This window comes from Vitis vinifera, chromosome 10, assembly GCF_030704535.1.
Source record: "Vitis vinifera cultivar Pinot Noir 40024 chromosome 10, ASM3070453v1".
Classification (NCBI taxonomy): Eukaryota; Viridiplantae; Streptophyta; class Magnoliopsida; order Vitales; family Vitaceae; genus Vitis; species Vitis vinifera.
In genome coordinates, this window is record NC_081814.1 from 3,930,744 (window position 1) to 4,002,832 (window position 72,089).

The window sequence follows — 72,089 nt, forward strand, 5'->3', positions numbered from 1 at the left end:
ATTTAAAAAGCTTTCACAAAATCCATTTAGTATATATAACTTATATTTTTTGTTTTTATTTTTATTTTTCCATGCAATTATTATATTAATTTTTTATTAATTAATGTTGGATTTTTTCTGTTTTAATTTTGAAAACTTTTAACATTTTAAGAAAATTTGTATTTAGTTTAAATTATAAGAGACAACATGCATCAATAAGAAATCTTAACAATAATCAAAGTTTGATTAATCACTTATATTTTATTTAAAATTTTAATGATGTTATGGATAAATTTTTAGTAAAAAATAATTTTCAATTAATTTATATTTAATTATTTGAAAATATATATTAAAATTTATTAGAAAAATTATTGAATTCTTTGAAAAAAATTTAGGATTATCTTTGCTAAAAAGTTTCTAAAATTATTAAAAATTATATTTGAAGTAATTTATTCCTATTATTTTCTTAAAAGTTACATACTTTGGATGTTTTCGTAATTATTTTTTATAATATTTAAATTTATTTGATATTTTGATTTTTTTTAATATGATGATTCGTATCTATTTTATTGAATGATAACTTGGGCATCATTAAGTGCTTCTAAAATTTGACAATGACTATTATCTTGGTGTACATTATTTGACAATATTTTTATTTAAAATATTTTTAATAAAAGGGCTTTCTTTTGAAGTATTTTTCTTTTGGAAGAACCACCAATTAAATATCTCCTTGGCAAGCATTAAAGTGATTTTATAATTCTTTTTTAAAATTGATTTTTAAATTTTGCTATTTCTCTTTCAAAGCTCTTTAAAAATACTGTAAATTGCATTCTTAATATAAAAAATTTCTATTTGTCATGAGAAAAGCTTCCCATGGTGTAAAAAGCAACAAGCAAGACTCCAAGGCTCCTTGTCTATAAATTCAGTCCATTGTTATAGCAAAACTACAAGCCTCACTACTTGATTCATCCTCAATCTGGTTGCGTGCCCTCTTCTCTTTAATTTAATAATTTATTATTACTCCTAATGGCCTGTTCTTGGGGCTTTTATGCTTGGTCCATTCCTGCAGTTGGCCCAAACAAATTCAGAGAAATAGGCAAGACTAACTTCACCAGAATTGTGCCTATGCCTGCTACGCACAAATGGAGTATTGCCCACGATCACACCTTGGTTTCTATCCCCTTAAAGAAAGATAACCATTCACCTGAACTTGGCAGTTTTACTGTTAAGATTGCCTTACTGCTTTCCATTATTTTATAGTTCTTATTATGCCATGCATTTTCTAACTTTCTAATTTCCTAACTTTACAGGATGAGTTCTACAATGAACATGCACAAAAGTTAAAGGAAGTTAAGCATGTATTCAGCAAACTAGGAGAAGATGCAATGGAAAGCATGATGATGATTGATGCCATACAACGCCTAGGCATTGATCATCACTTCGAAGAGGAGATTGAAGCAGTTCTGCAGAAGCAGTATATGAAATCTAGCATTCATGGTGATTGTGATGAGGATCTTTATGAGGTTGCACTCCGCTTTCGCCTATTGAGACAAGAAGGTTACACTGTGCCCGCAGGTGGTTTCTTTTTCTTTTTATTTCTTTTTTCTTTTTTAATTAACCTTACCGACATTTATCAAGAGTCGTTTGTTTCTGAAAGTGAATTTACTGGTTAATGTGCATGGATAGATGTGTTGAATAACTTCAAGAACAAGGAGGGGAAGTTTAAACAAAACCTACGCGAAGACATCAGAGGATTGATGGGTTTGTATGAAGCTTCTCAGCTAAGTATAGGAGAAGATATACTTGAGGAAGCCGGAAATTTCAGCAGTCTACTCCTTAATGCATGTTTGCAACATCTTGATCGTCATCAAGCTGCAGTTGTTAAGAATACATTGGAGCATCCCCATCACAAGAGCTGGGCACGGTTCATGACCAAAAACTTCCTTACTGATTTCCAGGGCACAAATGGATGGATAAATGCATTGCAAGAATTAGCAAAAATAGATTTCAATATGGTTAAATCAGTGCATCAAAAGGAGATGCTTCAAATTTCCAAGTCTGTTTGAAAAATTGCATTGTGATTATATTTACTTTCTTGTTATATATTCTTAAGACACTTTGATCTCTAACTAATATTTGCCATATTAATTATTAGATGGTGGAAGGACCTAGGTTTGACCGAGGAGTTGAAGTTTGCAAGAGATCAACCACTGAAATGGTACATGTGGCCAATGGCAATCATCCCAGATCCAAGGTTGTCAGAGCAAAGGATTGAGCTCACAAAACCTATCTCTCTAATCTACATAATAGATGACATTTTTGATGTTGGTGGAACCCTTGATGAACTCACTCTGTTCACAGAAGCTGTTAATAGGTAGAAATGGACTATGGAATTAATTCATTGATTCGCTAATGGGCGTGTATGTGTGTGTATATACATATACACATGGTTCCACTAATTTGTGTCATTAATTATTGTATATAGATGGGATTTGTCTGCTTTCAAAGAGCTTCCAGAGTACATGAAGATGTGTTTCAAGACTCTTGATGACATCACGAATGAGATCAGTACCAAGGTCCACAAGGAGCATAAGTGGAACCCAGTAGGCTCTCTACGGAAGGCGGTAATATTCAAAACATTTTTGTATGGGTTTCAGTGGGATTACAAATGTAGCACGCTTAACAGATCCCCCATTGCTGCAGTGGGCGAGTTTATGCAACGCATTTCTAGTAGAGGCAAAATGGTTTGCTTCTGGGCAAAGGCTGAGGAGTACTTGAAGAATGGGGCCGTTAGTTCAGGGGTACATGTGGTGCTAGTTCACTTGTTTTTTCTATTGGGTCATGGCATAACCAAGGAAAATGTAGATCTTGTGGATGACTTTCCAGGCATTATATCTTCTACAGCAACAATTCTTCGTCTTTGGGATGACCTCGGAAGCGCCAAGGTAAATGCCAACCACATGCAGGTTGTTAATTAATCTGTCTACAATTTTTCATGTTTGGTTTATAAAAAGTTATTTTGAGGTGGCCTTAAAAGTTAAATGTAGTGTTGGCCTAATTGATGTTTTGAAGTGGTATGTCATAATGTTTGGTTCAGAGAACCACCCTAAGTTGAATAAATTGACAGGATGAGAATCAAGACGGGCATGATGGGTCCTATGTAGAGTGCTACTTGAAGGAACACCGAGGCTCTTCAGTTGAAAATGCAAGACAAATCGTAGCCCATATGATTTCAGATATGTGGAAGCGCCTCAACAAGGAATGCCTCTCTCCAAATCCATTTTCAACTTCTTTTACAAAAGGCTCCCTCAATATTGCAAGAATGGTCCCTTTGATGTATAGTTATGATGACCAACAGTGCCTTCCTGGCCTTGAGGAGCATATGAAGTCCTTGCTCCTTGAGAATCTACCATACAGAAACGCTCAAAAAATAAATGAGTGAAATTTTTGCCTCAGCCTATTGGAGATACGCTTTGATGTAGTGAAATTTGCACTCTTCCTACAAGAACAGCATCCTCTTTTGCATCCCATTGGAGATACTCATGGCCTCAGTGCAATCTTATTGAATAAATTTACCTGCAAGTCATTTCCGTTTCCACTGCCTAAGCAAGTTCTTTAGACAAGAAAATCCTTTGGTTTGGATTCCTTTTGCAAATGATTCCAAACTACTGCATGCATCTGGTCCACTTGGATGTACACGTGCTATTCAACGTTTTCTTTTCCGTCACGAAATCATAATTGCAGCCATGTGATAAAAACTTGAAATGCTCCCCAAAATCACGAAAACATGTGATTTTGAAGTACTTCGACGTGGCCCTTTCTAGCCCAAGTTTGAGTCATCCCTTATCGCATGACATGTTCATATAGTGCTAAGCAATCAGAACCAATTGGGGTTAAGGAGTTGATCTTGAGTGGGAGAAAAGTTCTACTAGCCACCAAACAAAACTCTGATATGATATTAAAACTATCAAATCTTTTTAAAAGCTTAAACTTATAGGACTTAAACCCACATTGTATATCATGTACTCTAACAACGTGAAGCCATACTATTCTGTGTTTTGACCTGTCCATCACCTCTTGGGGACAAAGGACTTTTCTTAGGCATTTGATCTAAAGCAGGCTCATATGATCATGCCAAATGACAAGCTTAGTAGGGTTCTGGAAATACACATATAAAAAGGAATTTGAATCCTTGCATGATGAACTCGAATTCAAGCGTATGCCCCTTGATCAAATGATGAGTTAATAAAAATAAATTCACTATGCATGTGAAAACTGGTTTGTTTAGTTTCTTTAGATCCAACATCAGCCTCAATTCCAAGGCACACATATGTAAGACTTAGGAAAAAATTTAATCTCTCAGTAGCTGAAATGATAGAATAAATGTATAAAATTTAAGCATGATCAATCATTCAGTGAAATATATATTTTGGTGCTACATCTTACACAGTTCTTTCAGAAAATCTTTATATTTGTTTCACCCTCCCAGAAACAACCAAAAGCAAACTATTTAGTGGCTTCAAGTTGTTATCTAGTCTCTGCAAGTCTATGTCAAGAAATATGGGGGTCCATGAATAGAGAAGCTATCAGTGTAGGGGCTAATAGCGGCCCATGTGAATTTTCATTTCTGATGGTGATGATCGATGTTGGAATTACTTGAGATAGTGACAGGGAATTGTGTGGCACATATGATCTATCGACGGAGACCCAATTAATTCATGATAAGAAAAATCATTCTAAGATTCATTCACATGTTCTCTCAACCAAAATTAATGTTGGTGCATCGCAAATTAAGTTGCATTTCTTTTTGACTTAATATTAGACTTTTTTACCTCGGTGCTAAAGATTCTGTTTACGCTAACACTAGTCATGAATATTGGCAAAAAAACTAATCACTTGATTGTTTTCAATTAGATTCTAGCTATAATATCAAAGTGTATTTTTTAATACCTATCAAAAAAAATATTATTACTTAAGTGGTATTGCATGCACATTTTCAAACTAGACCTTATTCCACATATTGATTAGTCCGAATCCCTTATTCCGTACGTATCTACGACTAATATACCATAACATTTTCCTTTCAATTAAAAGCATTAAAAAGAAGAGGGACCGGAGTTGGAATATCAAACAAGATATCATTGTCATCAATACATGCCCAACCCAGTGTGGACATATTTCAAAACTTGTGCACCTTCTTATTGGGATGAGGTTTAAGTCAAAAGTGACCTCAAATCATGCTGCTTCCACACATAAACGTGAAACACGCTAGAGAAACTTTCCCCACTTGGAGAAGATAAGTGCATGAGTAAGAAAAAAAAGGTAAAGAGGAAGAAAAAGAGTGACGATGCAGCCTACATTTCAAACATGTAAAGCTTTCTCTAAATGCTTTACAACATCAAATTCAATGAACTCTATTCCTCGTATGAGCCACACAAACTTTATTACTTCACTCTCCTCACTCCTGGGTGATAAGCTTTCTCAACGGGCTTCTCTCATGATCCCATCTCTTCTATGCTTGCTCCATTCTTCTAGTTTGTTGGAGAGATAGGGCTAAATTACTTAAACACAAAAACAAAATCTATTACGGTGTAATTAAAAAAAAAGAAGTATTTTAATTGACTTTTATACGTTAAATCAAATTTAAATTTTAAAAATTTTAAAATTCATGTCACTTTCCACCATACCCATTAAACTTGATTTGTAACTTTAAGTAGAATGCATAATCTTTTAAAATATTCAAACTTCAAAATATTTTAATCTTGAAACTTTATAAATTTCAATTGTACTTCTTTTTTATAATATATTCTCTAATAAAATAATATTTTGTATTAATGTACTTACTTCAATCATAAAACAATGGATTTTTTTTACAATGCAAACGTCAATTTTTTGTCCACATATGTTTTCACCGGTTCTTTTTGTGGTAAGTAAAGCTCCATCAATGATTTCTTTTTAGTCAAATTGCATAAAAAATACATCATGTTGCCAAAATAAATTTCACTTCATAAATTAAAAATGTTATAATAAATTACTTATTTGAGTTCCAAGTGAAAGAAATTTCTCCCATAAATTAAAAGACATAAAACACAGTACTATTTCAATAATTTAACTTTCCACCTCCATGATTATTGTTATATCTAACAAGCTTAAAATTATCAAGATAAACAAAATAAGTTATAATCAAATATACCTTTGATACAATGAAGAATTCTTCTAATAGTCACTATTAGCGCTTCCATATAATTAGGGATGACAATGGGACGAGTTTTTTTAGGTACCCGTCCTACCCTGATTATATATAAAATTAATTTTTTAAATTAAATTAAATTAATTTTATTTTACTATTTTTAACATATAGATAATAATAAAATATTTTTTTTTAATAAAATAAGTTATAAAAAATATAATAATTTAATTATTTATAAAACATATTTATTTGAATGTAATTTAAAATTTTAAAAGTAATTTTAAAAAATAAAAATAAAAATAAAAAAATAAAAAGTTAAAGAAGGTTGAGCGGGGAGGGTATGAGAGTTTCTTATACCTATCCCATTTAATTTTTTAAATGGGATGATGATGAAAATTATTTTAGATAAATGGGTCGGGGTTGAGATGGAGGCAACCCATCCCAAACCCGCTCTGTTGTCATCCATACATATAATAGCTAACAAGTCCAACTCCAAATCGAATATACAACCTTGTACAAGTCAAGGAGCAAAGGCTTCCCATTAAGCTTGTATATTGTGTTGGTTCTATCTTTTCTCTTTCTTTATATTTTGATATTTTTAGTACTTCACATTCTATTAGATTGTTTATTGGATTGCATATGAATTGTACGTTGAAGTTCTTTAAAAAAATTTGCATCATTTTTTTAAAAAAAAAAAAAAACTTTTTCAATTTGTTTCACTTCAATGCAATATTGTATAACATGAGCCCAAATTAGATTATTTTAAGTGAAAATAAAATCATTCACGTATAAACAAACAAGTAACATATCACTTTTTTCATTGACCTTAATATAAAGATCATTTTTATGAAGATTTAATAAAATTATTCTCTTTAAAATATTTGTCAATTTTATTATTTCATACTCTTGATGTTTGTTATTTTACTTTTTTTTTTCTATTCTAAAACCTTGTTCTTATGCCTTTTACTTCACAACTCATATGTTATTCTACATATATTTTTTCTTTTAAGATGCTCATTAAAAAAATTGATTTTACATCCATTTGTCAATTTTTTTTCCAATTATTTTAATCTATTAAAGAGATTGTTAATCATATAGTTTGTAGGAGCAAATATCTTGTCATAGCCAATGTTTTATTGTTGTTTATAGCCTTTAACCATCAATCTTGTTTTATACATTTTTACTTCTTTTGATTTTTTGTTTGCCTTGAATAGTTGTCTTTTTCCCTCATCAGAAGATATTTTAACTTCAATGTGTCATTTTTCCTCAATTTTTTATTTCATCATGTATAATATCTTTTTGTCCCTTTTTATTTTTTTAAATATTGCATTACTCCCTTAAAATCTATTGATTAATTCATAACTTGCAAGAAAATAAAATAAAATAAAGCAAAAATTATTTTGATTTTTTGTTATCTTATAATTTTGTAGACTCTTGAGCATGGTGTCCTTTAACTTGAGCTTTCCAATTAATGAAGATGATATTCGAACTTCATGTTCATAAATGAAGGTGATAATATAGGTGGAATAGTGACCTTTTATAAGTCTTCACTTATTTTTTTCTTCTTGTTCAAAGTTTAAAGGAGTACCATAGTTATCTTCTTGGATATCCTAATCTCATTTTTTCCTTAATTAAACTTGATAGATCATTAATAATAATTTTTCCATCACTTTGATTGTACAACTTGTAACTTATGGAAAATATACTTTTTACTATTGTCATCAAACTTTGGTTGCTTTTACCATGACACATGAACTTATGGAATGCTTTCAAATGCTCTCAAATGTAAAAATTTTGCTCCTCCCTTTCCAATATTTTTTATGGTGTTTTGTTCCATATACTTTAATTGAGAGAACAATTTGATAAATAAACGATATTGTGAGTTCCTGCAAATCAAAATCCTTTACATTTTTTCTTACTTTTGAATGTTCAACAATAACATTCTGATTCTTGTCATGGACACATAATTTGCAATAAAATTAGCATATTGATATCTTATTGAACAATTTTAATCTTTTATGTAAATATCAGTCTTTTTCTAAGAGTTGACCCAAACATAGTTTATTGTTTTTAATGTTTGCAACATAATAATCATTTGAAATAAATTGGCATCTTCCATTTTGAATTTCAAACAAAACAAAATTGCTTTATCGTTTATCATCATTTTGGATGCATCTCCAAAAATAACTCGGCTACTTCTTTTTGAATCATTGAGTTTGAGGAAGCTGGAAACTTCAGCAGCCAATTCCTTAATACATGATGGTTGCAACATCTTGATGCCATTAAGTTACAGTTGTTAGGCATACATTGGAACATCCCCATCATTAAGTCACTATTAGTGCTTCCATATAATTAGGGATGACAATGGGACGGGTTTTTTCAGGTACCTATCCTACCCTGATTATATATAAAATTTAATTTTTTAAAATTAAATTAAATTTATTTTATTTTACTATTTTTAATATATAGATAATAATAAAATATTTTTTTTAATAAAATAAGTTATAAAAAATATAATAATTTAATTATTTATAAAACATATTTATTTTAATGTAATTTAAAATTTTAAAAGTAATTTAAAAAACAAAAGTTAAAGAAGGTAGGGCGGGGAGGGTATGAGAATTTCTTATACCCATCCCGTTTAATTTTTTAAATGGGACAGGGATGAAAATTATTTTAGATAAATGGGCTGGGGTTGGGATGGGAGCGACCCATCCCAAACCCGCTTTGTTGTCATCCCTACATATAATAGATAACAAGTCCAACTCCAAATCAAATATACAATCTTGTACAAGTCAAGGAGCAAAGGCTTCCCATTAAGCTTGTATATCGTGTTGGTTCTATCTTTTCTCTTTCTTTTGATAATTTTAGTACTTCACATTCTATTAGTGTATTTATTGAATTGCATATGAATTGTTGAAGTTCTTTAAAAAAATTTGCATCATTTTTTTATTAAAAAAAAACTTGTTTAATTAAAAAAAAACTTTTTTCAAATTGTTTCACTTCAATGCAATATTGTATAACATGATCCCATATTAGATTATTTTAAGTGAAAATAAAATCATTCACGTATAAACAAATAAGTAACATATCACTTTTTTCATTGACCTTTATATAAAGATCATTTTTATGAAGATTTAATAAAATTATTCTCTTTAAAATATTTGTCAATTTTAGTATTTCATACTCTTGATGTTTGTTATTTTACCTTTTTCATTTCTAAAAACTTGTTCTTATGCCTTTTACTTCACAACTCATATGTTATCCCACATATATTTTTTCTTTAAGATGCTCATTTAAAAAATTGATTTCACATCCATTTGTCAAATTTTTTTCCAATTATTTTAATCTATTAAAGAGATTGTTAATCATATAGTTTGTAGGAGCAAATATCTTATCATAGCCAATGTTTTACTGTTGTTTATAGCCTTAACCATCAATCTTGTTTTATATATTTTTACTTCCATTGATTTCTTGTTTGCCTTGAATAGTTGTCTTTTTCCCTCATCAAAAGATATTTTAACTTCAATGTGTCATTTTTTCTCATTGTTTTTATTTCATCATGTATAATATCTTTTCGTTCCTTTTTATTTTTTTAATATTGCATTACTCCCTTAAAATCTATTGATTAATTCATGACTTGCAAAAAAAAAATAATAATAATAAAATAAAGCAAAAATCAAAATGATTTTTTGTTATCTTATAATTTTGTAGACTCTTGAGCATCGTGTCCCTTAACTTGAGCTTTCCAATTAATGAAGATGATATTCGAACTTCATGTTCATAAATGAAGGTGATAGTGACCTTTTATAAGTCTTCACTTATTTTTTAATCTTGTTCAAAGTTTAAAGGAGTAACATAGTTATCTTCTTGGATATCCTAATCTCATTTTTTCCTTGATTAAACTTGATAGATCATTAATAATGATTTTTCCATCACTTTGATTGTACAACTTGTAACTTATGGAAAATATACTTTTTACTACTGTCATCTAACTTTGGTTGCTTTTACCATGACACATGAACTTATGGAATGCTTTCAAATGCTCTCAAATGCTCTCAAATGTAAAAATTTTGCTCCTCCCATTCCAATATTTTTTATGGTGTTTTGTTCCATATACTTTAATTGAGAGAACAATTTGATAAATAAATGATATTGTGAGTTCCTGCAAATCAAAATCCTTTACATTTTTTTTACTTTTGAATGTTCAACAAGAACATTCTGATTCTTGTTATGGACACATAATTTGCAATAAAATTAGCATATTGATATCTTATTGAACAATTTTAATCTTTTATGTAAATATCAGTCTTTTTCTAAGAGTTGACCCAAACATAGTTTATTGTTTTTAATGTTTGCAACATAATAAACATTTGAAATAAATTGGCATCTTCCATTTTGAATTTCAAACAAAGCAAAATTGCTTTATCGTTTATCATAATTTTGGATGCATCTCCAAAAATAACTCGGCTACTTCTTTTTGAATCATTAAGTTTGAGGAAGCTGGAAACTTCAGCAGCCAATTCCTTAATACATGATGGTTGCAACATCTTGATGCCATTAAGTTACAGTTGTTAGGCATACATTGGAGCATCCCCATCATAAGAGCTTGGTAAGGTTCATGGCCATAAACTCCTCTACCGATTTCTAGGGCACAAATGAATTGAGAAATAACCTGTAAGAACTAACAAATTAACTTGGATTTCCATATGGTTCAGTCCATATATACAACCAGAGACACTTCAAATTTCCAAGTAAGTTTGAAAAATGATTCAGGGCCTTATTTATTTCATTTCATACCAGATAATGATCCTGACGTCTAATATAAGTCTTTGTCTTAGTTGGAAAGAGCTAGGTTTGGCTAATGAGTATGAAGTTTACAAGAGATCAAACACTGAAATGGCATATGTGGCTCATGGCAATCCTCCCAGATCCAGGGTTGTCAGAGCAAAGAATTGAGCTCACAAAAACCATCTCTCTAATCTACATTATGATGACATTTTTTATATTTAAGGGCCGCTAGATGAGCTAACTCTCTTCACAATGGAGTTAATCCATTGATATGCTTATATAAATTAAGTTCCACCAAATTGGTAATTCTTATTTGGAGCAACGTCAAGACTGCATGAAGATATGTGGCAAAGCTCTTATGGAATCACCAACCAAAACCAGTAACAATTATTGAAAGGCATGATATACTCTAACCAAATTATCATTTACCCTCTGACCAAATTTCCCATCAAAATGGACATTGAAATTTTTTTGGGAGTCACAAATGGAACCACATTTAACGGATCCATTATTTCAACGGTGGGCGAGTTTATGCAATGCATTTATAGTAGAAGCAAAATGGTTTTGCTTCAGGGCATGTGCCCAAGGCTGAGGAGTACTTGAAGAATGGAGTCGTTAGTTCAAGGGTACACGTGGTGTTTGTTCACATGGTTTTCTCTTGGTCATGACATAACCAATGGCAATGTAGACCTAAAAGTTAGATGTAGCCCATGGAAATGTACACCTTGTGGATGACTTTCCAAGCTTCATGTCTTGAACAGAAAAGATTCCTCTTTCAAATGACCTATGAAGCGCCAAGGCAAGGCCCAGGCCCATAGGTTATTAATATGTTATGCCGTTATTTCCTTGGACCACACATCGACCTGAAATTTCGTTTGTAGCTAGATTAGGTAGATCTAAAGTTTGATGTAGCTTTCGACCAAGGAAAACCAATCAAGGAACATGGAAAACAAAGTGCAACCCATATGATTTCAGACACGTGGAAGCGCCTCAACCATCTTCAAATTGATGAATGGTAGTTTTTCATTGATTATTTCATTCGTTCATGTATAGAGTATATATAGAGGGTAATCACCATTCTAAGAATGGGAAAAAATGATACAAGGAATGAATGATATAAGGAAAGAACAACTAATATCCTAATATCTCAACATTCCTAATATCTCAACTTTCCTAATATCTAAACATTCCTAATTTCTCAACACTCCCCCTCAAGTTGGTACATAGATGTCACACATGTCCAACTTGTCTAAAAATTTTGAGAACACTCGACTTGAGACTGCAGGTTTGGTGAGGATATCGACCAATTGATCTTTTGATCGAATCTTAGGTAATTTCACAATCTTATCATCCAACTTCTCTTTAATGAAGAATCTGTCCACCTCGACATGCTTTGTACGATCATGTTGTACTGGATTATGAGCAATATCACATGTGGCTTTGTTATCACAAAATAATCAGATTGGTTGCCTAGATAGGTAACCTAAATCCTGTAAGAGGAGTCTTAGCCATAATGCCTCACAAAGTCCTAGAGCCATACCCCTAAATTCTGCTTCTGCACTTGAACGAGCAACGACATTCTGCTTCTTACTTTTCCATGTCACAAGAACACCACCTACAAAGGTAAAGTAACCAGATGTAGATCGCCTATCATCCATTACACCGACCCAATCAACATCAGTATATACTTCTATACTTTGATGATTAACATTTTTAGTGAACAAAATTCCCTTCGCATGAGCATTCTTCAAATACCTCAAAATACGCATGACTGCATTCATATTGTTAAGAATTTGAGGCTAATCCAAACTATGGTAATCACCCTAGAGGGGGGGGTAAATAGGGTGATGGTCTCTTTTTTACAAATTTAAACTATGCAAAAATAAGAGACAATTATATGCAAATATATAATAAACAAAATAAACACAATTGCATATAATTTAAAAGAGTTAGGGAAGAAAGAGTGCAAACACGAGAGATGCAAAAATAAGAGACAATTATATGCAAATATATAATAAACAAAATAAACACAATTGCATATAATTTAAAAGAGTTAGGGAAGAAAGAGTGCAAACACGAGAGTTTATAGTGGTTCGGCACTTCCTTGCCTACGTCCACTCTTTTCAACCTCCTAACCGAGTGAGGGTTCCACTATCTTGAAGCTTCAACCAAGCTTCCAATCTCTTTACAATTGGATTATGATTCCAATTCCCCCTCTTGAACTTTTGGCTCCAAGCACCCTTTACACTTCTTCAAGAGATATCCCTCTCTTGAATAACCTCTCAAGTGATACCCCTCACTTGAGAAAATTCCTCACAAAGATATACAAATAATGATCTCACAAAAATCCTAGTAATAGAACTTTAGGCTCAAATATACAAGAAAAACTAGGATTGAATGGTGCACTAAAGATATGCAAGTTATGAAACAATAGTGCACTCAAAAACACTCTTCCAAGGCTCAAATATAATCAAGAATGATTTGGGAAGGTTAAGCTCTTGAAACAATGAAGATTGGCGCCTTTTTATAGAAGAGAAAATCTAAACTAGCCATTTGGGGGTTCGTCCGGTCGAGCTATGGGTTGATTGGTTGACTAGCCGTTAGCATTAAATGCTTGGCAGGTGATAGTTGAGCCTCAGCCGGACCTCGACCGGTCCTTGACCGAGAAGAGAATTACTTTGACCGGGAAGAGAAGGCCACTGGGAGAGAGAGAAACATTTTGGCCTCTTCGACCGGTACTCGACCGGACGAGCACAACCGGTCGACCGGTTGAGCCATTTTTTGGCTCAACACCCAACCTTTTTCAACTTAAAACCTTTTAACATAAGTTTGAACATTATTTAACACAAGGTTTTAGTTGAAAACATGAAATCATCCAATTTTAAAGATATTGAAAACAATATTACTCTTGGATGATTTTGGTGCATAAATAAAGAATGAAATGCATGAAAGTCCTAGTGCACCAACAACCTTACAAAGAGATCTTAAGAAGCTTTGGTCTTGAAAAACTCTTCTCTTTGAGGTGGTCTTCTTCTTCATGATTTCTCCTTGGCTTGATTTGTCTTTGTGATTGCCACTTTGAAAATCATCTTGCCTAATCACACTTGAAATATGATCATTAGTTCTAAACCTTGTTTTGTTATCATCAAAATCAAGATTAACCAAACCTTGGTTTCACACATATGTTACTCTCTAAGATTATGCATGTATTGACTTACTACACTCAATGCATAAGCAAAATCTGGTCTTGTATGAGCTAAGTACATTAATCTCCCCACAAGTCTCTGGTATCTTCCCTTATCGGTTGATACTTAATTAGGCTCAACACACAATTTCAGACCTTCTTCTATTGGTGTATCAATAGGTTGACATCCCGACATTCCAATCTCCTGTAAAAGATCTAAGGCGTACTTTCTTTGAGACAGAAAAATTCCTTCACTTGATCGAGAAACTTCAATCCCAAGAAAGTATTTTAGAGGACCTAGATCTTTCATTTCAAATTCTCTAGATAGATAATTTTGTAGAGCTTTTCTTTCTTCAGGATCATTTCCTATAACTACCATGCCATCCACATATACGATGAGTGTTGTAATCTTACCATGTTGTTTTTCAGGAACAAAGTGTGATCTGAATTACTTTGACGATAGCCAAAAGCTCTCATTGACTTTGTGAACCTTCCAAACCATGCTCTTGGGAATTGCTTCAACCCATACAATGACTTCTTCAATTTGCACACCTTCTAACATTGCTTTGCTGACACCATGCATCCTGGTGGAAGATCCATATATACTTCTTCAGATAACTCGCCATGCAGAAAGACATTTTTCACATCGAACTGTTGTAATGGCCAGTCCGGGTTTGCAGCTAAAGACAGTAATACTCGAATTGTGTTGATCTTAGCTACAGGTGCAAATGTCTCTGTGTAGTCAATTCATAAGTTTGAGTGTACCCTTTTGCTACCAATCTTGCTTTAAATCATTCAATACTACCATCTGCCTTGTACTTCATAGTATAGATCCAACGACACCCAACTGGCTTCTTTCCTGGTGGACATTCTACGAGTTCCCATGTTTCATTCTTCTGCAATGATTTCATCTCTTCATTCATGGCTGCTTTCCACTTTGGATCAACTAGGGCTTCCTGCACACTGTTAGGAATAGCTACAGTAGATAATTGATTTACAAATGACTTATTTGATTCAGATAAACGATGGTTATACACATAGTTGCTCATGGGATATTTGACTTTGGTAGACAATTCAGGTTCACATGTGGGTTTAGGAATACCTTTATTATGACGGTGTGGTAACCGTTTCATGAATGGATCAGGTTCCAAATTAAGAACACCCTCAACAGACGACGATTGGTTTGGTATTTCAGTGAAAACATCTTCGAGAGTGGGTGCTTGTCCTGGTATGGGGATTTGATGGACACAAGAGTCCTCAGCGTAGGGGGCCAAGACTTGTTTCTTCGTGTAGATGCTATTACTTTGGGTATTTATTTTTCACGACATTAATTATACCCATCTTATCTTAATTACTCAAAATTATTTTACTGCAGTAGTAAATTTTTTAAAAATTTATTTAAACATATTTGAATAAATTAACACTATTTAGAGCTATAATTTGATTGAATTTGTTGGATTCAATGTCAACTCAAGTTCAATCTAATCTTATTTAAATTAAATTCTCATATTACTTAGATGAGTAAATATGGAAAGGATAATAACATAAAACTTAGAAATTTTCTAAGTGTAATATTAATATAATATAATTATTATATATATATATACTTTTATTCTAACTTTTTGTATTAAATAAAATAAAAATGAAGTTAAAATTAACTAAATATATATTATAGGAATTTATCACAATTATAATTTTTTTCTCTTGTTTTACAAAATTAAAATTTTGAATTTTAAAAATATAATTGTATTAACATGTTAAAATGTATATATCAAATGGATTTCGAGTTTGGCTTCAATTTATAAAACATCATCCCAAACTCAATTCACTTTCATGACAGATTGAGATTTACAACAAGTTAATGTTCTTTTTTTTCCTTTATTATTATTATTATTATTATTATTATTATTATTATTATTATTATAGGTTTTACTATTATTAATATTATTATTTCGTTAGGCTCCATTTTCAAGTTGTCATAAGAGCTACATGTCATATTATGGTATTTTGTTTTTACCTCTCCTTTGCATTGAGAAAGGGTCTTCAGACTTACCTACAAATGATTTTTTTCCCCTCTGATCTTCTCATTTTTAGCTCAAAATAAAAGAAAGAAAAATATCTTTCACAAGAAATGGTTGATGGTGATTCTCACGGTGGGGCTTGCTTTGGTCACGGTTCTCATGGTCTCCTTATCTTGGTTGGCAATGAAGAAGAGAAAAGGTAATTAAAAATCTATGGTAAAGCAACACTGAAACTTTCTTCTTCTTTTTTTTTCTCGCATATTTTTTTTTTCCTTTTTTCCTTTACCATAATCAAATAAAATATAATCATTCTAAAAATTCTAAGCACTTGAAAACTGTCTTTATTTGACCTGCTTTAATTTTTTTTTTTGTAGATTGTTTTTACAAATAACTAGAAACATGAAAATAAGTTGAGAACTTTTATATTGTACATAAATGCTTGATTTCTTTATGGAGAATAGATTGAAAAAACCGTAAACAATTTTGTTTAAAACATCATCAAACAATGTTCTAATTAATTTCTATTTTTACCATAATCAAATAATGTAGAATAATTCCACAAACCTAAGTGCTTAAAAATTTAACATGCATTAACTATTTGTTATTGATTCTCAACATATGCAGGTAAAGGAAGACAACATAAATTGTTGTTTAATTTGAACTTGAGTGATACGTGGCTTGCACACTATTCAAAAGCAAAGCAGGGCAATGAAAGTAGGACACCTTCTAAATTGCAATTATTTGATCTAAGCACTATAGCTGCAGCAACAAATAATTTCTCCTTCACTAATAAACTTGGACGGGGCGGTTTTGGCTCAGTTTATAAGGTACTCATTCTCAATGATGTGTATTGAATTTGTATGGCTTGTTAATCACTTCTACATATATGTTTCATGACAACTACTATATCAAGTTGAATTTTCCGCTATATAGATCATGAATAAGCTAAATTTGGATTATAATGATCATTAGGGCCAATTATCTAATGGACAAGAAATAGCTGTGAAAAGATTATCAAAGGATTTAGGGCAAGGAGTAGAAGAATTTAAGAATGAAGTCACCTTAATTACAAAACTCCAACACAGAAATCTTGTGAAGCTTCTAGGTTGTTGTATTGAAGAAGAAGAGAAAGTGCTAATCTATGAGTACATGCCAAACAAAAGCTTGGACTCTTTCATTTTTGGTATTGATGTCTAATCTTCTACCATTTTGTTAATATTTTTTACCTTTGGTTCTTATATAATCATTTAGAAAGGCTCTTTTAACCATTCATTCATTACTAATTAATGTTTCATATCTTTTATACAGATGAAACAAAAAGATCAATGTTAACTTGGGAGAAGCGCTTTGAAATCATTATTGGAATTGCCCAAGGGATCTTATATCTTCATCAAGACTCAAGATTAAGAATCATACATAGAGATCTAAAAGCAAGCAATGTTCTATTAGATGTTGATATGATCCCAAAAATTTCAGATTTTGGTATGGCTAGATTATTTGGTGGGAATCAAATTGAAGGAAGCACAAATCGGGTAGTTGGGACATAGTAAGTATCATATATGAGATACCAATAAGGAACACATGATTAAATCTTAATAGTTTTTCTTGTTTGTCACTGCAGTGGTTATATGTCACCTAAATATGCAATGGAAGGACTATTTTCAATAAAATATGATGTATATAGCTTTGGGGTTTTGCTATTAGAGATTATTACTGGGAGAAAAAACACAACTTATTATTATGGTAGCCCCTCCTTCAACTTAGTTGGATATGTAAGTAAATTGAACCTTTGTTGCTTTATTTTCCCTTATATTATTTACTTATGTAAGCTATTTGATATTGAAAAAATAAAAATAGGTTTGGAGCCTATGGACAGAAAGCAAAGCCTTAGACATAGTAGATCTATCACTAGAAAAGCCAAATCATACAAACGAAGTATTGAGATGCGTCCACATTGGACTCTTATGTGTGCAAGAATTCGTAATAGATCGACCTACCATGTTGACAATTATTTCCATGTTGGGTAACAACTCCACTCTCCCTCTTCCTAATCAGCCTGCATTTGTTGTGAAACCATGTCATAATGATGCAAACTCACCTAGTGTAGAAGCTTCTATAAATGAGCTAACAATAACTATGGATGCACGTTAAATGTTTAAGCTCTCAAGTATACATTTATTTACCATGACAATAAATTATGCACACAATATAATTAAATTTCTCTACCTTTATAACTCACTTTTTTCTTTTTAATTAGATGTAATTATAGGGTAATATATGTATGCTTATGTGGATGAGAAAAAAAATGGTTAGTTTTTTATTTATTTACATAATTGACTAATTCTTATGTTTTGCAAGGCTTCTGGATACATATTTGAGCAATTGATCAAACATATTTGTTTAATTGAAAGCTTAATTGAGTCTTTCAATAGGGTCTTTAGTTCCAATTCTAATTTGGAAATGAGTAGTTGCACTAGTATTCTTATACTTGATTGAAATATCAATGGTTTTCACTTAGAAAATCTATTGAAGTTCAATTCAAAATTTTGAAAACAAACATAGTACTTGTAGGGTGTCCGTGTTGGGAACCCTGGATTACTCCGTTCTTATGCTCTTGATTGTGTAGGATGCATGCAAATCTATACTAAGCTCTCTAAATCTATCACAACGAATAAACAGGTATTAAAAAATAATATGGATGCCATAGAAAACATTGATCTGGATGTTCCCGAATCAATTCCAATCGATGTAGATAACTCCAAATTCATAAAGGATCTCATAAACACCATGATCTTCCGCTCGATGACATTTCTTTGTATCTAAGCATTGAAATGGTGGAGATTTCAAGGATAGAGATTAGTGTTCTCTCTCTAGACTGAAGGGAGAATGGCAAGACTTGGAAACCCTAACCCCTAAAGGAGTATTTATAAGCTTCCTGTTGGGCTTAAGTGACTTAAGCCCACCATGGGCTTGGGTCACTTAATTTAGCTTAAAAAAGTTGTTGATTGATTAATTAACCATACAAGGCCTAATTAATCAATTAGCCTAGTCCAGAGATACCACTTACTTATCCCTGTGCAACCTTGCGTGATTATCAAAACGCCCTGATACACAAAAGTGAACTAAAAACCCATCCAACCCTCATAAATCTTGTCAATAAGGAATATGAGCTTAGAGTGGCAACCACTAGGACCCATAGGAGTATTGATTCTCTCATAATCAAACTTTGAAATTGACTCAACATCCACCACACTCCAATACCCTATGTCTATTACAACGAAACACTAAGTGCTCAAATCCTTGACCTATTATCTACTACATGTAGACTTCCTAGGAACTGGTGTCTGTAATCTAATAAGGTAGTGTTATCATCTATCAAGATTACCTCTCAAATCCTTGAGTTACAAACCTTACTTATTATGTGATCAAATGACATACTCTAGCTCCAAGGAGCATATGTCAAATTTCACTAGAGGAATTACTGTGGCCACAGATTTCACGATTACATGTTCTATGGATCACCCAAGATGACACACTGTCTCAATCCCATGAGATATCATGGTACCTCTTATCGAGAATACCTGTTACCACCAACCTCCATCAACAGTTACCTAATCCATAGAGATATATGACCACTTTAAGGTCTCACCCATAGGTCAAAACCTTTTGTTGATTTTGGCATAAACTTAATATCCTTTCAAGGTTGAGAGTCCATGTAGCTTGGTGAATCATGACAGTTGATAGCCTTGCGTCATGATTCATCATAGGTCTTGTCCAGTGTGCATCACATACATTAGTACACTCATCATGTGAAACCTATCCCGATAGCCAAGAGAAACCATTCCTCCAATTAAGAGGTGGTGCATACAATTTCTACTGGATTGCCCAAATCCATGAAACAACTGTGGACAACTTATCTACTTACAACGAACCCATGACTTTTATTTTTTATGCAACCCTTAATGCATCCAAGTCATGTAAATGTAAGAGACATGGGTTGAATACTTAAATCAATGTCAATAAACCAAAGGGATAGCAATGGGATAGTTAAGTCTAACTTTGTTACATTATGTCTTGCTTTTAGGGGTTTAATCCCAACAAACTCCCACTAGCCCCAAAACTAGATTGGGCATTGTAGAAAGATTTTGCTCCATAGTCATATCACCTCCCTGTACTATCTTACAATGAGGTAACACTTTTTCTTTGTGCATTTCCTTTTCTAGTGGTACTTCAGTTCTTTAGACCATGCCACTATCTCATTGTTATCACATAATAGGATTTTAGACGATATAGCCAAGATAACCCATAAGCCAAAAGACTTTCTTTGTTGTTATAGAAAAAAAAAAGTCTTAAAGTGTACACATACCTAGATGTAGACTTTCGAGAGTCCTTATCAGCTTGAAGTCCAATTTCTCAGTATGAAAAGAGTACCAACTCATTGCAAAGACTCAAACATATAATCTCTTATTCTCTAAAGATACTATAGTATATGTTTGACATCCGCTCAAAGCTCTAATTAGGAAATGGACTAATATTTACCCATTATTCCTATAACAAAACAAATACATGGTCTAGTGCATAGTTTTGCATACTTAAGGTTATCCATTGGAGAGGCATTGGATACCGTCTTAATGCGATCTCTCTCCATAAATGTCCAAGAACATTTTTCCTAAGAAAGACAATTCCAAATCCAAAGAGTAACAAACCCTTCTTGGAGTTTTGCATCATGTGCTTGACTAAATGCTTATCCATGTAGGTGACATGGTACAATTTTCCTATTCTTACAAGCTTAAAGGACCTTAACCCCAAGAATGTATTGCAATTTCCTCTAAAACTTAGTAAACTACCAAATCTTGACTAATGGCAATATCCCTACATCATATCCAATGAGTAGATTGTTATCTACCTACAAGATCTTAGAGTATCACCACACTTCCTTGTGTCTTCTTATACACATACACATAAGACCCTTTGCTATGAAAATGTTGGGTTATTAAATCTCATAAATGAGACACATTACAATAGATAGGAGTAATATGATGAATTTAAGTATGATCACTGTTGAAAAGGTTTTCCATAATTGAAACAAAGTTTCTAATTATAACCTTTAGCTATAATCTTAGCCACATAAAACTCAAGCTTTCTATCTACTCCTATGTTTCTCTTATAGACCAACTTACACCTATGGGTTTTATCCCTTTAGGTGCTTTTACAAGAACTTAAAATATGTTAGAACAGAAAGATTCTAACTACCTTTTCATAGCTCCTTGCCTTAAGTGAGCACAAACACTACTCACTACTTCATTTTAATCTATGGAATATGAACTTCCCACTATGATGAGGCACTAGTGTACTAGAAATCATAGGTATGGTATGTCTTTAACCCTTTGGATCCATAGTATCCTATGCAATGTGGGACTATCTTCTAATATATCCTCCAATCTGTATCACTCTTTGCTTTATTCTTTATCATATGGTCTTCATAAAAAAAGTTACATTTGTGTCAACAAATATCTTCTGATAATCCTGACTATAAAGGTAATAACCCAAAAATCCTCTTAGATATCCTATAAACTGATATACCTCTTAAGAAAAAGAGGCATTACATTGTCTATAAGACATATCCCTAAAAGAATCCAGAAAAAGATGAGAAACCTATCCACGATCTCACTATGTCCAACCAAGTTTGATATATTCTTTCTCCTTCTCCATTTTGCAATGGAGACCCTGGTGCACATGGCTAGGAAATAATATCATGCTCTAATGGAAAAAATCAAACTTACTAAACATATCACCTTGATCTAATTGAAGTGACTTGATATGTATACCCAATAGGTTATTCGATCCCACCTTAAATTCAATTAATGTATCCAAGGCATCAGATCTCCTATGTACATATTCAAACCTAAAGTAATCATCACTAAAAGTGATGAAATACCCATACCCTCTCCATGCATGGACACTAAAAGTTCCATACATGTCAGTATAAATTAACTCTAAACATTCCTTGGTTCTAATAATCTTGGTCATTTTACCATCTATACAGGATTTGTAGACTGAAAGATCTTCTAGAATCAAAGAGTCTAGACTTTACTAGTCTTTGGATCCTATTTAGATTAATATGACCTAGGTCTAGAAGCCAAATTTTTAATTAGTGCTAGGTTTAATCTTGAAATCAGACTGTTCTCATCACTTGGCAAAGTAATAATGGAATACATATAAAGAAAGAGGATATTACCTCCCACTAACCTACATAACTAACGTTGCATTTGAAGCTAAGGTAAGTATAATCCCATCATTTAGCCTTCTCACTTGTTGAATACCCTGTAAGGACTTATAGACAGTGGGCTTGGAATTAATCCAACATAAATGGTGGAATCCATTACTAATTACTCAAAAATGAGAAAATGATGTATACTTTCTTTTTTTCTTTAGGTAAACTGGACATTCTTTTTTGAGTGTCTTAAAATGTCAAAAAGGAATCATTTTCCCTTGAGCTTGCTTTCTTATTATTTCTCTTGAACTTTTTTTTTTGGTATTGTTCTTTTTCTTCTTGATAGAAGAACTTGAAGAACATTTGACTTCTATATGAACACCCTATAATCTTCGAGAATCTTTTTAGTCATCCCAAAGGAAAATGACAAAGTCTCTAAGATCATATAAATACTAGTGTTCATAACAATCCTAATAGTAGCTTATCAAAGTTGACCTACTCTTATCACCAAATAACCATTGAAAACTAGAAAGAGAATATCAAAGTCTCTAGTAATAGACATGTGTTGCTATTGCAACACATTATCCAAAGATCCAAGTATTAGACACTTGGTCTTCCGATTCATCTAATACCACCTTGATATACCACTCTTTTCTTTTGCTAGGTTAGTTCATAAGGAATAACTAGCTTTACCTAAACTAACTTCTATGCAATTAATTACTATATCCATAATAAAATTAGTCCAATCGATTAGTTGGGCTTGCCCTATTGTGAGAAGGAGAGTGATTATAGAATCAACATGATATCTATAACAAAGAATATAACCAAGCAGATGACATAATTTAGCATTCATGACAATTGGTGATTAATTTAGCAAAAATGTAGTGCTTTCAAATTACATGTCCTTTTGCAAGGTATCCTAGTATCATAAGAATCAAGCCTATGTGGGGCAAGTCATGACCTTATTACTAGTTAGAGACCCTCTCAAATTGATCTCAATGCCTTAACCATAAAGGTATCAAAGACAAGATCAACATACTTTTTATTTGGCTCATAGATTATGCAAGTGAGACAGTGTGGGGCGATTCTACTACTTTGTATCCAATGTGAAAAGGATAACCATTGTCCTTGAACTATCAATGTCACCAAGTAAAGAACTCCACCGTGGAGGTGGTCACCCCCACTATAGACATATCTAGTCTCGTCCATGTAAAGAGTCCATATCTCTTGCTTCTTAGTTAACCCATCGTGAGGATGATGATGAACCCAAATCAAGGTGGGCATGCCTAAGGCCCTCTCCCATTTAATTTTTTAAGATAAATAAGAGCATTTTAAAATCATTAGTAATTTCCCTAATGAATAAATTATCTATTTTGAAAATTTCCAAAAATATTTATTTTGTAATTAGAAACCTAGTGTAATAGGGAATCACCAACATGAAAAAATTTAAAATTTCCTTGAGAGTAATTTTCAAAAAGAATTTTGATAAAATATCCACTCTCAAAATTTTAAAATCTATTTTAATAAAATTCTCCTTCATACACAATTCCAATTAATAAATATTTTATCTAGGATATGTTTCAAAGAAATTTATTTCCATCAAATTACTTTTGGTAATAATCTTTTAATGATAAATTATCTCTAATGAAAATTTTCAAAATATTTATTTTCCAAATTGAAAACTCGTGTAATAAAGAAATTACCAATTTATGAGATTTTGAATAATCTTGAGAGCATCTTATCCAAGAAAGGAACTTTTGCTTCTCATATTAAAAAATCCTCATAAGTTTTTTTTTCCTTATACCTTACACTTTTCCTACTTAATAAATATTTCCACGGAATTTTCATAATAATTTATTCCATTAAATACTACCAAAAATAGAACGTTTTAGTAATTCCTTAATAGATAAAATATTATCTATGAAAGACCCCCAAAAATGTTTATTTCCAAAAAGGAATTAACCAATCCATTTTGGAAAGTATTGTCAAAATATTTATTATCTTCATTAAATTACTAAACCTTTCCAAAGTTATTTTGGCAACCCTTCTTACCATAAATTCTCTTTCATGAGATTTTTCAAATCCATTATTTACTTTTAAATTGAGACTTCTAGGCTAAAAGAATTGCTATCTTATTTCTTATCATTGAACTATCCAAAAAGAATGGTTTCCTTCTTTCTGTGCAACTCCTAATGCACACAAGTCATGTACAATGTAAGAGACATGAGTTGAATGTTCAAATCAATGTCAATACACCAAAAAGATAGCAAAGGGATAGTTAAGTCTAATTTTGTTACATCATGTCTCACTTTTAGGGGCTCAATCCCAAAAATCTATATAAATTAAAACACAAAAGCAATATTGTTATTTTGAGCTCATTTGCAAAATTTTCAAGATTGCCCTTAGATCTAAATGTTTTTTCATGTACTTTAAAGTTGTTTTCTTCATTCTTATTTAGGCTTAAAAATGAAATCTTATCAAGAAATTGGATGAATATGTGTTTTAATTTAAAACCTTAAGCCCACTTCTTTTAAAGTTGATTTAAAAAAAGTTTTTAAAGGGGTTACACAAGTTCCTAGGAGATTGGAATAAAAAATGGAAAGTTTTTGTGCACTTTTGGGTGCAACTAGATGAGGGTAAATCAATTAAGAAACCGACTCAATCGGTTGGGCTCGTTTGATTAAGGATTGGTTAAAGGTGCACAAAATTTCTCTTCCACTAGCTAATATGAAGTCGGTTGAGGTTTTGGCTCACCCAGTTAAGCTTTTTTCAAACCTAAAAAAAATAAAAAAAAATCAATGATCACTTATAGAGCGTTAAATGTATCTACGACTAGTCAACCATTCAAACTGTAGCTCTACCAGTTGAGGCTACTTTTTGCTATTTTAGGTGTCCAAAGTTGTTTTGTATAAATTGAAGAGCCCTACTATATTTATTAAAAAAAGAGCACCTACATTGTATTGAAAATCACTAACTTTCTCACTTTTAAAGCTTTTCATTTAATTGCATTGAATTTGAACTTGCTTCCTTAGTGCACCACAAAATCCATTCTAGTTTTTCTTGTATTATAAACCAAATTCTTTTTAGGATTAGAAGTATTGAATTCTTTTCTCATTTATTCTATTTTAAGAAAAAAAAAAATTTCAATTGTGTGTAAACTTGAAGAAAGTGTGAAGGTCCATTAGAACCTTGTAATCCAAGAGTAAAAAGGTTGAAGACTTTAGTCTTAAGGTTTGGAGATAGTGAAACCTTTACTCAATTAAGAGTTTGATGAGAATGGATGTAAGTGGATTGTCAAATCATTGTAAAAGAGTTCGTATTTTTTTCTCTCTACTCTTAACTCTTTTACTATTTTACTTAACTTTCCTTGTCTCATTGAACTTTTTAAAACATTTTCGAAAAGTTTTATAACACTAAATTCACCATCACTTCCCATCCCCTCTTTTTAGATAATTTGCTTGATTTAATTAGTCATCTTTCATAACTTGGTATTAAAGCTAGGACTCTTGTTTTTTTATTTAATAATCTAAAAGGATATGAAAAATTCTTACAACTCATCTCATATGGAAAGGTTTTCAATTAATCGACCTCTACTCTTTTCAAGAATTGATTATTCTTATTGGGCAACTAGAATGACAGTTTCTGAAATCATTTGATTACAGTCTTTAGGATGTCATTCAAAATAGTCCCCATATTCCAACTAAAGTAGAGAATGGAGTAGTTATTCCTAAACCAAGTCAAGAACGTGACGAGCTTGATGGAAAGAAAGCTCAATAAAATGCAAGAGTTATTTATTATTTACATTGTGTAATAAATAAAAATTAGTATAATCTTGTGTGCCAAGGTGAATTTCTTAAGGATATGTGAAGACTACTTGAAACAACTCATGAGGGAACTAATCATGTCAAATGATCTAAAATGAATATTCTTATGCATAGTTTTGAGTTATTTTATATGAAAAATAATGAATCCATTGTAGAGATGATCACTAGGTTCACCGATATCATCAATGGACTTCAAGCATCAGGAAAGATCTATAGAGAAACAAAGAAAGTGATGAAGATTCTAAGGTCTTTTCTAAAGAAATGAAATAAAAAATCACTATAATTCAAGAAGTCAAGGATCTCTCAAATTTTCCTTCAAAGGAATTAATTGGATCGTTAATGACTCATGAGATTACAATGAAGAGTCATAAAAAAAAAAAAAAAAAAAAAAGTAGAAGACAAAAAGGAAAAGAATATTACTCTCAAGGCTTCCACCATTGATGAAGAAACTGGAGAGGAAGAAACTAGTAAAGAAGATGAGGATCTTACACTCATCACAAGGAAGTTCAAAAAGTTCATCAAATTTAATAAGAATAAGGAAAAAAAATTTCAACCAAGGAAAAACTCTCAAAAAAAGAAGTCAACAAATGGAGAAAAATAAAAAAGGGACTTCATATGCTACAAATGCAATAAACATAGACATATCAAGTATGATTGTCTTCTCTACAAAAATAAAGAGAAGAAATGAAAGAAGAAAACTATGGTGCCTATTTGGAGTGATAGTGAAGATGACTCCATGGAAGAAAAAAATGAAAATAAAGTGATCAACATATGCTTCATGACAATTGATGAGCTAGATGAAGTAAATTCTAACTTAAACTACGAGGATTTACAAGATGCTTTTGAGGAACTCTATGAAGACCATGAAAAACTTAGTTCAAAAAATGTCTCTTTAAAAAAAATCCTATGTCTTGAAAAAGAATACAAGGATATGTAAGAAAAGTTTTACAAAAGCTTGAACTCTTTCATTTTCAATATCATACATCATTTTTCTCATCTTTTATACCTATGGTTCTTGCATAAGTACTTGGAGAGGCTATTTTAATCTTTCATAACTAAATGAAAATTTCATATCTTTTATATAGATAAAACAAAAAGTTTAACATTGACTTTGAGAGAACACTTGAAAATTATTTCTGGAATTGCCCGAGATCTTACATCTTCATGAGGACTCAAGATTAAGAATCATACATAGAGATCTAAAATCAAGCAATGTTCTATTAGATGTTGATATGATCCAAAAAATTTCAGATTTTGGTATGACTAGATTGTTTGGTGGGAATCAAATTAAAGGTAGCATAAATCGGGTAGTTAGGACATAGTAAGTATCATATATGAGATACCAATAAGGAACACATGATTAAATCTTAATAATTTTTCTTGTTTGTCACTACAGTGGTTATAAGTCACCTGAATATGCCATGGAAGGATTATTTTCAATAAAATACGATGTATATAGTTTCAAACTTTTGTTGCTAAAGATTATTATTGAAAGGTATTATTAATATATGGAAGAGTTGAAATAAAATTTTGAAAGGGAAAAAAAACTTTTGATTTCATTAAATAGGAAATTGATGATGTAAAAGTGTAAAATTTAACATTTTAAAATTTACCATGTACTCAAATCAAGTTGATCATCCATGAATAAAAATATCAAATGTTTTTAATTAATTCAAATTATGGCCAAATAATTTAGAAGACTAGAATTGGAGAGGAACTCTTCAAAAGAGATCTAAATCTTCTTCAAATCTTTGAAGGGGATTTTAACAAATCTTAATTTCCTTAAAGTATTCTTGAATTGTTAAGATTTTCAAAGTTTCAAATTTAAAATCAAATTAAATTTTTAAAAAATATGTCTTTGATATGAGATCAATCTATCCAATCCCTCCCTTGACCTTATTTAATTCAAGTTGAGGCCCAAATTAAGCTAAAGCTCGAGTCATGCCAAGGCCTGAGTCACACCAATTCTAAAGCCGAAGTCAATCTAAGATTCAAATTACATCAAGGTCCACTTCAAGACAAGATCTAAGTGAAGTTATGACGAAAAATTAAATTAAGTCAATGCCCAAATAAAACTCAAACCATTCAAGATCAAGCTTCTTCAAGCCCTTGATTAGCCACTAGAATGGAATTATAAGAGGATACATAAAATAAAGATTGTACCTACATAATTCTTCAAATTAATAAAAATCAAATTTAACCATTTATAACTTTTCTTAAAAAGAGATCTATATATACAAATTTCTAGCATGCACAATGAGACAATCTTTACCTTTTTTTATTTTTAACAAGTCAAAGATCTATACATAAATAGAGTCAAAGAAAAGTTTTTGCCCCATGAATCAAAGCAACTCAAAAGTAGCTTCCTAATAGCAAACCCAAATTACTTCTTCCTCTAATAAAGTTGCAAATTATGAATTAACTTCCCTCCAAAATCCAATTATCTCATTATCTTTGTTGGGGGCAAGGAAGAAATAGATGGTTGAGGAAGTGGTACCGCACCTTAGCTATTTCTATAGAAACATCTCCAAACCATATCCTTTGTCTAGCCAAGATGACAACAAATTTAACATCAAATATATATCTACATCTTCACATGGCCCTCCACATCAGATTCTTAAAATATTAAATAATATTTTTACATCATTCATGGTGGTTAAAGCATTTCTACTGAAATAGGGGGTAAAAAGGTGTGGTTAATTCAATATGTTTTTGGTGGAAATATTGGTTGAATCAACATAGTTAATTTATACTTGAATCAAAACTGAACCAACGTTTTAGTGATGGAAAAACCGAATCAAGACAGGGTTATTTAATGTCAATATGGTTTGATTTAAATGATTCATTGGATATAAGTTAATTTAAACCTTAAATATAATTTGTTATTAAAAGTGATTAAACTAACTTGGGTTTGAAATTCAAATTATATTTAAAAAATTTAAACCCAACATTTAAATATTTATTTGATCATAGTCTAATAATAATAAATTACTTTAATAAAGTCTACATAATATATAATAATAAATATAAAAAAACTCATTAAATAATGAATAATTATAAATCACAGGAGATAAAAAGTTTTAGTTTTTATTGACTAGGAAACAAGGAAACTAAATTAAAATCGAACCAATAAAGTCAGTTTTTAAAATTCTCAAACCGAACTCATTTGATCAATTTTTGGTTGGATTGGATTGATTTTACCGGTTTTTTATTTTTCACTCAAACTCCTAGTTATGAGATTGATCAAGTTGAAAGAGCTTGAAAATTACAACTAAGAGCAAGATATCATGATTAATGCATTTTTCTACAAACTTGGACTCTTTGTAGAACCAAAAAATGACACCACACATCCATATCTCAAGATAACCTTGAAATTTGCTCCATGGAAAAAAAAAATCGTAAAAAACATTCAAGTATTTTCTAATGAGTTTTTCTCTACAAATAATTAAAAAAACCTCATCTTAGAGATAATAAACAAAACATTAAATGGTAGGTTTCACATGCTTCTTTCCCATATGCAAAACCACATATACAAAGAATTGAGTGGATGCATAAATTTTAATCTTTTGACGGAAAGGGAAACTTAAAGCAACATGTTGCTCACTTTTTAGAAACAGGCAACAACAATGGAACAAAGGGTGTCCTTTTAGTCAAGAAATTTATTAGCTCATTAAAAGGATATGCCTTCCATTAGTACACAAATCTTGAAGTTAATTTTATAGATAATTGGAAACAAATAGAAGGAGAACTCCTTAATCAGTTTTATGGTTAGTAATCATACCGTCAGCATTCTCTAATCTAATCGGTGGTTTCCTCTCCTGCCTTTCATCACAAGAGAGAAAATAAAAAGGTGGTTTCCTCCTCTATTACCTTAGAAGCACCATATTTCCCAAGATTAACAATGGATTCAGGTTTGTCTACATTCTCTAATCTAATCGGTAAATTTTCTCTTGATTTAAACCTAAGATTTCTGGTTTTTGGGTTGATAATGAAGTTTACAACATGTTGCTCTATGGAGCTTGAGTTCAGGGAAGGACTTGGCAGTTGGTTGCTGCCCATTTCCATGAGGGATCCTCTCATCCTTGGTTCAAATGGGATCCACATCACCCATCTCGTACATTCATCAATATTTCTACTACAATGATAAAAGTTCATTTAAGATAATATTGGAAGGAAAAAGAAGGTCCACTAAAAATTATTGTTGAATTGTTGATATAAGCGCTCTTGAAATATCTGCTTTCCCGGCTCCAAATCCAGATAATTATTACAAATTGTCACGAAGTTTTTTCGAATCTTAAGGACTACTGTCGGTTGGTTTAGACTAATGGTGACCTACCAAGAATGAAACTAGCGGTAGCCAGGAGAAAGTATAGTTGTGTTGTGCGAGCGAAAACTTTGATGCCAACAATGTTAGTTCAAGAACACAAAGATAAAACAATCACACATACGGTACACGAGGTTTTAACGTGGTTCGACCAACCATGCCTACGTCCATGGATGAGAGAGAATGATTCCATGATACAATAGAGAATATTACAGAGGACAGAACCAAATACAACTATTGGGTTCCCGAAACATCACATGTTTCCCCACTCCTTGTATCCATACCCTACTACGAGCCCTTTCGCTCCACAGAGTACCTCTCGTTCTTCTTTACATCTCTATCCACCTCGTATAGTCTCTATAGATCCATCTCCATCTCATGACTTTTTCCCCTCATGACCTAGAATATTTATAGAGATATTTCCAACAACCTTCCTTATTCTATAAGGAAGTCTAATATTACAATAATATATCAACCTAGAAATATTCTATATAATATTCTTTACAAAAAAGGAATCTATACTAATTAGGAATTTGGGACACTTCCTAACAATCTCCACCTTGGACTAAATTCCATGAAGTTAATCTTCAGTCTCTCCATGACACAAACCTTTTTGTATCATATCACCACAAAAGAGCAATCGACTCCACATTCAGTGAAAATTCCTTTTGTTTTCATCTTGTGTGCTCTGTGATCTTTTACTCTTCTAGAAATCTTCAACCCAAGCTCTGATACCAATTGTTATACCAGCGAGAGCTTTGATGCCAACAATATTAGTACAAGAACACAAAGATAAAATAATCACACATACGGTACACGAGGTTTTAATGTGGTTCTACCAACCATGCCTACGTCCATGGATGAGAGAGAATGATTCCACTATACAATAGAGAATATTACAGAGGACAGAACCAAATACAACTATTGGGTTCCCGAAACATCACATATTTCCCCACTCCTTGTATCCATACCCTACTACAAGCCTTCTCGCTCCACACAGTACCTCCCATCCTTCCTCACATCTCTATCCACCTCGTATAGTCTCTATAGGTCCATCTCCATCTCATGACTTTTTCCCCTCATAACCTAGAATATTTATAGAGATATTTCCAACAACCTTCCTTATTCTATAAAGAAGTCTAATATTACAATAATATATCAACCTAGAAATATTCTATATAATATTCTTTACAAAAAAGGAATCTATACTAATTAGGAATTTGGGACACTTCCTAACAAGTTGTATACGCTCCAAAGAAAGGAATACAAGGTAGATACCCATGAATAAGGTTTTAATCCTCTATCTCGAGAAGATTCTGTAATCAGCATTGATCAAAAGTTGTCCTCCCAATTCTTAAAAGCTTTTCCAAAAAGAAATGTCCTGTAAAATTTTAATCAAAACTAGAAAACTTGTATTGCTTACTTGTAATTTACATTTACATTTTAAAAGATAATAATTTAAAAAAAATTAAACCGCTAACCATTTTGATTGTGAGAATTTTAATATCCCGTTGTAAAAAATTCTTGAATTTAAAAGACATGACTATAGGATGAGAATGTTGAAATTTTTTTAAGTTGTTTAAAAATGAGTTCCCTGCCAGATTCCTCTATCTTTGGAAATATTTCAACCCTGCAAATCGCTTTACAATTTCCTTAATTGAAACTTTTGTTTATTCCCATGCAACATAGCTAACATTTCTTTTGAAATCCTCTCATTAAATACATTGTAATGGACAAAAATGAACTTGTGGATCTCCAACCCCACAAACATGCCCACTCCAATGCTCGACTTCTTTATTTCTGATGACTATTTTCTATCAGAGTTTCTAATGACTATGTGGGTTCAAATCTAAAAAAGACATGAAAGCAGCAAGCCCTAGACAATCTCAAGTTGAGGAAAAAAGAGCAGGAACAGTCTTTTTCAGGAATACTTCTAAAATAGTTGCATTGAAATCCATTTTGTCATTGTTGCCAAAGCATGAGTTTGCAGTACTAGAAAATAAAGCAACTGAAAGAATACAATAACAATTAAGATATTTGAAGGGTGAAAGAAGACATTAATCAAGTAGCAACTCCTTGAAGGAGTTGTCTTCTTTCACCCTTCAAATATCTTAAATCGATCTAGTTACATGTAGATATCATCATCATTTTTTACCCTTCTTTTATTATTAAGCTAGCTCCTTCAAGGAGTTGCTACTTGATTAATGTCTTCTTTCACCTTTCAAATGTTTGAAAGGTGAAAGAAAACAACTTCTTTAAGGAGTTGCCACTTGATTCAGGTCTTCTTTCACCTTTCAAATGTTTGAAAGGTGAAAGAAAACAACTTATTCAAGGAGTTGCCACTTGATTAATGTCTTCTTTCACCTTTTAAATGTTTGAAAGGTGAAAGAAAACAACTCCTTGGAGGAGTCATCATTCATTGAAGAAGTCGTCTCTCCTTGAAGGAGTTTTAGAGTTGTCTCCCCTTGAAGGAGTTGCTACTTGATTAATCAAGGAGTTATTGCTTGATTAATGTCTTCCTTCACCCTTCAAATATTTGAAGGGTGAAAAAAAACAATTTGGGTGAAAAGAAGACATTAATCAAGTGACAACTCCTTGATTAATCAAGTAGCAACTCCTTCAAAGGGAGACAACTCTGAAACTCCTTCAATGAGAGACAATTCCTTCAAGGAGTGACAACTCCTTCAAATGGAGACAACTTTGAAACTCCTTCAAGGAGAGACAATTCCTTCAATGAGTGACAACTCCTTCAAGGAGTTGCTACTTGATTAATGTCTTCTTTTACCTTTCAAATGTTTGAAAGGTGAAAGAAAACAACTTCTTTAAGGAGTTGCCACTTGATTAAGGTCTTCTTTCACCTTTCTTCAAGGAGTTGCCACTTGATTAATGTATTCTTTCACCTTTTAAATGTTTGAAAGGTGAAAGAAAACAACTCCTTGGAGGAGTGGTCAGTCATTGAAGGAGTCGTCTCTCCTTGAAGGAGTTTTAGAGTTGTCTCCCCTTGAAGGAGTTGCTACTTGATTAATCAAGGAGTTATTGCTTGAGTAATGTCTTCTTTCACCCTTCAAATATTTGAAGGGTGAAAGAAAACAATTTGGGTGAAAAGAAGACATTAATCAAGTGACAACTCCTTGATTAATCAAGTATCAACTCCTTCAAAGGGAGACAACTCTGAAACTCCTTCAATGAGAGACAATTCCTTCAAGGAGTGACAACTCCTTCAAAGGGAGACAACTTTGGAACTCCTTCAAGGAGAGACAATTCCTTCAATGAGTGACAACTCCTTCAAGGAGTTGCTACTTGATTAATGTCTTCTTTCACCCTTCAAATATCTTAAATTGGACTAGTTATATGTAGATATCAGCATCATCATTTCTTATCCTTACCTCTTTTATTATTAAGCTAGCCCCTTCAAGGAGTCGTCATTTGCAAATTCAATCATCCATCCATTAAAATTGAAGTTGAACCATTGTGTTAGTGCAATTTTGAAGTGATTAATACAACACAAACATTGTGTTTTTTTAGAAGGAATGATTTGAATCTTTTGTTATCTATGAAAACGAATAATTTGAATGTTCAGTCTTCTTCTTGTTGCTTTCAACATAGCTACATACAGTTGGCATGTCATTAACTTGTGGAGGAAGGCAAGAAGACTTTACATTGTAGACTTTTGGACTTGTTTCCAACATTTTCAATAATAAATTTAGGCATTTATTATTCTTTGTTGTCAATTCTTTTCAGGACAAAATTCCTTTTGAGAACTCAAATATAAAAAGAAAAAAAAATCAATTTATTATCTAAGAAAATATTTTTTTACATTTTTAATTCTTTTAAAAAATATTTTATAAAAAATAATTAAAAACAATCCAAATTTTTTCTACAAATAGTATAATTTCAGAACAAATTTTTTAAAAATTATTTGACACCAAAAGTTTGCTAAACATATTTTTTGAGTTAGAAAACAATTTTGTATAATATTTTTAGACTAGACTAGTTATTAAATAAAAAAAATGAATTATAGTTTATCCATCCAGGTAGAACATAAAATCACAAAAGTATATAACTTATATATTATTAATATTAAGAAATATAAAATGTTTTATATATATACTTAAAATATTTCATTTTCTATTTTACTATTAATTTATAGATATCATGAAGATACAAATAAATTAAAATAAAACTTTATTATTTAAATTTAACTTTATTTTAACAACTATATGTTTATTATTATTATTATTATTATCACCATTAGCATCATCGTCGTCTTACAACCAGAAACAAATCAAGTAAGTGTTTTAATTCCTTAAGAAAGAATGACTTCTCCTTCATCGGCCTAACTTGATTGGAAAGGGATCCGGGACCCCTCAACCATCTTTTGTTTTGCATTTTTTTTTAAACTATGGATTGACGTCCAACCTCAAGGTAGGAAGGGACTGGCTTTTGGAAAGAGAAGCAACGTAAAATCTAGACTGCATGGACACTTGTTGATGCAAAAAGTTAATAACATTTAGGGGAGTATTTGTTGAATTCACTTAATCAGCTAATACTTTAAATAAATAAATAAATAAATCATATATTTAATAAATATTCCATTTATTTATTTATTTATTTTTTATGTCAAAACATCTATAAAATTAATTATTATATTTTTATTATTTTAATTTAAAAACTAATTATTTGAAAAATAAAAATAGCGGTTTAACTCATTTCCAAATATCTCAAAATAAGAAATTATTTTTTTAAACTACCTTACTCTAGTAAAAAAATCCCAAAATTTAGAGGAATATTAATTGCCTTAAATTAGTGGTGAGCGGGCGGACGAAAACCTGCTTAAATTAAACATTCCCAGCACCCATATCACGGAATCATCCCGCCTCCGAAAATGTTTCTGCAATTCTTGCTTCTGCTCCTTGCCCTTCCGTTTTGTACTCCTGCTGAGACCATAACTCCGACCCAACCCCTGAGGGACGGAGACGTTCTGGTGTCAAAAGGAGCACGCTTCGCTCTTGGGTTCTTCTCCCCCAGCAACTCCAGCCACCGCTACGTTGGACTTTGGTATTACAGTATTTCAACAACAGTTGTATGGGTCCTTAACAGAGACGATCCAATCAATGACACCTCCGGAGTTCTCTCAATTAATACCAGAGGAAACCTCGTTCTCTACCGCCGAGATTCTCTTATCTGGTCCACAAACGTCTCTGTCTCATCGGTGAACAACACGATAGCTCAGCTCTTGGACACAGGTAACCTAGTTTTGATCCAAAATGATGGTAAAAGGGTTGTATGGCAAGGCTTTGATTATCCCACAGATACTATGCTTCCCTACATGAAGCTAGGACTTGATAGGAGAACCGGGTTGAATCGGTTCCTAACATCTTGGAAGTCACAGGGTGACCCAGGAACCGGTGAATACTCGCACAAGATGGGGGTAAGTGGGTCTCCTCAAATGTTCTTTCGAAAGGGTTTCCAGCCTTTATGGCGAACCGACCCTTGGAATGGTTTAGGGTGGGCGAGTGTGCCGGAGGTGGATAGTGGCTCCATATTCAACACCACTTTTTTGAACAACACGGATGAGGTCTCTGTGGTATACAACGTCATGCAGCCCTCAGTTTTATCCAGATTAACGGCGGACAGTGATGGATTCCTCCAATTCTACACGGCGCAGAAATCGGACAGCAAATGGGTAGCGTTCTGGTTCGCGCCGGCGGAACGCTGTGACACTTATGGCCGCTGTGGGCCGAACGGCAATTGCAACCTCATTACAGCAGACTTCTTTGAGTGTACGTGCCTTGCGGGATTCGAGCCCAAGTCAGCACGTGACTGGTCATTGGCAGACGGGTCGCAAGGGTGTGTGAGGATCCATGGCTCGAGCGTGTGTAGGAGTGGGGAAGGGTTCATAAAAATGGCACACATGAAGGTACCGGACACATCGGCGGCGCGTGTTGACACGAGCTTGAGCTTGGAAGAGTGCAGAGAGGAGTGCTTGAATAACTGCAACTGCAGTGCGTACACAAGGGCTAGCGTGAGTGGGAGTGGGTGCTTGTCCTGGTATGGGGATTTGATGGACACAAGAGTCCTCAGCGTAGGGGGCCAAGACTTGTTTCTTCGTGTGGATGCTATTACTTTGGGTATTTATTTTTCACGACATTAATTATACCCATCTTATCTTAATTACTCAAAATTATTTTACTGCAGTAGTAAATTTTTAAAAAATTTATTTAAACATATTTGAATAAATTAACACTATTTAGAACTATAATTTGATTGAATTTGTTGGATTCAATGTCAACTCAAGTTCAATATAATCTTATTTAAATTAAATTCTCATATTACTTAGATGAATAAATATGGAAAGGATAATAACATAAAACTTAGAATTTTTCTAAGTGTAATATTAATATAATATAATTATTATATATGTACTTTTATTCTAACTTTTTGTATTAAATATAATAAAAATGAAGTTAAAATTAACTAAATATATATTATAGGAATTTATCACAATTATAATTTTTTTTCTCTTGTTTTACAAAATTAAAATTTTGAATTTTAAAAATATAATTGTATTAACATGTTAAAATGTATATATCAAATGGATTTCGAGTTTGGCTTCAATTTATAAAACATCATCCCAAACTCAATTCACTTTCATGACAGATTGAGATTTACAACAAGGTAATGTTTTTTTTTTTTTTTTTTTTTTTTACCTTATTATTATTATTATTATAGGTTTTACTATTATTAATATTATTATTTCGTTAGGCTTCATTTTCAAGTTGTCATAAGAGATACATGTCATATTATGGTATTTTGTTTTTACCTCTCCTTTGCATTGAGAAAGGGTCTTCAGACTTACCTACAAATGATTTTTTTTCCCCTCTGATCTTCTCATTTTTAGCTCAAAATAAAAGAAAGAAAAATATCTTTCACAAGAAATGGTTGATGGTGATTCTCACGGTGGGGCTCGCTTTGGTCACGGTTCTCATGGTCTCATTATCTTGGTTGGCAATGAAGAAGAGAAAAGGTAATTAGAAATCTATGGTAAAGCAACACTGAAACTTTCTTCTTCTTTTTTTTCTCCCATTTTTTTTTTCCTTTTTTCCTTTACCATAATCAAATAAAATATAATAATTCTAAACATTCTAAGCACTCGAAAATTGTCTTTATTTGATCGCTTTTTTTTTTTTTTTTTTGTAGATTGTTTTTACAAATAACTAGAAACATGAAAATAAGTTGAGAACTTTTATATTGTACATAAATGCTTGATTTCTTTATGGAGAATAGATTGAAAAAACCGTAAACTATTTTGTTTAAAACATCATCAAACAATGTTCTAATTAATTTCTATTTTTACCATAATCAAATAATGTAGAATAATTCCACAAACCTAAGTGCTTAAAAATTTAACATGCATTAACTATTTGTTATTGATTCTCAACATATGTAGGTAAAGGAAGACAACATAAATTGTTGTTTAATTTGAACTTGAGTGATACGTGGCTTGCACACTATTCAAAAGCAAAGCAGGGCAATGAAAGTAGGACACCTTCTAAATTGCAATTATTTGATCTAAGCACTATAGTTGCAGCAACAAATAATTTATCCTTCACTAATAAACTTGGACGGGGCGGTTTTGGCTCAGTTTATAAGGTACTCATTCTCAATTATGTGTATTGAATTTGTATGGCTTGTCAATCACTTCTACATATATGTTTCATGACAACTACTATATCAAGTTGAATTTTCCGCTATATAGATCATGAATAAGCTAAATTTGGATTATAATGATCATTAGGGTCAGTTATCTAATGGACAAGAAATAGCTGTGAAAAGATTATCAAACGATTCAGGGCAAGGAGTAGAAGAATTTAAGAATGAAGTCACCTTAACTGCAGAACTCCAACACAGAAATCTTGTGAAGCTTCTAGGTTGTTGTATTGAAGAAGAAGAGAAAGTGCTAATCTATGAGTACATGCCAAACAAAAGCTTGGACTCTTTCATTTTTGGTATTGATGTCTTATCTTCTACCATTTTGTTAATAATTTTTACCTTTGGTTCTTGTATAATCATTTAGAAAGGTTCTTTTAACCATTCATTCATTAATAATTAATGTTTCATGTCTTTTATACAGATGAAACAAAAAGATCAATGTTAACTTGGGAGAAGTGCTTTGAAATCATTATTGGAATTGCTCGAGGGATCTTATATCTTCATCAAGACTCAAGATTAAGAATCATACATAGAGATCTAAAAGCAAGCAATGTTCTATTAGATGTTGATATGATCCCAAAAATTTCAGATTTTGGTATGGCTAGATTATTTGGTGGGAATCAAATTGAAGGAAGCACAAATCGGGTAGTTGGGACATAGTAAGTATAATATATGAGATACCAATAAGGAACCCATGATTAAATCTTAATAATTTTTCTTGTTTGTCACTACAGTGGTTATATGTCACCTGAATATGCAATGGAAGGACTATTTTCAATAAAATCTGATGTATATAGCTTCAGGGTTTTGCTATTAGAGATTATTACTGGGAGAAGAAACACAACTTATTATTGTGGTAGCCCCTCCTTCAACTTAGTTGGATATGTAAGTAAATTGAACCTTTGTTGCTTTATTTTTCCTTATATTATTTACTTATGTAAGCTACTTGATATTGAAAAAATAAAAAACAGGTTTGGAGCCTATGGACAGAAAGCAAAGCCTTAGACATAGTAGATCTATCACTAGAAAAGTCAAATCATACAAACGAAGTATTGAGATGCATCCACATTGGACTCTTATGTGTGCAAGAATTCGCAATAGATCGACCTACCATGTTGACAATTATTTCCATGTTGGGTAACAACTCCACTCTTCCTCCTCCTAATCAGCCTGCATTTGTTGTGAAACCATGTCATAATGATGCAAACTCATCTAGTGTAGAAGCTTCTATAAATGAGCTAACAATAACTATGGATGCACGTTAAATGTTTAAGCTCTCAAGTATACGTTTATTTACCATGACGATAAATTATGCACACAATATCATTAAATTTCTCTACTTTTATAACTCACTTTTTTCTTTTTAATTAGATGTAATTATAGGGTAATATATGTATGCTTATGTGGACGAGAAATAAAATGGTTAGGTTTTTTTTTTATTTATTTACATAATTGACTAATTCTTATGTTTTGCAAAGCTTCTGAATACATATTTGAGCAATTGATCAAACATATTTGTTCAATTGAAAGCTTAATTGAGTCTTTCAATAGGGTCTTTAGTTCCAATTCTAATTTGGAAATGAGGAGTTGCACTAGTATTCTTATACTTGATTGAAATATCAATGGTTTTCACTTAGAAAATCTATTGAAGTTCAATTCAAAATTTTGAAAACAAACATAGTACTTGTAGGGTGTCCATGTTGGGAACCCTGGATTACTCCGTTCTTATGCTCTTGATTGTGTAGGATGCATGCAAATCTATATTAAGCTCTCTAAATCTATCGCAACGAATAAACAGGTATTAAAAAATAATATGGATGCCATAGAAAACATAGATCTAGAGAATAAAACCACATACCTTTGATCTGGATGTTCCCGAATCAATTCCAATCGATGTAGATAACTCCAAATTCATAAAGGATCTCATAAACACCATGATCTTCCGCTCGATGACATTTCTTTGTATCTAAGCATTGAAATGGTGGAGATTTCAAGGATAGAGATTAGTGTTCTCTCTCTAGACTGAAGGGAGAATGGCAAGACTTGGAAACCCTAACCCCTAAAGGAGTATTTATAAGCTTCCTGTTGGGCTTAAGTGACTTAAGCCCACCATGGGCTTGGGCCACTTAATTTAGCCTAAAAAAGTTGTTGATTGATTAATTAACCATACAAGGCCTAATTAATCAACTAGCCTAGTCCAGAGATACCACTCACTTATCCTTGTGCAACCTTACGTAATTATTAAAATGCCTTGATACACAAAAGTGAACTAAAAACCCATCCAACCCTCATAAATCTTGTCAATAATGAATATGAGCTTAGAGCGGGAACCACTAGGACCCACAGAAGTATTGACTCTCTCATAATCAAACTTTGAAATTGACTCAACATCCCATTACAGAGAGTCAACTACACTCTAATACCCTATGTATATTACAACGAAACATTAAGTGCTCAAATCCGTGACCTACTATCTACTACATGTAGACTTCCTAGGAACTGGTGTCTATAATCTAATAAGGTAGTGTTATCATCTATCAAGATTACTTCTCAAATCCTTGAGTTACAAACCTTACTTATTATGTGATCAAATGACATACTCTATCTCCAAGGAGCATATATCAAATTCCACTAAAGGAATTACTGTGGCCATAGATTTCATGATTACATGTTCTCTGGATCACCCAAGATGACACACTGTCTCAATCCCATGAGATATCATGGTACCTCTTATCGAGAATACCTATTACCACCAACCTCCATCAACAGTTACCTAATCCATAGAGATATATGACCACTTTAAGGTCTCACCCATAGATCAAAACCTCTTGTTGATTTTGGCATAACCTTAATATCCTCTCAAGGTTGAGAGTCCATGTAGCTTGGTGAATCATGACAATTGATAGCCTTGCGTCATGATTCATCATAGGTCCTATCCAGTGTGCATCACATACATTAGTACACTCATCATGTGAAACCTATCCCGATAGCCAAGAGAAACCATTCCTCCAATTAAGAGGTGGTGCATACAGTTTCTACTGGATTGCCCAAATCCATGAAACAACTGTGGACAATTTATTTACTTACAACAAACCCATGACTTTTATTTTCTATGCAACCCTTAATGCACCTAAGTCATGTAAATGTAAGAGATATGGGTTGAATACTCAAATCAATGTCAATAAAACAAAGGGATAACAAGGGGATAGTTAAGTCTAACTTTGTTACATTATGTCTTGCTTTTAGGGGCTTAATCCCAACAAACTCCCACTAGCCCCAAAACCAGACTGGGCATTGTAGAAAGATTTTGCTCCATAGTCATATCACCTCCCTATACTATCTTACAATGAGGCAACACTTTTTCTTTGTGTGTTTCCTTTTCTAGTGTTACTTCAGTTCTTTAGACCATGCCACTATCTCATTGTTATCACATAACAAGATTTTAGACGATATAGCCAAGATAACCCATAAGCCAAAAGACTTCCTTTGTTGTTATAGAAAAAAAAAAGTCTTAAAGTGTACACATACCTAGATGTAGACTTTCGAGAGTCCTTATCATATTGAAGTCCAATTTCTCAGTATGAAAAGAATACCAACTCATTGCAAAGACTCAAACATATAATCTCTTCTTCTCTAAAGATACTATAGTATATGTTTGACATTCACTGAAAGCTCTAATTAGGAAATGGACTAATATTTACCCATTATTCCTACAACAAAGCAAATATATGGTCTAGTACATAGTTTTGCATACTTAAGGTTATCCATTGGAGAGGCATTGGATACTGTCTTAATGTGATCTCTTTCCATAAATGTCCAAGGACCTTGTTCCTAAGAAAGACAATTCCAAATCCAAAGAGTAACAAACCCTTGTTGGAGTTTTGCATCATGTGCTTGACTAAATGCTTATCCATGTAGGTGACATGGTACAATTTTCCTATTCTTGCAAGCTTAAAGGACCTTAACCCCAAGAATATATTGCAATTTCCTCTAGAACTTAGTAGACTACCAAATCTTGACTGATGGCAATATCCCTACATCATATCCAATGAGTAGATTGTTATTGATAACCCGACTCTTGGTAGCTTGGCATGTAAGGGTATCAACAAAATTTATACCTAAGGTCCTTACACTAAAGTAGCAAAGCTACTATAGCATAGTGGCTCTAGGATCGAACACTGGGAAGGGTTTTTACTTTAACTGGTGAAGTTCGGAGGATGGAGTGAACTTTTCTTAATAAAAATTAGGTTAAGATGAAAACATAAAAAGATGAAGGTGTTGTAAACTAAACTAACATGAAAATAGGTTAAAAGATGGAAAAAGAAGTTTCTCAAAGCTTTGGATAGCCATGCTTAACTCACTGTGTAAAAATGGAGATTTTGGGACTTTTCACCTCGAGTTGGGGAAGCAACTAAGGTGATGCTTACTTCCCGAACCGGTATGAGTTTAACAACTGAGTTTTAGTCCTTGAAAACTTACAAAAAGGGTAGTTGAACCTCATAAATGCCCTTTTAATGATATAGGTCATCTCCTCGACTTGCAATACAATGGCTCGTAGGAGATAACTAATGAACGTCAGTGGATCTAACAATAAGAATCCACTGAGACCAAAAGATTATCAAGTATTGGCCATTCAAAGCAAGTCAGAGGGATTAAAAGCTTTACTTTGAATGAAAACATTTATGACGCTCAGCTACTTACATTCATGGCTTGGAAATCTCCATCCTGACACGGGAGCTTCACATGGCATCCATTACTTCAAGAAACTAAAAGGTTTTAGCCTCTCATCCTTGGGGATTTCATCCTCCAAGGATGTTTGGCTACTAAGAAAATAGAAAATAGTAGAGAGAAAAAGAAAGCAAAAGATACTCTGTATTTAGCTAAGTGTAAAATTTTACAAAAGATGGTCTCCTGGGGAAAGTTCCCCGACGACCCTAAAATGAAAATTACAAAACAATATATAACAGGTTGTTTACCCCTGTATTCTTGCTTAACAACTAAGGAATCATCTAATTGGTGGATTACAAGGAGAGAATTGGGATTTAGACAACAAATATCTGAAGCAAAATATCAAAAAACGTTGGTCGCAAATATCTGGAAGCACTCAGGAGAATTTCGCAGGCGCACAAAATGGCTGCGAAATTTCGCAGCCGAAGGCTGATTTCGCAGCCCTGCGAAATTGGCCTTCAGCTTGGAGTGATCTGCTTCCATTGGCTCTAACTTCTTCATTTCAACTCTGATTTGTGAACCGTTTAAAGCATTGGATTGTTGGCTTCCCGATCTTCGAAACGACATAAAGTATGCATAAATTGGACTTCAGGAAGTACTCCAAAAGTGGCTGAAATGACTATCATAAAAAATGCTTCAAGGTAGATTCTCTCTTTACTTCTCCTCCTTGCATTCCGGATTGGTTATGGCAAAGGACTTTAAGGCTTCAAAGCTCTGATTCTTCATGTTCCTGAGCTTTCCATTGCTTTACCATGGATTCCAAATAACTCTCCTCCATCTTGGATTGCTTTGGTGATCAAATTACTAACAAAAACACCAAAACTTACACAAAGTGATTAGAAGTGATTGCAAAGGTCCTTAATATGTTAATTGGGTTAAAGGGCGATAATTACTACTCAAAAGTGTTTAAAAGAGTTAATTACAAGCTATCAAATAGCCCTTTTTGAGTAGTAATCACTCCCCCCAACCGACATATTGCTAGTCCCTTAGCAATGAAGGAGAGAAAAATAAAAATAAACATTACTATAATTTACAACATCATGCTGATCAAAAAACAATTCTCAAGTGGCATGATGATCTAACTCTCACATGGAACATTAAAGAAATAAAACTGAAACTTCAACAAGAGTTATCAAATAACTTGTCTAATCACAATTCATAAAGAGAAGGCATTATGCAAATTTAAGCTTTTGAAAGAGTTTCCACTCCCAAAGGGTCAAACCTTACTCTTCCACAAAAATCTAAGTGTTACTTATTAGTTTCCGAATATAGTATGTTGAACTAATCTCTCCCCCCTAACCTAGTTCTTTTTCAAAGTTTAGCAAACTGATCAACCTCCAATAGGTTAAGAACGCACCTCTTTTTTCACAATTTTTTCATTGTAGGAGTACAAGGCTTAAAGGTATTATTTTTTAAATTGTCCATGTAACGGGGGTCCATCGATGACTCCCAACCAATTAAGGTTTAGGGCATCAAGTTTTAAGGATCTTTCAACCACTAACTCCTCGGATTTTACCCCGGACTTTTGAGAATGAATTTTAATACCCAAGCACCTACAGTATGTTAAACTCCACCTATTCACCCTTGTAACGAGCATTGAGGTCGGTGACTCCCAACCAATTAAGGATTAGGGCACCAGGTTTTAAAGATTTTCACCATATACCCCTCAGACCTTGCTCGGGTTTCAAGGCAAGCAAACATTTTTTTTTTCTTTTTTTTTTCTTTTTTTTTCAAAGACTCATTGGCCTTTTACAAGGTGTCCCAACACTATTAAATAAGGTCAAAGGTACCAAGTCTAAAATTTTCCTAAGTCAAGAGGGAAATAGTTTTTCATCTTATAATCGGAACCTATTGTGCACAGTGTGTGAATAGCTTAAAGTGGAAGACATAAGCTTGAATTCAATAGAAACTTCAACAATTCATCAACTTTAATAAACATAATACAAACTCTAAGTCAAGTAAAAAGACAAAAATTCAATTTCTCCCATTTCATTTTTGAGAATTTTTCCTTAATAACCATGGAGAGTAGAGAAAAAAAAACTTAAAAAATTTAAAAATTAAGCGAAGAGCAACTAAATTACCAAAATAACTTAGCATTATTAACAATACTTACTTCCTCAACTCTCCCCCCAACCAAGCTGAACATTGTCCTCAATGTGACAAAAGCGATTGAAAAATAGGGAGGAAGTGGTACCTCCTTAGTGACATGGAGTTTGAGTCGTATAGGAGAAACCACATGTTTCAAAGAAAACATAAGAGTTAGTGAGTAGAGGAAATAGAAAAATGCTAAGTTTAAACAAAAATGATGTCTATATATGATGTATCAGCAGTAATACATCCAATCCCAGAATATAAGACATCAAAATATGAAATTATTTATACTAATATAATATGTAAATAAAAAAAATAAAAAGATGATCAAGTAGTGGTAGGGTCATGTGGAGCTGATGCGTCTGTGGTGGCCTCTTGGATGGGTTGGATCAGGACTTTGGCCTCTGTTCTAGTAGTCTCCTTAGGTGGCATAGTCTCTTCAGCTGGAGCTATGGGCTCTGATGGTTTAAGGAGGTCAGAAATGGAGTGAGAGGCTTTGTGTGTGATCTCAGTGAAAGGGTTCTCCTCTTTAGATGCATGGTTGCGGGGCTCTCTTCGCATTTTCACAACTTCCCTTGGCTTTGCAAAGTGTTTTTGCAAACCTCTCTTTATTTTGCAAGTCATTTTTATAGCCTGAAGGTCATTTCGTAGCTTGGAGATCATTTTGCAGCCAAAGGGAAAAAAGAAAAACATTTTCGCAGCCCATGGAAAAAATAGAAACATTTTGGCAGCCCATTTTGAAGCTTGAAAATCATTTCGTAGCCATTTGGAAGTTTGAAAATCATTTGGTAGCAAAAGGCCATTTTCGCAGCACATGGAGGATTTGGCAGGGGGTAGCTATGGGGCTGCGAAATCATTTCGCAGCCAAATGGGATTTTCGCAGCCGGGTGCCATTTTCGCAGCCCATTTCGCAGCTGCGAAATGAGGGTACTGTGCTGCGAAATGGCACTCGTGTGCCAAAGGGGTGTTTCGCAGCTGCGAAACACCCTGCGAAATTGGGTTATGGCTGCGAAAATTGGAGATTTCACGCTTTGGGGATTTCGCAGCCATTTCGCAGCTGCGAAATGGAGTTACTGTGCTGCGAAATGGCACACGAGTGCCAAGAGGTGGTTTCGCAGCTGCGAAAATTTTCGCAGAGGAGGGTGTTGGGCTACGAAATTTATTTCGCAGCGGAGGGCCATTTTCGCAGCCAAACCTTGATTTCGCAGAGGCCATGTAAGGGCTGCGAAATGATTTCGCAGCAGATGACCTTTTTCGCAGGGGCCTATTTTGGGCTGCGAAATTTCGCAGACCACTAAAATTTCATAGCTTTAAGCTCCTTTTGGCCCTCTGAGACCTTCCTTCATATTCTTTGCAATTCTTCCTACAAAAGATCATTCAAAAAGATGAAGTTACATATAATTAACAAAACTTTAAACCAAAATTAAAATCAAAAGAATTAATAAAGCTTTCAAATTAATAAACTTAAACAAAAATATGGACTTTGGTGAAACCAAGCCCATCTAACCCTTTTCTGATTAGGCTTGCTGTGGCTCAAGGAGGTTGATTTCCTCCTTGTCTTGCTTGAATGGTTCAATGAATGGCTTGAGACGATGGCCATTGACCTTGAAGGTCTTTGCACTATTTGAGTTGAGTAACTCAATTACTCCATGTGAGTGTACTTGGTGGATGACAAAAGGCCCTACCCACCTTGATTTGAGCTTTCCCGGAAATAGGTGAAGCTTAGAGTCATATAGCAAGACTCTTTGTCCCTTGAAAAATTCTTTCTTGGTCACCAACTGATCATGCCATCTCTTTAGCTTTTCCTTAGCTATTTTTGAGTTGAGATAGGCATCATTTCTCAATTCCTCAAGCTCGTTCAAATCCAAACTCCTCTATAGCCCAGCCTTAGTTAAATCCATGTTGAGCTTTTTAATGGCCCACCATGCCTTGAACTCAATCTCTACGGGAAGATGGCAAGCTTTGCCATAAACAAGACGGTACGGTGACATCCCAAGGATAGTCTTATAAGCCGTCCTATACGCCCATAGGGAATCAAGGAGCTTAACAGACCAATCTTTCCTATTGGTGTTCACCACCTTCATCAAGATGTTCTTAATTTCCCGGTTGGCTAGCTCTACTTGGCCACTCGTCTGAGGATGATAAGGTGTAGCTACCTTATGCTTGACTCCGTACTTGGCCAAAAGAGCTTCAAAGGGCTTGTTGCAAAAGTGAGTGCCTCCATCACTGATGATTGCTTTAGGCACTCCAAACCTCGAGAAGATGTTTTCTTTTAAGAATTTGAGAACCACTTTGTGATCATTGGTTGTACAGGGTATAGCTTCAACCCACTTTGAAACATAATCAACTCTTACCAAGATGTAGGAGTGGCCAAAAGACATAGGGAAAGGTCCCATGAAGTCTATGCCCCAAACATCAAAAAGATCCACTATCAAAATGGGGTTCAAAGGCATCATGTTTCTCCTTGAAAGCTTGCCTAGTCTTTGGCACTTATCACATCCTTTACTTACCTCATGGGCATCCTTAAAAAGTGAGGGCCACCAAAAGCCCGATTGAAGAACTCTCATTGCCGTCTTTTGAGAGGCAAAGTGGCCTCCACATGCATTCTCATGGCAATGAGATAGGATCCCATGCTTCTCTTGTTCAGGCACACACTTCCTTATAATTTGGTCCGCACAATACTTGAAGAGAAAAGGCTCCTCCCAATAATATGCATGGACCTTAGCAAAGAAATGCCTCTTGTCTTGGGCACTCCACTCACTTGGTACTTCTCCAGTAACCAAAAAATTTGCAATGTGAGAATACCATGGAGCTACATCTATTGAAGCTGATAGCATGTACCCTAAAAAGAAGATGAACTATTTAGCTCATCCTCACCCACACACCCACTTCATGCTAAATTCCCCCTGGATCCCAAACAAAATTGGCATCCTTCCCATTTGGTCTAAGGGAATTCGTTTCTCTTCTCTTCCCTGGAGAAGTGGATGCTTTAAAGGGTTCAGGTAACCCTTTATCATCTTGAACCTTATGATTTTCAATGGAAGGCTGGTCCATAGAGTTGTCATAGCAATCCCCCACCAAAGTGTCGATCTTCAACACTTTCCTTGATCTTTTTGCATTGGTTCCTTGAAGGTTATGGTGGGGTTGAGGAGGAAGCTTCCTTTTCCCCCTTGCTATGTCGAGATTGGTGAGCTTCTCAATGGAGTCTTGAACTTTTTCTATCCTTAGTGATAGATCATTGTAAACCCCCTCCATTCTTACATTCATTGAACTCTCCAAATTATCAATCTTTTCATTAAGATGAGAGTTTATCTTTTGTTGCTCGCCTACAAAGTCCTCCATGACTTTGCTTATCTTCAAAATGGCTTGCTCCAATGAAGATGTACTCATTGATGGTTGAGGTTGAGGTTGGGTTGCAAGGTTGGGATGGTTTATATGCTCAAATGAAGTTGGCATGGCATGTGGTTGTGCTTCAGTATGCACATTCCTCAATTCAAACTCTTCTATCCTTCTAGCCATAAATGCTAGCTTTGCCTTCATGCTCATGTCTTCATTCAAAGCATACTTACTACCCCATTGGCTTTGTTGAACTTGCCTTTTCCCTAATTCAATCCGATCCCTCATGGATAAGTATGCAAATTTGCCCTTCTCATGATCATCATGAGAGCTTTGATCTTCATGTGAAATTTCCATTTCTAAAAAAAATGATATTCAACTAAGGCTCTTTTCTTCAACTTGTACCAGGGTTCCCTCTTGGTCTCGAATCCAATAGGGCATGCATGGATTCAGTTGGAACAAAACAAATAAACAAAACAAAGAAAAAGAAAAAAAAAAAACAGAGCATGCGGAAGGAAAAACAGAGTATGAAAAATAAACTAAAAATGAAAGTTAAAAGCTAAAAGAAACTTATCTAAACTAAGTTAAAAATGTTCTAAAACTAAAATAAAAGGTTAGTAAATGAAAATTGAGATAGAATTCACCTTACTCATGAGAAGTCTCACAAGTTACCTCCGGCTGATTTATTCACAGTGAAGTAGCACCTTCCCCGGCAACGGCGCCATTTGATAACCCGACTCTTGGTAGCTTGGCATGTAAGGGTATCAACAAAATTTATACCTAAGGTCCTTACACTAAAGTAGCAAAGCTACTATAGCATAGTGGCTCTAGGATCGAACACTGGGAAGGGTTTTTACTTTAACTGGTGAAGTTCGGAGGATGGAGTGAACTTTTCTTAATAAAAATTAGGTTAAGATGAAAACATAAAAAGATGAAGGTGTTGTAAACTAAACTAACATGAAAATAGGTTAAAAGATGGAAAAAGAAGTTTCTCAAAGCTTTGGATAGCCATGCTTAACTCACTGTGTAAAAATGGAGATTTTGGGACTTTTCACCTCGAGTTGGGGAAGCAACTAAGGTGATGCTTACTTCCCGAACCGGTATGAGTTTAACAACTGAGTTTTAGTCCTTGAAAACTTACAAAAAGGGTAGTTGAACCTCATAAATGCCCTTTTAATGATATAGGTCATCTCCTCGACTTGCAATACAATGGCTCGTAGGAGATAACTAATGAACGTCAGTGGATCTAACAATAAGAATCCACTGAGACCAAAAGATTATCAAGTATTGGCCATTCAAAGCAAGTCAGAGGGATTAAAAGCTTTACTTTGAATGAAAACATTTATGACGCTCAGCTACTTACATTCATGGCTTGGAAATCTCCATCCTGACACGGGAGCTTCACATGGCATCCATTACTTCAAGAAACTAAAAGGTTTTAGCCTCTCATCCTTGGGGATTTCATCCTCCAAGGATGTTTGGCTACTAAGAAAATAGAAAATAGTAGAGAGAAAAAGAAAGCAAAAGATACTCTGTATTTAGCTAAGTGTAAAATTTTACAAAAGATGGTCTCCTGGGGAAAGTTCCCCGACGACCCTAAAATGAAAATTACAAAACAATATATAACAGGTTGTTTACCCCTGTATTCTTGCTTAACAACTAAGGAATCATCTAATTGGTGGATTACAAGGAGAGAATTGGGATTTAGACAACAAATATCTGAAGCAAAATATCAAAAAACGTTGGTCGCAAATATCTGGAAGCACTCAGGAGAATTTCGCAGGCGCACAAAATGGCTGCGAAATTTCGCAGCCGAAGGCTGATTTCGCAGCCCTGCGAAATTGGCCTTCAGCTTGGAGTGATCTGCTTCCATTGGCTCTAACTTCTTCATTTCAACTCTGATTTGTGAACCGTTTAAAGCATTGGATTGTTGGCTTCCCGATCTTCGAAACGACATAAAGTATGCATAAATTGGACTTCAGGAAGTACTCCAAAAGTGGCTGAAATGACTATCATAAAAAATGCTTCAAGGTAGATTCTCTCTTTACTTCTCCTCCTTGCATTCCGGATTGGTTATGGCAAAGGACTTTAAGGCTTCAAAGCTCTGATTCTTCATGTTCCTGAGCTTTCCATTGCTTTACCATGGATTCCAAATAACTCTCCTCCATCTTGGATTGCTTTGGTGATCAAATTACTAACAAAAACACCAAAACTTACACAAAGTGATTAGAAGTGATTGCAAAGGTCCTTAATATGTTAATTGGGTTAAAGGGCGATAATTACTACTCAAAAGTGTTTAAAAGAGTTAATTACAAGCTATCAAATAGCCCTTTTTGAGTAGTAATCAGTTATCTACCTGCAAGATCTTAGAGTATCACCACACTTCCTTGTGTCTTCTTATACACATACACACAAGACCCTTTGCTATGAAAATGTTGGGTTGTTAAATCTCATAAATGAGACACATTACAATAGATAGGAGTAATCTGATGAATTTAAGTATGATCACTATTGAAAAGGTTTTTCATAATTGAAACAAAGTTTCTAATTATAACCTTTAGCTATAATCTTAGCCACATAAAACTCAAGCTTTCTATCTACTCCTATGTTTCTCTTGACCAACTTACACCTATGGGTTTTATCACTTTAGGTGCTTTTACAAGAACTTAAAATATGTTATAATAGAAAGATTCTAACTACCTCTTCATAGCTCCTTGCCTTAAGTGAGTACAAACACTGCTCACTACTTCATTATAATCTATGGAATATGAACCTTCCACTATGATGAGGCACTAGTGTACTAGAAATCATAGGTATGGTATGTCTTCAACCCTTTGGATCCATAGTATCCTATGCAATGTGAGACTATCTTATAATATATCCTCTAATCTGTATCACTCTTTGCTTTATTCTTTATCATATGGTCTTCATAAAAAAACTTACATTTGTGTCAACAAATATCTTCTAATAATCCTGACTATAAAGGTAATAACCCAAAAATCCTCTTAGATATCCTATAAACTGATGTACCTCTTAAGAAAAAGAGGCATTACACTTTCTATAAGACATATCCCTAAAAGAATCCAGAAAAAGATGAGAAACCTATCCACGATCTCACTATGTCCAACCAAGTTTGATATATTCTTTCCCCTTCTCCATTTTGCAATGGAAACCCTGGTGCACATGACTAGGAAATAATCTCATGCTCTAATTGAAAAAATCAAACTTACTAGACATATCACCTTGATCTAATCGAAGTGACTTGATATGTATACCCAATAGGTTATCCGATCCCACCTTAAATTCAATGAATGTATCCAAAGCGTCGGATCTCCTGTGTACATATTCAAACCTAGAGTAATCATCACTAAAAGTGATCAAATACCCATACCCTCCCCATGCATGGACACTAAAAGTTCCATACATGTCAATATAAATTAACTCCAAACATTCCTTGGTTCTAATAATCTTGGTCATTTTACCATCTATACAGGATTTGTAGATTGAAAGATCTTCTAGAATCAAAGAGTCTAGACTTTACTAGTCTTTGGATCCTATTTAGATTAATATGACCTAGGTCTAGAAACCAAATGTTTAATTAGTGCTAGGTTTAATCTTGAAATCTGACCGTTCTCATCACTTGGCAAAGTAATAATGGAATACATATAAAGAAAAAGGATATTATTAGACATTTGGTCCTCCGATTCATCTAATACCATCTTGATATACCACTCTTTTCTTTTGCTAGGTTAGTTCATAAGGAATAACTAGCTTTACATAAACTAGCTTCTATGCAATTAGTTACTAGATCCACAATAAAATTAGTCCAATTGATTAGTTGGGCTTGCCCTATTATGAGAAGGAGAGTGACTATAGAACCAACATGATATCTATAACAAAGAATATTATAACCAAGCATATGACATAATTGAGCATTCATGACAATTGGTAATTAATTTAGCAAAATGTAGTGCTTTCAAATTACATGTCCTTTTGCAAGGTATCCTAGTATCATAAGAATCAAGCCTACGTGGGGCAAGTCATGACCTTATTACTAGTTAGAGACCCTCTCAAATTGATCTCAATGCCTTAACCATAAAGGTATCAAAGACAAGATCAACATACTTTTTATTTGGCTCATATATTATGCAAGTGGGACGGTGTGGGGCGATTCTACTACTTTGTATCCAATGTTAAATGTATAACCATTGTCCTTGAACTATCAATGTCACCAAGTAAAGAACTCCACCGTGGAGGTGATCACTCCCACTATAGACATATCTAGTCTCATCCATGTAAAGAGTCCATATCTCTTGCTTCTTAGTTAACCCATCGTGGGGATGATGATGAACCCAAATCAAGGTGGGCATGCCTAAGGCCCTCTCCCATTTAATTTTTTAAGATAAATAAGAGCATTTTAAAATCATTAGTAATTTCCCTGATGAATAAATTATCTACTTTGAAAATTTTCAAAAATATTTATTTTGTAATTAGAAACCTAGTGTAATAGAGAAACACCAACATGAAAAAATTTAAAATTTCCTTGAGAGTAATTTTCAAAAAGAACTTTGATAAAATATCCACTCTCAAAATTTTAAAATCTATTTTAATAAAATTCTCCTTCATACACAATTCCAATTAATAAATATTTTATCTAGGATATGTTTCAAAGAAATTTATTTCCATCAAATTACTAAGCCTTTTGGTAATAATCTTTTAATGATAAATTATCTCTAATGAAAATTTTCAAAATATTTATTTTCCAAATTGAAAACTCGTGTAATAAAAAAATTACCAATTTATGAGATTTTGAATAATCTTGAGAGCACCTTATCCAAGAAAGGAACTTTTGCTTCTCATATTAAAAAATCCTCATAAGTTTTTTTTCCTTATACCTTACACTTTTCCTACTTAATAAATATTTCCATGGAATTTCCATAATGATTTATTCCATTAAATACTACCAAAAATAGAACGTTTTAGTAATTCCTTAATAGATAAAATATTATCTATGAAAGACCCCCAAAAGTGTTTATTTCCAAAAAGGAATTAACCAATCCATTTTGGAAAGTATTGTCAAAATATTTAATATATTCATTAAATTACTAAACCTTTCCAAAGTTATTTTGGCAACCCTTCTTATCATAAATTCTCTTTCATGAGATTTTTCAAATCCATTATTTACTTTTAAACCGAGACTTTTAGGCTAAAAGAATTCTCTCTTATTTCTTATCATTGAACTATCCAAAAGGAATGGTTTCCTTTTTTCTGTGCAACTCCTAATGCACACAAGTCATGTACAATGTAAGAGACATGAGTTGAATGTTCAAATCAATGTCAATACACCAAAAGGATAGCAAAGGGATAGTTAAGTCTAATTTTGTTACATCATGTCTTACTTTTAGGGGCTCAATCCCAACAATCTGTATAAATTAAAACACAAAAGCAATATTGTTATTTTGAGCTCATTTGCAAAATTTTCAAGATTGCCCTTAGATCTAAATGTTTTTTCATGTACTTTAAAGTTGTTTTCTTCATCCTTATTTAGGCTTAAAAATGAAATCTTTTCAAGAAATTGGATGAATATGTGTTTTAATTTAAAACCTTAAGCCTACTTCTTTTAAAGTTGATTTAAAAAAAGTTTTGGGGTTACACAAGTTCCTAGAATATTGGAATAAAATGAGGGTAAATCAATTAAGAAACTGGCTCAATCGATTGGGCTCGTTTGATTAAGGATTGGTTAAAGGTGCACAAAATTTCTCTTCCACTAGCTAATATGAAGTCGGTTGAGGTTTTGGCTCACCCAGTCGATCTTTTTTCAAACCTTTAAAAAAAAAAATTCAATGATCACCTATAGAGCGTTAAATGTATCTACGACTAGTCAACCATTCAAACCATAGCTCTACCAGTTGAGGCTACTTTTTGCTATTTTAGGTGTCCAAAGTTGTTTTGTGTAAATTGAAGAGCCCTACTATATTTATTAAAAAAAGAGCACCTGCATTGTATTGAAAATCACTAACTTTCTCACTTTTAAAGCTTTTCATTTAATTGCATTGAATTTGAACTTCCTTCCTTAGTGCACCACAAAATCCATTCTAGTTTTTCTTGTATTATAAACCAAATTCTTTCTAGGATTAGAAGTATTGAATTCTTTTCTCATTTATTCTATTTTAAGAAAAAATATTTCAATTGTGTGTAAACTTGAAGAGAGTGTGAAGGTCCATTAGAACCTCGTAACCCAAGAGTAAAAAGGTTGAAGACTTTAGTCTTAAGGTTTGGAGATAGTGAAACCTTTACTTAATTAAGAGTTTGATGAGAATGGATGTAAGCGGATTGTCAAATCATTATAAAAGAGTTCGTATTTTTTTTCTCTACTCTTAACTCTTTTACTATTTTACTTAACTTTCCTTGTCTCATTGAACTTTTTAAAACATTTTCGAAAAGTTTTATAACACTAAATTCACCATCACTTCCCATCCCCTCTTTTTAGATAATTTGCTTGATTTAATTAGTCATATTTCATAACGTGGTATTAAAGCTAGGACTCTTGTTTTTTTATTTAATAATCTAAAAGGATGTGACAAATTCTCACAACTCATCTCATATGGAAAGGTTTTCAATTAATTGACCTCTACTCTTTTCAAGAATTGATTACTCTTATTGGGAAACTAGAATGACGGTTTTTGAAATCATTTGATTACAGTCTTTAGGATGTCATTCAAAATAGTCCCCATATTCCAACTAAAGTGGAGAATGGAGTAGTTATTCCCAAACCAAGTCAAGAATGTGACGAGCTTGATGGAAAGAAAGCTCAATAAAATGCAAGAGTTATTTATTATTTACATTGTGTAATAAATAAAAATTAGTATAATCTTGTGTGCCAAGGTGAATTTCTTAAGGATATTTGAAGACTACTTGAAACAACTCATGAGGGAACTAATCATGTCAAATGATCTAAAATGAATATTCTTATGCATAGTTTTGAGTTATTTTATATGAAAAATAATGAATCCATTGTGGAGATGATCACTAGGTTCACGATATCATCAATGCACTTCAAGCATTAGGAAAGATCTATAGAGAAACAAAGAAAGTGATGAAGATTCTAAGGTATTTTCTAAAGAAATGAAATAAAAAATCACTATAATTCAAGAAGTCAAGGATCTCTCAAATTTTCCTTTAGAGGAATTAATTGGATCGTTAATGACTCATGAGATTACAATGAAGAGTCATAAAAAAAAAGAATAGAAGACAAAAAGGAAAAGAATATTATTCTCAAGGCTTCCACCATTGATGAAGAAGCTGGAGAGGAAGAAACTAGTAAAGAAGATGAGGATCTTACACTCATCACAAGGAAGTTCAAAAAGTTCATCAAATTTAATAAGAATAAGGAAAAAAAATTTCAACCAAGGAAAAACCCTCAAAAAAAGAAGTCAACAAATGGAGAAAAATAAAAAAGGGACTTCATATGCTACAAATGCAATAAACATAGACATATCAAGTATGATTGTCTTCTCTACAAAAATAAAGAGAAGAAATGAAAGAAGAAAACTATGGTGCCTATTTGGAGTGATAGTGAAGATGACTCCATGGAAGAAAAAAATGAAAATAAAGTGATCAACATATGCTTCATGACAATTGATGAGCTAGATGAAGTAAATTCTAACTTAAACTACAAGGATTTACAAGATGCTTTTGAGGAACTCTATGAAGACCATGAAAAACTTAGTTCAAAAAATGTCTCTTTTAAAAAAATCCTATGTCTTGAAAAAGAATACAAGGATATGTAAGAAAAGTTTTACAAAAGCTTGAACTCTTTCATTTTCAATATCATATATCATTTTTCTCATCTTTTATACCTATGGTTCTTGCATAAGTACTTGGAGAGGCTATTTTAATCTTTCATAACTAAATGAAAATTTCATATCTTTTATATAGATAAAACAAAAAGATTAACATTGACTTTGAGAGAACACTTGAAAATTATTTCTAGAATTGCCCAAGATCTTACATCTTCATGAGGACTCAAGATTAAGAATCATACATAGAGATCTAAAAGCAAGCAATGTTCTATTAGATGTTGATATGATCCAAAAAAATTCAGATTTTGGTATGACTAGATTTTTTGGTGGGAATCAAATTAAAGGTAGCACAAATCGGGTAGTTGGGACATAGTAAAGTACCATATATGAGATACCAATAAGGAACACATGATTAAATCTTAATAATTTTTCTTGTTTGTCACTATAGTGGTTATAACTCACCTGAACATGCCATGGAAGAATTATTTTTAATAAAATACGATGTATATAGTTTCAAACTTTTGTTGCTAAAGATTATTATTGAAAGATATTACTAATATATGGAAGAGTTGAAATAAAATTTTGAAAGGGAAAAAAAAACTTTTGTTTTCATTAAATAGGAAATTGATGATGTAAAAGTGTAAAATTTAACATTTTAGAATTTACCATGTACTCAAATCAAGTTGATTATCCATGAATAAAAATATCAAATGTTTTTAATTAATTCAAATTATGGCCAAATAATTTAGAAGACTAGAATTGGAGAGGAACTCTTCAAAAGAGATCTAAATCTTCTTCAAATCTTTGAAGGGGATTTTAGCAAATCTTAATTTCCTTAAAGTATTCTTGAATTGTTAAGATTTTCAAAGTTTCAAATTATAAAATCAAATTAAATTTTAAAAAAATATGTCTTTGATATGAGATCAATCTATCCAATCCCTCCCTTGACCTTATTTAATTCAAGTCGAGGCCCAAATTAAGCTAAAGCTCAAGTCATGCCAAGGCCCGAGTCACACCAATTCCAAAGCCGAAGTCAATCTAAGATTCAAATTACATCAAGGTCCACTTCAAGACAAGATCTAAGTGAAGTTAAGACAAAAAATTAAATTAAGTCAATGCCCAAATAAAACTCAAACCATTCAAGATCAAGCTTCTTCAAGCCCTTGATTAGCCACTAGAATGGAATTATAAGAGGATACATAAAATAAAGATTGTACCTACATAATTCTTCAAATTAATAAAAATCCAATTTAACCATTTATAACTTTTCTGAAAAAGAGATCTATATATACAAAATTCTAGCATGCATAATGAGACAATCTTTACCTTCTTTTTTTTTTTTTCTTTTTTTTTTAACAAGTCAAAGATCTATACATAAATAGAGTCTAAGAAAAGTTTTTGCCCCATGAATCAAAGCAACTCAAAAGTAGCTTCCTAATAGCAAACCCAAATTACTTCTTCCTCTAATAAAGTTGCAAATCATGAATTAACTTCCCTCCAAAATCCAATTATCTCATTAGCTTTGTTGGGGGCAAAGAAGAAATAGATGGTTGAGGAAGTGGTACCGCACCTTAGCTATTTCTCTAGAAACATCTCCAAACCATATCCTTTGTCTAGCCAAGATGACTACAAATTTAACATCAAATATATATCTACATCTTCACATGGCCCTCCACATCAGATTCTTAAAATATTAAATAACATTTTTACATCATTCATGACATACAAAGTTCAATCACCAAGTATTAGGTTATAGCATAACTGAGAGTGTGGTTGAATACTGGGATGATTTTGCGCCAAAGAAAAATCCAGTATTCACATTTACATTGAGCTACTTTTTTGTTATTAGTTGCATTATGAGACATGAGTGTCATGTTGCTCTAAGGAGCTTGAGTTCACGGAAGGACTTGGCAGTTGGCTGCTGTCCATTTCCGTGAGGGGTCCTCTCTTCCTTGGTTCAATTGGGATCCACATCACCCATCCCGTACATTCATCAATATTTCTACCGCGATAATACCAGTTCATTTAAGATATTATGGGAGGAAAAAAGAAGGTCCACTTAAAATTATTACTGAATTGTTTATATAAGCGCTATTGAAATATCTGCTTCCCCGGCTCCAAATCCAGATAATTATTAGAAATTGTCATGAAATTTTTTCGAATCTTAAGGACTACTGTCGGTTGGTTTTAGACTTAGGTGACCTACCAAGAATGAAACCAGCGGCAGCTAGGAGAGAGTACAGTTGTATATGCTCCAAAGAAAGGAATCCAAGGTAGCTAGATACCCCTGGATAAGGTCTTTTGAAATCCTCTCATTAAATACACTGTGATGGACAAAAATGAACTAGTGGATTTCCAACCCCACAAACACGCCCACTTCTTTCTTTTGATTGTGGATTACATTGGTGTAATCATGTAAAGACTTAAAAAAAATAAAAATTTTGAGAACTTTGATACATGTTTACACGGAAACATGCACTCAAATAGTAACATATGATTTCAATACTATTCCTTAACCCACCTTTTTCGTACCATCAACCAATTACGTCAAATATTTTTTTTATTAATTTTGACATGACAAGTCAGTCGTTATCATGTTTGTCATTTGTTTTTTTGGAACTTTCACATGTGGTAGAACACACACAAACCATGTCACATAATAGTTTTTTAAGAAAAAACTTTAACAAGTCAAATGAGCTAATAATTTTTCCTCATGAAATATTTTAATTTCATTTTTTCACTACTATTTATAGAAACTTTAAACTAATAATAATATAATTCATAATTAATTAGAGGAATTAATATAAAAATAAATATATAATAAACAATTTTAAAGATTTAGGATATAAGATTTTATATATTCATGTTAAATAAAATATTTGTTTATTTATTTTTTAAATTTTATCATATATAGATTAAATAAAAATATTTTTATTATATTGTTTTATTATTTATATTTCATTCAAATTGTGTAATGATGCGCATGGTACCCCTAGGTTACATGCTTCCACTAAAATGGAAAGAATGTGTATTGAAAGAAGGGTATCATTTCTTTATGAAGAAAATAACACTAATGTATGCTAAAAGTACTATTAAGGTAGGAAAAATGTTGTACACTTTTGGTCTAGAATGAGATATATTGAAAGGTACTACAAAAAGTAACATTGATATGTATTAAAAATAATATTGATGTGTTAAAAGTGCCACTAAGATGGAAAAAATATGTCACACATTTGATTTACGGTAAGACATGTTACCACATATTATATATTTCACATCTTATGCAATGGTGAAATAACATAAAATGAATGCAAGTTTTTACATGTTAACATTCATTGACACAACCCATGAAAGAAAACAATATCACTACTTTATAAAAAAAAAAAAATCACTTGAGGGTATGCTATTTTTGCTAGCACACTTAAAAGGTGTCCAACTTCAATATGCAAAAATTTTAGTTCCTAATAAAATTAAAAGAAAATTAATATAAATTGTTAAAGACAATATTTTTATGAAAATTTTATTTTATATTTATCTTATATAAATTTAAAAAATTAAAAATTTTAATCAAGTAAAAGGTTAAAAGCATGGTCAAAATTTTATTTTACATTAATAAGAAAATCTAACATTTTTAAAAGAAAATATGTAACTAACATGAAGAAATGGTCAAAGGTGGGGAAGGTGAGTGAAAAAAAATAAAAATAAAAAGAATGACAAGAAAATGTATAGTTAACATTTTAAAAAATATCAAAGATGAAGAAGGTGAGTCCTATCGAGAATGAGGAAAAAAATGAAAAAAAAAAAAGTTAACAAGTACAATAATTACACTTGTGAACATGATGATTGCTTGTTGTATAAAAAAAAAGTAAAAATAATGTGAATACTTGTTGGCCATGATAGTAGAAGTGATAGCCTTGTCATTGAAATCACGAGAATTATTTTTGAAAAAAAAAAAAAAGTTAACAAGTACAATAATTACACTTGTGAACATGATTACTGAATTGTTGATATAAGCGCTATTGAAATATCTGCTTCCCCGACTCCAAATCTAGATAATTATTAGAAATTGTCATGAAATTTTTTCGTATCTTAAGGACGACTGTCGGTTGGTTTTAGACTTAGGTGACCTACCAAGAATGAAACCAGCGGCAGCTAGGAGAGAGTACAATTGTATATGCTCCAAAGAAAGGAATCCAAGGTAGCTAGATACCCCCTGGTTTCCTTTTGAAATCCTCTCATTAAATACACTGTGATGGACAAAAATGAACTAGTGGATTTCCAACCCCACAAACACGCCCACTTCTTTCTTTTGATTGTGGATTACATTGATGTAATCATGTAAAGACTTAAAAAAAATAAAAATTTTGAGAACTTTGATACATGTTTACACGGAAACATGCAATCAAATAGTAACATATGATTTCAATACTATTCCTTAACCCACCTTTTTCATACCATCAACCAATTACGTCAAATATTTTTTTTATTAATTTTGACATGACAAGTCAGTCCTTATCATGTTTGTCATTTGTTTTTTTGGAACTTTCACATGTGGTAGAACACACACAAACCATGTCACATAATAGTTTTTTAAGAAAAAACTTTAACAAGTCAAATGAGCTAATAATTTTTCCTCATGAAATATTTTAATTTCATTTTTTCACTACTATTTATAGAAACTTTAAACTAATAATAATATAATTCATAATTAATTAGAGGAATTAATATAAAAATAAATATATAATAAACAATTTTAAAGATTTAGGATATAAGATTTTATATATTCATGTTAAATAAAATATTTGTTTATTTATTTTTTAAATTTTATCATATATAGATTAAATAAAAATATTTTTATTATATTGTTTTATTATTTATATTTCATTCAAATTGTGTAATGATGCGCATGGTACCCCTAGGTTACATGCTTCCACTAAAATGGAAAGAATGTGTATTGAAAGAAGGGTATCATTTCTTTATGAAGAAAATAACACTAATGTATGCTAAAAGTACTATTAAGGTAGGAAAAATGTTGTACACTTTTGGTCTAGAATGAGATATATTGAAAGGTACTACAAAAAGTAACATTGATATGTATTAAAAATAATATTGATGTGTTAAAAGTGCCACTAAGATGGAAAAAATATGTCACACATTTGATTTACGGTAAGACATGTTACCACATATTATATATTTCACATCTTATGCAATGGTGAAATAACATAAAATGAATGCAAGTTTTTACATGTTAACATTCATTGACACAACCCATGAAAGAAAACAATATCACTACTTTATAAAATAAAAAAAAATCACTTGAGGGTATGCTATTTTTGCTAGCACACTTAAAAGGTATCCAACTTCAATATGCAAAAATTTTAGTTCCTAATAAAATTAAAAGAAAATTAATATAAATTGTTAAAGACAATATTTTTATGAAAATTTTATTTTATATTTATCTTATATAAATTTAAAAAATTAAAAATTTTAATCAAGTAAAAGGTTAAAAGCATGGTCAAAATTTTATTTTATATTAATAAGAAAATCTAACATTTTTAAAAGAAAATATGTAACTAACATGAAGAAATGGTCAAAGGTGGGTAAGGTGAGTGAAAAAAAATAAAAATAAAAAGAATGACAAGAAAATGTATAGTTAACATTTTAAAAAATATCAAAGATGAAGAAGGTGAGTCCTATCGAGAATGAGGAAAAAAATGAAAAAAAAAAAAAGTTAACAAGTACAATAATTACACTTGTGAACATGATGAGTACTTGTTGTATAAAAAAAAAAAGTAAAAATAATGTGAATACTTGTTGGCCGTGATAGTAGAAGTGATAGCCTTGTCATTGAAATCACGAGAATTATTTTTGAAAAAAAAAAAAGTTAACAAGTACAATAATTACACTTGTGAACATGATTACTGAATTGTTGATATAAGCGCTATTGAAATATCTGCTTCCCCGACTCCAAATCTAGATAATTATTAGAAATTGTCATGAAATTTTTTCGTATCTTAAGGACTACTGTCGGTTGGTTTTAGACTTAGGTGACCTACCAAGAATGAAACCAGTGGCAGCCAGGAGAGAGTACAGTTGTATATGCTCCAAAGAAAGGAATCCAAGATAGCTAGATCCCTTGATAGTAGAAAAGATAGTATTGTCATTGAAATCACTAGAATTATTTTTGAAAAAAAAATGTTAACACGTACAATAATTACACTTGTGAACACGATGAACACTTGTTGTATCAAAATAAAAAGAAAAAGTAAAAATAATGTGGATAATTGTTACTCGTGATAGTAGAAAGGATGGTCTTGTCATTGAAATCACTAGAATTATTATTGAAAACAAAAAGTTAATAAGTACAATAATTACACTTATGAACATGATGAGCCCCGGTTGTATCAAAATAAAAAAGAAGTAAAAATAATGTGGATAATTGCTAGTTATGATAGCAGAAATGATAGCCTTGTCATTGAAATCACTAAAATTATTTTTGAAAAAAAAAAAGTTAACAAAGTAATAATTACACTTGTGAACATGATGAATACTTGTTGTATCAAAATAAAAAGAAAAAGAAAAAATAATATAGATAATTGTTAATCGTGATAGCAAAAAGGATAACTTTGTCATTGAAATCACTAGAATTATCTTGGAAAAAAAAAGTTAATAAGTACAATAATTACAATTGTGAACATGATGAGAACTTCTTGTATCAAAATAAAAAGAAAAAGTAAAAATAATGTGGATAATTGTTAGCCATGATAGCAAAAATGATGGCCTTGTCATTGAAATCACTAGAATTAGTTTTGAAAAAAAAGAAAAGTTAATAAGTATAATAATTATACTTGTGAACATGATGAGCACTTGTTGTATCAAAATAATAAGAAAAAGTAAAAATAATATAGATAATTGTTAGTCGTGATAACAAAAATGATATCCTGGTCATTGAAATTACTAGAATTATTTTTGAAAGAAAAAAAGTTAGCAAGTACAATAATTATATTTGTGAACATGGTTAGCACTTGTTGTATCAAAATAAAAAGAAAAAGTAAAAATAATGTGGATAATTATTAGCCGTGCCGACGAAATTAGTAATATTATCTGTGAACGCATTGAACAATATAATAGAGAAGTAAAAATTGTAAATACTGGTACCGTACTTCAAGTAGGCGATGACATTGCTTGTATTCATGGTCTTGATGAAGTAATGGCAGGTGAATTAGTAGAATTTAAAGAAGGTACAAGAAAGGATGGCCTTGTCATTGAAATCACTAGAATTATTTTTGAAAAGAAAAAAAAAACGTTAACAAGTACAATAATTACAGTTGTAAACATGATGAGCACTTGTTGTATCAAAATAAAAAGAAAAAGTAAAAATAATACGGATAATTGTTAGTCGTGATAACAAAAAGGATATCCTTGTCATTGAAATTGCTAGAATTATTTTTGCAAAAAAAAAAAAAAAAAAGAGTTAGCAAGTACAATAATTATACTTGTGAACATGGTGAGCACTTGTTATATCAAAATAAAAAGAAAAAGTAAAAATAATGTGGATAATTGTTAGCTGTGATAGTAAAAAGGATAGCCTTGTCATTGAAATCGCTATAATTATTTTTGAAAAGGAAAAAAAAAGTTAACAAGTATGATAATTACAGTTGTGAACATAATGAGCACTTGTTGTATCAAAAAAGAAAAAAGAAAAGTTAAAAATAATGTGGATAATTGTTAATCGTGATAGCAAAAAGGATAGTGTTGTCATTGAAATCACTAGAATTATTTTGAAAGAAAAGTTAACAAGTACAATAATTATAGTTGTGAACATGATGAGCACTTGTTGTATCAAAATAAAAAGAAAAAGTAAAAATAATGTGGATAATTGTTTGTCGTGATAGCAAAAAGGATAGCCTTGTCATTGAAATCACTAAAATTATTTTGGACTTATTAAAACAAGAAATGATCATGTGGTGCAAGGGAACAAAGGCTAGTCTTGAGAATTACCTTGGCTCTTCCTAAATCATCCCAGAGACGAAGAATTGTAGTAGTAGAAAATATAATTCCCCAAAAATCATCCACAATACCTAACAATGCGAGCTTGATGTTGATCATTGGTACTGGTTACTAAAGTTTCTTGCTTCTTTGAGTATATCTTCTCCGTGCACACTTAGCTGTGAAGCTCTATACAAACCCATTGTTGTAGTATGTGACTCATATTTGAGTGAAAAGATATATGGAGAAAAAAGGGTAAATACCGGAGAGAAGTGGAGCGATAACATTTTCCATTTAGGCTTGTACTTCTTTTTGTTGTGTGTTGCCCTCCGCACTACGATTCAAGGGTATTTTTGGAATTATCATTCCTAAGGGTTAATATAAATACCTTTCTATGTAACCCTAATTTGATACATAGTGAAAATCCTCTTCCTTATTCCCATGAATGTAGGCAATTAGCCGAACTACGTTAAATCTGCATGTTTTTCTTTCTTGTTTTTCTATTATTTTTCATCATAAATTGTTGCACAGATTTCAACACCCATTAATCCCTTGACATCTTTACCTAGTTTTTCTTCAAACTTCCCTTTCTTGTCCTTGAAGTTGTTAAAGACATCTGTCAATTCATTCATACACATTACCAAGAAAATTAACTTTCCCAAAAAGCAAATGATTCAATATATAATCAGAGAAGGTTAAACCATAATTAAAAGAAAAAGAAAACTACCACATGTAGTCACATAGTAACCTTCTTGTCTTAAGAGCTGAAACCTAAGTGCAATCTCGTAAAGATTGTCTCTGAAATCATCCGTAGTTATAACTATCCTATACTGTCTTTGTAGAATTGCTTCAATCTCATCATGGAAGTGGTAGTCAATGCCTAGTCGTTGGATGGCATCAATCATGAGCAAAACTTCAAATGTACCTTCTCCTACTTCATTGAGTACACTCTTAACTTCCTCTAAGTTTTGTGCATGTTTCATATAAAATTCGTCTTGCAAAGAAAGATTGTCAACGACAAGAAATTGAAAAGTGAAAATCGAGCATAGGACCTAATGGAAATATATACATATAGGGAAAATGGGGATGCAAACTTAACAATGAGACTGGAATATTGTGGATATAGATGATTATCATTTTTTGAGGGGACAGAAACCAAGTTGTGGTCCTCAACAACGCTCCATGTGTGAGCAGTGGACATAATGGCAATGTTGGTGAAGCTAGTCTTGTTTAATGTAAAATGAAGGTTGATTTATGGCGATATATCACCTGGTCAACGAGGGTCAAATGCGCTATAGTGAAGTCAAAGTAGCTACAGTCCCCCCAAAATGGCCTTTCTCCTGCTAATGAGGGGAATCGAACCCCAAACCAAAAGGTTTAAGGTTCACACCAATTACCATCCAGACAAACTTGTCCTTGTTAAATAATATGGACTAAACCTATATATAGTTAAACTCATTATATAAAGAAAATATTAAAAATATATTTTAAAGAGCAAATTAATTATAGTTATTTTTTAATTAAATGCAAAATTTTCTTTTAATTGATTATGAAAAATATAAAAATTATATAATTTTCTTGATAGTGTTTTTAATATCATTAATAATTAATTAAATATTAAAAAATTGTGCATATATCATAATTTATTTTATATCATTTAATACAATTGAATTAAATGGATCATAATTTTAATATTAATATATATTTTAAAATTATACATATTATAATCAAATATCATAATATTATATGTAATTTAATAATAAATGTACACTTATAAAATTCATATTTTTATCAATGCATACAATATTATTATCAAATATGATAAATCATATTATACATATATCAAATTATTTAATAAAACAACTTAAAAATATCATTATACTTCTAATTACATTTTTTTGAAGTTTTTTTTTTATATTTTTATAAATTTTGGTCAAGTTTAAGTTTATCGATATTTTTTTCCAAAATATCCGCTGATATATCTCTGATATATCCGTAAAATCGAAGTACCGATATATCCGTAATTACCGATATTTTCATCCTTGCCTACAAGTTGCATGTGAGCACTAATAGAGTCGTCTAAGCCCCACCCCCCAATTTTAAATTTATGTTTAAAATTTTTAAAAATAAAATAATTATAATTAAATTTTATTACAAAAAAATATTTACCATGAATTAGTAATAATATATTAAGATTGAACTAAAATTAAAAAATAAAATAAAATAAAATCTTATTTAATATTGTTCATACTTATTCTTTCTTATTCACTCAATTTTTTTCTTTTCTATACTTATTTTTTATAGTTAATTTAACTAAATCATAAAAAATAATACTTGTTAAGTTCTTATTAGCTACTTATATTTTTACTTGGAAGTAAGAATACAATGTAAGTCCATCAAAATCTAACCATTAAGTTACTAGTGTTTTAATAATTTATTATTGGAAACATAAGTTTTAAGTAAAAGATTTTACTTTCAACTATCTTATTTAGTTATTTGAAGAAGAAGAAGAAAAAGTATAATCTTCACTTTTAAAAATATGAAAAAAAAAAATTAGGTTTTTGAATATAAGTACAAAAAATAAGACTAAGGTATAAATAAATGAAATTAAGTTGTAAAACAATGAGATGTAAAGATGCGTATCTCCTTTATTTGAAAAATGTCAAAATTTATAATAGAAATTATTGAATTTTTTAAAATGATTTTAAAGGCTTTTGCTACAAATTGAGAAAAGTTATTGAAAATTTCTAATAATTTTTCTTTTTATATTTTTTTAATTTCTTTGAAAATTTTCTCTAAATATTCTTGATAATTTTTTTTATATATAAAATCTAATTTTTTAATTGTTTTTAATATCATCGTCATTTAATTTGATACATTTTTATAATTAATATTTAAACTTATTTAGTTTTTAACAATAATATAAAATATCATTAATTACTTTATAATTTATAAATAATGATTATAATATAATATTTTTCTTTCATGCCCCCTTAACAAAAGTTTTTAGCTCTGCCACTACATGTGAGGGGAGATTGTTAGAAAAGTATGATATATATTGTGAATATAAATCCTACAAACTTAAACTTCAACAAAATTGGTAATTTAATACTATGCATGCTTAATTTAACAATTAACAAGATGCTAAATTGATATTAGGTTATAATGAAGCCATGATTAATGTGGGAATCTAATTCCAAATGGAATTTTCAATAAAAACAGCTAACTACTTGACTAATCAATCATGATTTTGTTTTTGTTAGGCTAGTTAAGGAGACATATTTGCCTGTTGAAACAAGAACGTTCAAAGATTACTTCAACCATCGAAATGAAATATCTCAAAAATTCATCTTTAAATCATGGGTCATAAAAGATGAACAACACGTAGATATACAGAATTCAGAAATCCATGGTTTATTTGAAGCATTATGTTGTTATTTTTCCTCTTTTTCTCTCTATTTTTTTTCCCTTTAATTTGATCTAATTTAAATGAATGAATAGAAATATGGACAGTTAAGACCATGGTTGATAACTGTTTTTAAAAATTATTTTTTAATGTTTTGTAAAACACAAGTTTATTTGAAAACTTTAAATATTTTTAATATTTTAAAACTCATTTTAATATTTAATATTTTATTTTTAATTATTTTGTAATGCTAAATTGATATTAGGTTATAATGAAGCCATGATTAATGTGGGAATCTAATTCCAAATGGAATTTTCAATAAAAAAAATAGCTAACTACTTGACTAATCAACCATGATTTTGTTTTCATTAGGCCAGTTAAGGAGACAGTTTTGCCTCTTGAAACAAGAAGGTTCAAAGACTGCTTCAACCATTTAGATGAAAGATCTAAAAAATTCATCCTTAAATCATGGGTTATAAAAGATGAATAGCATGTAGATATACAAAATTCAGAAATCCATGGTTTATTTGAAGGATTATATTGTTATTTTCCCTCTTTTTCTCTTTTGTTTTTTCACTTAATTTGATCTAATTTAAAGGAATGAATAAAAATATGGACAGTTAAGACCATGGTTGATAACCGTTTTTAAAAATTGTTTTTTAATGTTTTATAAAGTGGAAGTTTATTTGAAAATTTTAAATATTTTTAATTTATTTTAATATTTTAAAATTTATTTTAAAACTCATTTTAATATTTAATATTTTATTTTTAATTATTTTATAATGCTAAATTTATATTAGGTTATAATGAAGCCATGATTAATGTGGAAATCTAATTCCAAATGGAATTTTCAATAAAAACAGCTAAGTACTTGACTAATCAACCATGATTTTGTTTTTGTTAGGCCAGTTAAGGAGACATCTTTGCCTCTTGAAACAAGAAGGTTCAAAATGAAACATCTCAAAAATTCATCTTTAAATCATGGGTCATAAAAGATGAATAACACGTAAATAAACAAAATTCATAATTCCATGGTTTATTTGAAGGATTATGTTGTTATTTTCCCACTTTTTTTTTTTTTTTTCACTTAATTTGATCTAATTTAAAGGAATGGGTAGAAATATAGATAGTTAAAACCATGGTTGATAACTGTTTTTAAAAATTGTTTTATAGTGTTTTGTAAAATAGAAGTTTATTTGAAAACTTTAAATATTTTTAAATATATTTTAAACCTCATTTTTAATATTTAATTATTTTATATGTTTATATAATTATGTTCTAAAGTAATTTTTTTAAAATAAAATAAAAATTATTAAAAAAAATAGTTTTTTAAAATACTTTATTTTCTATTTTTAATGATATATAAAAATAATAATAATCAAACATATTTTTTCTACCTCAAATAAATCTTAAACGTGTGGCATTGTAAGGATCACACAATAGGAATCTGTATGTCAGTACAAAATGCTCCAACCCCTTGTCTTGTAGTTCGTCGAGATTTGATTAATGAATCACTTATAACGACTTTTAAAGAATGCACAACTGCTAATGATTTAACATTTGGCGAGTAGCAATTATAGTACTGCAAAAGATATCAATTACAACACAATTTAGTTTTGCATCGAGTTGGACTCAAAAATTAAGTTTTAGTCCATATAAGTTGCATAATTGATGTGAATGATATAAAATATGAAGAGATGGATATACCCTTCAAAACTATTTTCTACCACAATGTTTGACAAACTTTTTTATGTTAAATATTTTTTAAATAATTATTCTGAAAATTTATTATTTTTAGAAAACTAAATTTTTTTAAAATATATTCTAAAAATATATCATTTTTTTAAAAAATATTTGACATATTTTTAGTTTTTTTTATATACACAATTTTAAAAATATATATTTTCCAAAATGTTTGATTTTTAAATAATAATAACAATAATTTAATTTAATTTTTTTGGAAAAGGGTGTATTTTTTTCAAATCACTAAATTATATTAAATTTTATTGAGGTTTACAAAAGGAATGAAATTTAAATTAATATTTTTCTACTTTTTTTTCATAGTAAGCAAATGTCATTTCTAGAAATATAAAAATTTCATATCATTCTTTCAAATTTTCACACTTTTTCTGAGTCTTGGGCTTAAATAATGAATTTAAATGGATCAAAGCTTAATTTTTGAGTTCAAGTGGATCCAAAATACAATTATCCAAAAAAAAAAGATTTTTTAAAATACTTTATTTTTTATTTTTTAATAATGTAAAAAATAATTTTTAATAATCAAACATATTTTTTCTACCTCAAATAAATCTTAAACGTGTGGCACCGTAATGATCACACAATAGGAATCTGTACATCGGTACAAAAGCCTTCGGCCCCTTGTCTTGGAGTTCGTCCATATTTGATTAATGAAACGCTTATAACGTTTTTTTAAAGAGTGCACAACTCCTAATGATTTGACATTTGGCGGGTAGCAATCATAGAAGTGCAAAAGATATTAGCCACAGTTTATAAAGGTGTACAACCTTTTTGGGTCCCGCCAATAGCAATCATAGAAAGCATATAAAACATGTCTTTTAAAAAATAAATTTGATACGATAAAATAAATTATTTTTACAATGAATTCGTCTGATGAGTCTCATGTGACATTATTTATCATATAGTTCTTAATATTTTGCATACTACCATATTTAAATAATATTATTTTAAATAATATTTAAAAAAAAATCCTCAATGATAAAGCATGTTTTGTAATTCCAATATTAAAGAATGTTTGGTAAATTAACATAATAATTTAATATAACTTAGTAACTTAATTTAACTCATTAAATAGACTAAACGTATTTGATAGAATAACTTAATATTATAACTTAAATTTAAAAATATCATTAAGTATTAAGTAAAAATAATTAATTTATTTTGAATTTCAAGTATTTTTCACCTAAGTTATCCTTCATATATTTGGTGAGAATATCTTTCACATCTATGATTAATTTTAATAGTAAACATTTTATAGTTATGTTATATGTTTATAATACTTTTAATATAAATGCTTAAAAAATAAATTTATTGCTTATGATTAATGCAAATAAATGTTAATTAAATTTAATTAGGGTAATTAGGTTAATTTGATTATTTAGAAAAACTTTAAGTTAGAAATATATATTAAGTTTTACTAAACACGCTTTAAATTTGGAGCAAATTTTTATAGGGTTTTATTTTTATGAAAAATAGTCATTTTAAAAATTATTTTTAAATATATGCTAGTTTGTGTCATATAAAAATGGTGCAAAAATAAAATCATGTGTCGAATATGATTTAAATTTTTATTTACAATCCTATGTCACATGAAGTGTCACATATTTTTTAGTATGTTTTCATAGTCATTGGTTTTTATTTTTTATTTTTAAAAAATCACTATAAATTAATCCAATTATTAGGATTCTAACTATACCAACATAAGGTAAACATTCAAGAGAATAAATTAGGAGTTAGTCCTTCTTTTACAAATTATACAACTATAAAATAAATGTAAAAGAAAAATAAGCAACAACATAATAATAAAAAAAAAAAATTGCATATAAATAAAGAGAGTAAAAAAAAGAGAAATGCAAACTTAATATTTTAAAGTGATTCAATGTAACCTAAACTACATCCAGTACCCTCCTCGAGCTTCAAACCAAATCAAGAATTCCACTATGAAACAAAGGCTTCTAACATAAGCCTCCAAATATATAATTGGATTATAATTCCAATTAATCATGGTGGACTTATGAGTCTAAGTATCCTCTTGGATTTTAATTTCAAGGAACCTCTACATACATATCAAGAGAACTACTCTTGAATCCCTGTCAGATTTCTAAAGTCCTATCCTTGTTAGATTTTTTCTCAATGGGCCAGGTGTTGGTTGGCAAAATTCTCCATGTTTTTTCAAAGTCAGAGAACAGACAAGTGGTTAATTGATGAGAATTCAAGGAGGTCCATGAGTTTTGGCTACTATGGTTAGGTAGTAGCTAGGCCGAGGAGAATCTATATATTCCCCTACCCACGCGAAAAACGTTTCTAATTATTGAACCAAAATGATAAATCTCCACCGATCTTCTGAACACATTGACTTCTATGTACGAAAATATTTTGAGGTTACGAAATAATGTAGAAAAATATTTTGATTTCTTTATATTTTATTTTCATAAACTAAATAAGCCAGAGAGCTTAAATGAATTGAAGGTAGCGAGGGCATACAAGGAACGTGAAAAGCATGTGGTAGGAAGAGACCCATTCACGTTTGCCACTATTATAAAGGATGATATTTTCCAATCAAGCCAATTCTATAAATTGGGTCCCGTGCTGTACGTAGTACCATCCACACAAATACCACCTATTCCGTTCATCAAACTCTCCCTCATTCCCAATCGCCTGCTGAAAGCAAACTCAACTTCACCAACATCTTCAATATGCCAAGTGCTCACACATGGAGCATTGCTAAGGATCAGAACT

General features: G+C 31.6%; 3 protein-coding genes and 1 pseudogene across 4 annotated transcripts in view; all 4 read left to right on the forward strand.

The window, feature by feature from the left end:
* The first annotated feature begins 921 nt into the window (after positions 1-921).
* LOC100244535 ((3S,6E)-nerolidol synthase 1-like) lies at positions 922-3,577 on the forward strand (annotated as a pseudogene). The gene is made up of 7 exons (XR_785199.3): positions 922-1,203; positions 1,290-1,554; positions 1,666-2,035; positions 2,135-2,353; positions 2,465-2,603; positions 2,683-2,924; positions 3,107-3,577. The product of XR_785199.3 is annotated as a (3S,6E)-nerolidol synthase 1-like (transcript).
* An 11,792-nt stretch (positions 3,578-15,369) lies between these two features.
* On the forward strand, positions 15,370-18,316 carry LOC132254467 (G-type lectin S-receptor-like serine/threonine-protein kinase At1g11410). The gene is made up of 7 exons (XM_059740184.1): positions 15,370-15,452; positions 16,239-16,364; positions 16,790-16,992; positions 17,138-17,348; positions 17,474-17,711; positions 17,787-17,937; positions 18,023-18,316. The coding sequence occupies exons 1-7, from the start codon at positions 15,386-15,388 to the stop codon at positions 18,314-18,316; spliced, it is 1,290 nt and encodes a 429-aa protein (XP_059596167.1). The 5' UTR covers positions 15,370-15,385.
* A 17,066-nt stretch (positions 18,317-35,382) lies between these two features.
* On the forward strand, positions 35,383-39,616 carry LOC100249824 (G-type lectin S-receptor-like serine/threonine-protein kinase At1g11410). Its single transcript, XM_002270222.5, has 7 exons — positions 35,383-36,658; positions 37,429-37,554; positions 37,978-38,180; positions 38,326-38,536; positions 38,662-38,899; positions 38,975-39,125; positions 39,212-39,616. Exons 1-7 carry the CDS (start codon positions 35,413-35,415, stop codon positions 39,503-39,505), a joined length of 2,469 nt encoding a protein of 822 aa, XP_002270258.2. The 5' UTR covers positions 35,383-35,412; the 3' UTR covers positions 39,506-39,616.
* Positions 39,617-72,046: 32,430 nt separating this feature from the next.
* LOC100244313 ((3S)-linalool/(E)-nerolidol /(E,E)-geranyl linalool synthase) overlaps positions 72,047-72,089 on the forward strand; it is a 2,478-nt gene continuing 2,435 nt past the window's right edge. The window contains 1 exon segment of the mRNA NM_001281061.1: positions 72,047-72,089. This exon segment is cut by the window's right edge and continues 59 nt beyond it. Within this exon segment, the coding sequence (NP_001267990.1) occupies positions 72,047-72,089 (43 nt within the window).

Bases quoted from the DNA above. Each gene is read 5' to 3' on its own strand.
- LOC132254467 (XM_059740184.1), top strand. From the start codon at position 15,386: ATGGACACAAGAGTCCTCAGCGTAGGGGGCCAAGACTTGTTTCTTCGT. The intron at 15,453-16,238 runs GTATTTATTTTT...TCTCATTTTTAG, and splicing joins TGTAGATGCTATTACTTTGG to CTCAAAATAAAAGAAAGAAA. The intron at 17,712-17,786 runs GTAAGTATCATA...TTGTCACTGCAG, and splicing joins AATCGGGTAGTTGGGACATA to TGGTTATATGTCACCTAAAT.
- LOC100249824 (XM_002270222.5), top strand. From the start codon at position 35,413: ATGTTTCTGCAATTCTTGCTTCTGCTCCTTGCCCTTCCGTTTTGTACT. The intron at 36,659-37,428 runs GTATTTATTTTT...TCTCATTTTTAG, and splicing joins TGTGGATGCTATTACTTTGG to CTCAAAATAAAAGAAAGAAA. The intron at 38,900-38,974 runs GTAAGTATAATA...TTGTCACTACAG, and splicing joins AATCGGGTAGTTGGGACATA to TGGTTATATGTCACCTGAAT.